Source organism: Anopheles stephensi, chromosome 3 (genome assembly GCF_013141755.1).
Source record: "Anopheles stephensi strain Indian chromosome 3, UCI_ANSTEP_V1.0, whole genome shotgun sequence".
Classification (NCBI taxonomy): Eukaryota; Metazoa; Arthropoda; class Insecta; order Diptera; family Culicidae; genus Anopheles; species Anopheles stephensi.
The window spans coordinates 84550308-84620913 of record NC_050203.1 but is presented as its reverse complement, the minus strand read 5'-3'; the positions used below and the strand labels follow the sequence as shown (position 1 = coordinate 84620913).

At 46.1% G+C, this 70606-nt stretch overlaps 4 protein-coding genes across 21 annotated transcripts in view; all 4 read left to right on the top strand.

Annotated features, from left to right (window-relative positions):
* Positions 1-8697, top strand: part of LOC118513832 — a 64369-nt gene extending 55672 nt beyond the window's left edge. For 13 of the 17 annotated variants that reach the window (XM_036060080.1, XM_036060082.1, XM_036060084.1 and 10 more), the window contains 9 exons: positions 1-1698; positions 1815-1948; positions 2030-2142; positions 3098-3534; positions 3602-3752; positions 3838-4025; positions 4453-5413; positions 5517-5638; positions 5712-8697. The exon at positions 1-1698 is cut by the window's left edge and continues 2956 nt beyond it. In XM_036060080.1, the coding sequence (XP_035915973.1) occupies positions 1-1698; positions 1815-1948; positions 2030-2142; positions 3098-3534; positions 3602-3752; positions 3838-4025; positions 4453-5413; positions 5517-5638; positions 5712-5871 (3964 nt within the window). In that variant the 3' untranslated portion in view covers positions 5872-8697. Of the gene's footprint in view, positions 1699-1814; positions 1949-2029; positions 2143-3097; positions 3535-3601; positions 3753-3837; positions 4026-4452; positions 5414-5516; positions 5639-5711 lie in introns of those variants that run through there. The other 4 variants (XM_036060091.1, XM_036060086.1, XM_036060090.1 and 1 more) reach the window with 4 other exon arrangements.
* A 46377-nt stretch (positions 8698-55074) lies between these two features.
* LOC118513814 (cytochrome P450 CYP12A2-like) lies at positions 55075-57251 on the top strand. The gene is made up of 8 exons (XM_036060044.1): positions 55075-55369; positions 55424-55670; positions 55738-55854; positions 55917-56073; positions 56141-56256; positions 56333-56489; positions 56546-56794; positions 56854-57251. Exons 1-8 carry the CDS (start codon positions 55132-55134, stop codon positions 57187-57189), a joined length of 1617 nt encoding a protein of 538 aa, XP_035915937.1. The 5' UTR covers positions 55075-55131; the 3' UTR covers positions 57190-57251.
* Positions 57252-57730: 479 nt separating this feature from the next.
* On the top strand, positions 57731-60306 carry LOC118513815 (cytochrome P450 CYP12A2-like). 2 transcript variants are annotated; one of them, XM_036060045.1, is made up of 8 exons: positions 57731-57952; positions 58344-58590; positions 58659-58775; positions 58842-58998; positions 59062-59177; positions 59239-59392; positions 59465-59713; positions 59787-60306. In XM_036060045.1, exons 1-8 carry the CDS (start codon positions 57748-57750, stop codon positions 60117-60119), a joined length of 1578 nt encoding a protein of 525 aa, XP_035915938.1. In that variant the 5' UTR covers positions 57731-57747; the 3' UTR covers positions 60120-60306. The 2 variants fall into 2 exon arrangements, with proteins under 2 accessions (XP_035915938.1, XP_035915939.1); XM_036060046.1 differs by lacking the exon at positions 57731-57952 and adding an exon at positions 58266-58281 and having other exon boundaries at positions 59787-60255.
* A 168-nt stretch (positions 60307-60474) lies between these two features.
* LOC118510058 lies at positions 60475-65085 on the top strand. The gene is made up of 16 exons (XM_036051447.1): positions 60475-60800; positions 60864-61110; positions 61194-61310; positions 61378-61534; positions 61604-61719; positions 61792-61945; positions 62010-62258; positions 62324-62654; positions 62972-63232; positions 63309-63555; positions 63611-63727; positions 63804-63960; positions 64030-64145; positions 64213-64366; positions 64440-64688; positions 64750-65085. The coding sequence occupies exons 1-16, from the start codon at positions 60605-60607 to the stop codon at positions 65083-65085; spliced, it is 3204 nt and encodes a 1067-aa protein (XP_035907340.1). The 5' UTR covers positions 60475-60604.
* The last annotated feature ends 5521 nt before the right edge of the window (positions 65086-70606 follow it).

The window sequence follows — 70606 nt, the reverse complement described above, 5'->3', positions numbered from 1 at the left end:
GCCTCCATCGGCCACTGCTGCTGCAACTGCAACAGCTACGGGACCACCGGCGCCGGTCACCCATGAGGATGACGACGATTTGACGATGGTGGTGCAGGATGAACCTCCGACAATTACAATCCCCGACGACGACACGGAGAGTGGCGATCGGATGACGGGCGCGGATCGACCGGAGGGTGGTGACGGTGTGGAGCAGGATGCCGGTGGCAACCGAGCCGAGCACGAACAAGCATCGACGGTGGGCGAGGGTAGCATGAACTGTGATATGAAGCCAAAACTGATGGAGAACGGTGTGGAGCTGCGGGATCCGTGCGAGATGGTCGAGTGCCAGCTGCAGGAGATGGACGACGACGAGGAGATAGTGACCGGAGCACGGGCGAACAATGGCCGCAGCAGCAGTGGTGGTGGCGACTGCAAGCCGACGATTGCCGCGGGCGATAATGGGGGCGTGGCTGAGCGTAAGCCGCGTACAACGACCACCACCTCGGTGATCTCGTACGGCAGCGATGTGGAGATGATTGAGGTTAAGGAGGAGGAGCCAAGTTGTGTTGGGCGCGCTCCAATCACACCGGGCAGCTATCTGTATCTGCGCAACACGGACACGAAGCAGGAGAAGGAGTTTAGCGATCAGCTGCTCAACCGTTGGTTCTCGATCGTCGACAAGGAGCTGCCGCTCTCGAGCACGGAGTGTTCGCTGCCGACAATCAACGGCAACACGCCCGCCTCGTTGGCGCGTCAAATCTTCACCAACATTACGTGCCGGGAGATTTGCCAGATCCAGGGCAACCGGTGGGACATCGGCAACAACATCCAGTTCTTCAGCGTTCCGCTGGAGAAGGGCGTCGAGATCCACTTCCCCAACGAATCGATCCTGTCGATGTCCGGTTTGGACGACGACGAGATTAACGAGGTGATTGCGAAGAAGAGCCGCCCGGAACCGTTGCAGCTGTCCGACATGAAGCCGGCGTTCAAGCGGGAAACCATCGAGTACTCGTACAGCCACCACCATCCGAACCAGATCCGGCTACGGGCGGAAATGCTCGCCGAGGAGACGGCAGATCCGGAGGAGTACGGCAACTTTTCGCTACCGGCGTACATGACGCTCACACTCTCGAATCTGACCGCGTACGTGCAGTGCGATCAGTTTCAACCGCTGCAGATGACACCCGAGGAGGAGAAGCAGCTGGAGGACGTGAAGCGGCACGGTGCACCGCAAAAAACCGAACCGCAGGTGGTGCCTCGCGAGTTCCGCTACGGCTGGTGGAAGATTAACGACATCGAGGAGCTGAACGAGCTGATCAAGGCGCTGAATCCGCGCGGCGTGCGGGAACGCTTGCTGCGGCAGAGCCTGCTCGAATCGCTGGCCGAAAGCGTGAATCTCACGACGCCGCACCATGTGTCGCATCCGCGCGCGGCCCCCCCACCGAACGGGTACATCGAGCCGGAAGCATGGAACGCGTGGAACCCGTCCATCGCACGGCGTGTCGAGGTGGCGCTGCTCGATCAGATCGAAGCGATGGAGGACAAGGTGGCGAGCGCGTCGATGCAGGTGAAGGGCTGGCAGATGCCGCAGCGCGACGGCGACAGCGAGAACGGTGGTGCGGTGGAGGACGTCACGATCGAGATGCTGCGCGAGCGGATCCTGGGCCTGGAGGCGGCCATCGAGCGCCGGTACCTCAAGCCACCGCTGGGAATCAAGTGAGTATGATCTGAAGAGCGACAGGGGGGGAGGGGTGGGGGAGTCGGAAAGAGCGGGTTGCTTGCTGCGCCCACGTGTCGGTCGATTGTAATACCTCGTGAATTTGTTCCTGTGGGTCTCCCATCCACAGCACCACCGAGGCGCAAATGGCGGTCATCGCGCAGCAAGAGTCGCACCAGAACAACTCGAACGTGTCGAACCTTTCCAACTGCTCGAACAGCTCCGCCGAGGATGAGAATCTCCCGAAAGGTAAGTGGCTGTGAAGATGGCAGGATCAGGAAGCTGTGTGCTGTGACTAATATATTTCGTATTGTCCCTATCCCTCGGCAGGTCTGCTGTCATGGCGCGACGCAGTAGAACGATCCGTCACTACCGCACAACTCTCGATGGCACTGTACGTGCTGGAATCGTGCGTCGCCTGGGACAAGAGCATCATGAAAGCGGTATGTTGAATCCCAATCCCATATCCCGCCGGCCCCATACAGGATTCGGTATTTCCGTGTGTGTGTGTGTTTGTGTGTTTAATGTTGACCAATCCATCCCAAAGTACACGGGTTCGTTGTGTGTGTGTTTTGTATTTGTTTAGTAAGATTCACGCACAACCGGATCAACGACCCCGCAACTCATTCGGGTATTGGAGTATTGGGTTTTAATAGCATTTTACCACCACTACTACCACTACTACTACTACTACTAGCAGTATATAGAGTCCTCTAGGGCCGATCATCATCGTCCTCGTTGCCGTCGTCATCGTCGTCGTCTTCGTTGTCTTCGTTGTCATCGACGTTTCTCCCCGAACAGAGAAACCTTCTAACTTCTGCTTCCGCTTAACCATTTGTTAGCGTCCCACGGGTTTTGCATGACATATTAGCCTGTTGCTAGTGCGCTGTGTAATATTTGCTTCCTGTATAGCTTTAAGCACTTGGTTCTAGCTCACTCACAGCATGATTAAACGAGACGAAATCTAGCTTCGTTTGTGTTGAACCAGAATCGGTTTTAGTCGTGTTCGTTTTGTTTGTTCCTTGTACACTTGTGTTTGCGTTTTGTTGTGCCGTTGTTTTATTAATGTCTCCTTGCACCTTCGGTTTGCCTTTTTCTTCCGTTTTGGATACTGATTGCTGTTTTTCTTTCTTTATCATTTTCTTCCTTATTATCTCCTGTCGGTGTTGTTGCATACCTCTCTCTTTCTCTCTCACTTTCCGCGTATTCGGCGGCTGTATACGCATTTGATGTTGTGAATATGAATGTTTTTCCCCGTTTTTTTTTTGCTACCTAACTTGCAATGGATTTTTTTGTCCGTGTTGGGGAATGTGGCATTCTCTGACGGTGGGGTGGGGGGTTTTTACTCCAAAAATGGATGGGTTGGGTTGGAAAACTGTGTCAACTGCTCGCGTTTAGCAATGTGCGAAGGGGGGCAAGAATGGAAACAAGAAAGCAGGCAACAAGACGAGCAAAAAGAAGAATGGTGGTGGTGCAGTCGCAAATCAGCACGATTCGCCAGCAAGCAAGAAGGGCACTGCTTCTAATAACAATACTACTACCACTACCACTACTAACCTCTCGGGATCCACCTGCGAATCCGCAACGATGGCGGCGGCGGCGGCAACGGGGACAGCGACGATGAACAGCACCGGCAACAACGGCACGGCCAACGGCAAAGCGAAGAAGAAACCACCACTCTCGAAATCCAAACTGTCTTCCCTTCTATTGCAGAATTGTCAGTTCTGTCAATCGGGAGAGTCCGAGGATAAGCTGCTGCTGTGCGACGGTTGCGACCGTGGCTACCACACCTACTGCTTCAAGCCGCGCATGGACAAAATTCCCGACGGTGATTGGTGAGTATTCGCTTGGCGACCGAAGTCGAGTTTCCTTCCTTTAATCCCGCACTTCCTCCTCCTTCAGGTACTGTTTCGAGTGTAAAAACAAAGCTACCGGTGATAGGAAGTGTATCGTTTGCGGAGGTCTGCGGCCACCACCGCTCGGCAAAATGGTTTACTGTGAGCTGTGCCCACGGGCCTACCATCAGGACTGTTACATCCCGCCAATGCTGAAGGTACGTCTTGCTCACGCTTGTCACAGAGGAAGGATGTTGGGTCGAGCTAAAATCCCGGTCCCTCCTTTTTTTTTACTCCTTTCAGTATCCGCGTGGTAAGTGGTACTGCCAGAACTGTGTCGCAAAGGCGCCGCCAAAGAAGAAACCGCAGCGCAAACCGAAGGAGCGCACCACCAACAACAGCTCGCAGTCGCTGCTGAACAGCTCGCTCAACAGCTCCCAGAACCAGTCGTTGAATTCGTCCCACGAGGATATCGCGACGACCCCGTTAAGGTAGCTACACGTTCGATGTTTCGTTGTACCGTACCGCCTCTAACACCTTGCGCATAACTCTTGCATTACTACACTTACGCCTTGTTTCGCGCTAATCATCATTTCATCTTTCAATTAACAAAACAGTTAGTGCAAGGCTTCTCGCTTTCACTCTCTGTCATTCGCTCTCTCGCTTTATGATTTGCTCATCCTGTGTACTTGTGTTGTGTGTCGTGTCTTCTTCTACACGCTACAACAGATCGAATGTACGATCTCTCCCTGGCTAACCACAAACGCTTTCGCTTCCGTGCGGCTGGTGCGGCCCATCCCCCGGGCCTACACCGGCGGCCCTAACATACACAAACATGCACACATATGCACACATGTGATCGTTGTCGTAAAGATGAGAACAATTTAGAAGATATTAAAGAGAACCCAATTAATACAGTCCAGCACATTCAATAGCGTCCACGAGTCATGAAGAGTCGTCGGCGCCGCCGCCACAACCACAGCTACCACAGCCACCGCATAGCAGTACGATCGTTGGCCATATGCCGGGAGGAGTACCGGCTACCACCACACCATCCACGTCCGGCTATCATCATCAACTTCAGCAGCAGCAGCAGCAGCAACAGCAACAGCAACACCCGTTGCCAATAGGCAGTGTCCCGGCGGTCGATGAGAACAGTTACGCCATGTGTCATCCGCCCGTGCCCAATGACGGCTCCTCAATGCAACAGCAATACTATCAGCAGTTTTATCAGCAGCAGCAGCAGACACCGTCCCAATTGCCACCAGCAACACCATCACAGCAGCCGTACTATCCCGTGCCGACCGAAAGCAATCCTTCGATGGAGGAAGACCAGTCCAACTATGCGGCGACATCTGCGGCGAGTGAATCCGAAAGCTATTCCAATGCACAGACCGAGGACGAGTTGCCGGCCGAAACGAGCGCCCCATCTTCGCCACCAGCACCACCGAAACAGCTGGAAGCCGCCGGCTCACCTGCGCCAGCCGCCTGTAGCAGCAGCAGCAGCGTCAGCGAGTTTTACTCACCCCCAAGCAACGCGATGAATGCATCCTCGTCGGTCAGCTATCTGGAGTGTGGCGGTGGCGGTGGTGGTGGTGGTGCCGTGCTGGCGAACGATGGTGAGGGAAGCTGTGGTGGTGGTGACTCATCGGAGGAGTATCAACCGCACCCGTCTCCGGTGAAGGAAGCGTTAAGTATGGCCAGCAGCAGCAGCAGCAGCAGCAGCAGCAGCAACAGCAGCACTCCAAGCGATCACCAGCGCAAGGAGCGATCGAAGGAGCGCGATGAGGCGAAGGAACGGGCCAAGCAGGAGAAGAAGGCGACGAAGCGATTGCTGAAAGAGTTGGCCGTTTGCAAAACGATCCTGGAGGAAATGGAGGTAAGCAGCAGGGGAGCAGGAGAATCAGTTAAATCAGCTTTTCTCTAACCACGGAACACTAACTTTGGGACACTTTTCTGCTTCCATTAATGTCGCTGCCCAGCTGCACGAAGATTCGTGGCCCTTCTTGCTGCCGGTAAACACGAAACAGTTTCCGACGTACCGCAAGGTCATCAAAAGTCCGATGGATCTTTCGACGATTAAGAAACGCCTCCAGGAATTGGTGTAAGTGTGACAAACAAATGACCTTTTTTTTGTGTGTGTGTGTGTGTTGGATGCTCATTGCTGTCTATTGTAGGTATAAATCACGCGAGGACTTTATCGCGGACGTGCGCCAAATATTCGACAACTGTGAAGTCTTCAACGAGGATGACTCACCCGTCGGCATTGCCGGGCACGGTATGCGCAAGTTCTTCGAGCAGCGGTGGGCCGACCTGACGGAAAAGCACACCTCCTGATATCATCAGCCGAAGGAAGAAGTGGTCGCCGTTGCTGGTGCTGCGAATCCGCTGGAAGCTGCAGGGACGTTTCTAACGCCTGCTCTTCCACCACCGCCATCAGCTTCACCTCCACCGGGCTCTCCTCCGCCACCTGCACCATCAGCACAGTATTGGATGGAACCAGGTGATAGCAGTGGCGAGGATCAATCGTCAGACAGCAGGCTGCACGCCGATGACTTGGACGCTGCGGCTAGTGCACGAGACTGTAACGAAGCTGCCCACGATCAGCTGTAAGCCCTCGAGCGAATCAGTGAGAGAGAGAGAACCAGAGAGAAAAGACTGTGTCCGCCGCAGCGGTTTTGTTTTGGGTGGGTATGCTGGCACACGGGCATGAGGTGGGCCAGAATTGGGGAGGAAAACAAACACTCACACTGTGTGATTTTGGAACACATCGAACAACGCTTTCTGAACTCGCCGATAGAAAGATGGATTCCTCTTCTACATCACAGCAAAAAAAGAAAAAGCAAAACACATCGATAAGGCCATCTCTCGTATTAATGATTTGTTTTTTTAAATAGTTTTCCGTTCCGTTTTTCTCGATGTGAATCCGTAAGATATATACTAGACGAGGTTTTTCTTTCGCTCACCTTCTTTGTGGTAATGTGAAGCAACGTATTTTTAGTTAGATTTGCGTTCAGCAGAAAGTATGCCGCCCATCTTACATCTCTTACACACATGTACATAGGTAGAATCAATACGAGCACGTACGATCGTTAGATATTATTTTCCTGCCACTATCCGTTGCTTTTCCTAGTTGCTTTTATGGAAAACGACGACGTGACGTGACGGGGGAAAAAGGGAGGAGAGAAAACTCAAGCTAAGGATTTATGTTACGTTTAAGGCAAAAAAGGAAAGATTTCTCTTTTTTTTACTACACACACATACACGCCGAAAAGATGTATTTAAAAAGAATCAATTAAGAGTACTGTAGGATGGCAATCGAGTGCGCGGGAATCGTGTGTATTGTATTATTAATCTAAATCCATTACAAACAAAAAAAAAGGACAAGCGAAAGCAAAAATCCGCCATCGTTATAGAGCGAGCGAGAGAAAGGTCACCATGAGATGAGAGGAGCTCACTGGACACGGAATTTTCCCTTCTTTTTCCCTCGCTCAATCGAAGGAAGGAAGAAAATCGAGAACGAGACGATAGAGAAGTATTAATTTTTATTTAAGTTTTAGCATCGAAAATAGCGGATGACCGACCGACCGACCGAATGTGGGGTCGGGAAAGATCTGGTGACGTGTTTGCACGTCTACACCCTTAGCCCGGCGGACCGCGGATCGTTGATCGGATGATATATTTATTAAACCTGCCCCGGGAGCTGTGTAAGTGTGCTTGTGGAAATAGACTGAAGGTGTAAAGGGACTAATAAGCGAGCGACGAAACGAACAAGCGATACAGAGATTGTGCCCTGGTCGGGACAGCAGCAGCAGCAGCAGCAGCAGGAACAGAATGCAAATAGTATTTTTTACCAACAACTTGCACACAAACACAGGACTATAATTTCGCAACGATTGGGACGCAGGTTAACAGAACGGCTCGTCAAAGTTTTAATTCTGTCTTTGCTGTACGGCAAAATAGATATATTTTTATGTTTAACACAACAGAGAGTTCCTCAGGACAGTGACCGAACAATGCCAGATCGATAGGGTAAACGATGTGCGCGAGGGATTGTGGAAAGCAGATAGATAGGTGAAGAGGAACCAGTATTTCTTTAAACGTACTCCGTTGCGTTTGATGTCATCGGAGGGGGGCGGCGGCGTAGGGAATCTCCCCTGGAAAGAAATGACACGGAACGGAAGCATTTAAGCAGCAAAGTAGGGCAAAAGATGGTAGATTGAAGGGGAAACACTTTAGAATGCCATCCTTTTCCGCTGGCAAAGCGGAAACAAATAAACAAAAGAACAATACTGACGTTGCGTGTTTCTTCTGTAGAAAGAAACGCAACAATACAATTTTGGAAATGGCGAAGAGATAAGAGATAAGGACACGGAGAGAGAGACGTTAGGTGTGTAACGTTCTTGTAACGCGCGCCCAACACCTATTAGCAGCACTACTCCTCGATGTACTGATAGTAGAAGTTGTAGTAGTAGTAGTGGGTTATGATATTGCTGCTGCTGCTGCTGTTTGATGACGAAGACGAGGTTGGTGATGATGATCGTGTAGGATTTTCTCCTTTTTGTAGAAAAAGTGTGTGCTGCTTGTATTGTACTATATAGAGGGAGGGAAGCAGAGCGGGAGACGAATTGTATAAATGAGAAGAGGAAGTAACTACACAAACCACACCGATAGTTTTTGGGGTCGTTTGAATGTAATGAACTGCTTTTAATTGTCTCCCCTTCCGTTGTGCTGTTTACACTTCTCATCGAAAGATTTGATTAAAACATTAAGCTCTTGTTCTTTTACCCATTGCCGATCACAATTGCAGGGAACATATTTTCTTTCACTTAGTTGTATGAACTGCAGAGAAAATAAAACAATCTGCATTCGCGTTGCGTTTTGCCCTCCCAGATGTGTTATAGTGATTGTAAATAGGAAACACAAAAACTGACTAAGTATTAACCAAGGAGGATGAGGAAGGGACACATTACTGTGCGCGTTAAAAAGAAAAACGTAAAGGAAAGGAACAACAGAAGAGCAGACAGCAGCAGAAAACGAAACAAAACATAACACAACTTTCGACTCCGAAAACACGATAAGCAAGCACTTATATATACAGTTAAGGTATATTGATATTGAAGAATAAATGATAAATTAGTGAAAAAACTGATGAAAACTTAACCGAGATGAGGTATGCTTTTGTGGAAAGAATATTTTCACTATTTTGAAGCAATATTTCTTGTTAAATATTTGTTTTACCAGAAAACGAATGAAAAACCAATAACGTTCAGGAAGGAGCGTACGTTGTTGTGAAACGTTGCGTTGAAATATTTCATTTGAAAGTATTCGCTTTTGAAAAAGCGTTACAAAGCGTTATATTAGATTTTAGCCTACGGTGGAAAGTTTTCACTGCAACCGTTCAAGCAAGCTAACGGTGTCTAACGCTTAACGCTTGCTAACGTGTGCTAACGTGTAGTAATGGGTGTTATATGATGTTACATGCTCTTTAGGGTGGGTTTTTTCTCACCCCTAAAGCCACATACAAGTTTTTCTTGTTCGTAGGCTCGTTTTTTATATTTTGGTAAATAATTCAAGCTTATTTCTTGATTAATTTTAGTCAGTATGAGTAATAACGTACCGCTCTATAAGTCCAACAAATATGTCTTCTTTCTCTTGCTTTTAATGTTTACGTACAGTTAATAATAATCATTACCGAACGGAATTACCATATCTTTTTTCAAGTACGAACGTGAGAGCAACGTGCATCCCCGTCATCGATATGACTTCCTCATCTGCCATATGGCTGGCGAAAGGCGCAAGCATGAGGTTAAGCATCGAACCATAATGGAAGGAGCGCTTCATCTCATCTTTTGATCGTGTGCGACACTGCACAAAACCACAATTGGATGTCCCAAGGAACAAATAAGGGGCGAAATTACCTAGCGAAGGGTTAATAATGAGCCTCGAAACATTACAATTATCGTCGTCGATCGGCAGCAAATTAAAGACAAAAAACGTTTGCCCCCCCGGGGCTTAAAAAAACATTTAACCACAAAACCACTCTTCATGTCTCTTTCTTTTGTTCTAATCAGAAAACACCGAGCAAAAAAGGCTGAGGTGAAATTTAAAACAAATAATTCGTTTTTTTCCTCTCTATTCCTCTGTTAGCTATAACTTTCATCTGAAGCTGCCTTCACATGCTTTGACCATGCGTCGACGCCTGTGCCCGGCCGTCAAGTCCAATTAGTGGAGCTGATGTTAAAACGCGCCACACGAGCACGATAACGACGGATGGATCGTTTCAGCAGGTGGGCTACCGTAGCTGAATCTTAAATTGACCAGTCGTTGGGGTTAGAGGGATTTTTTGAGAGAAAATTCCCCTTCCCTCCCATTAATTGGTTACCAAGCAATGGCGTACGAAATCCGCGTGCCATGGGGCCATTCATTAGAAGCCAAGGAGAAGCATCGAAAAATAGTTTACGATGTAGCAAAGAAAAGCCTGTTAAATTTGATACTTAAAAAAGGGGAAACGGTACAAAACTTAATGATGCCAATCGAAAGGAATCATCTAGCCGTGAAATATGAAAACATACTTCCATTTTTAACTCCTCGTCCTGGGCGCAAAAGCTAATTGGACAGATCGGGTCGCGAGCATGGCGCGGCATTTTCTCCTGCGGGAGACTCTGGAAGAAAACAAAAATGAAGCAGCAGAAGATCAGCCCGGTGAAACGGATCAATAAATATGACCCGCGAACAGCGATAATGACATCCGATCGGTTGGTGTTCGATTGGTTCGACTGGATGGGACGACGCACTGGGTCTATTTTTCCCTGCAGAGGAAACAAAGCAAAATAGATGGAAAAGAAAATGGAGAAACACACTCTCCAAATTCCCGAACCGCCCTTTTCCGTCCCGGGAGGGGTTTTCGTGCGCTCAGATTGTCTTCTAATCAGGGCCGAATCGTCGTAATGAACATCTAACGATCGCGCAAGGGTTACCTCCGAGGGTCGGAAGGAGGGGGGGAGCCCGACAGAGAAGAGCTTGAGGGTTTTAATAGATCTTCCCACAAAGAATGGCCCTTTTTCTTCTCTCCCAAACGGGTCGGATAACAATCACCTTTCCCCGAAAAATCGGGGCGCGATTGGACGACATTTCCTGTCCGCGGGTGATTGGATTGGGAAACTGAAAAAGGGCCCCGTTTGGGAGGCCCTTTTTTCCCAGGGTATGATTGCTAGACCCTGCGCATGGCGGTCTGTTTGGACTTTTAATGTCCGGTGGGTAATGATTACGTTTTTTTTTGTTTCGGAGGTTGGTGAACTGGCTGGAGGATAGAAAGTCGCTATTGCAATCGCGAGCGATGGGAATTAATCTGCGTTGGGTCATGTTGAAACGTAACATAAAGCTGCTGGGTTGTGTTACCGACAATGGCCCGGGATAAGGCGAAATCCAAGGAGGAAATGGCTTGAGATCGTTGTATATAGTCAAAACAACAAGTGCTCTCAGGATGGACAGAATTAGGTGAAAATATAGTTTAAATAAGAAACGCTATAATGAGGCCTACGGCTATGCCAATCAGAACTGTTCAGAAGAGATGTCCCTTGATCCTTTAATACTTTTATAATAGCTGACTTTTTAGACTGTGTTTTCAAGAAGCTTTGGGCTTCTGGGCCATTGAAGATGCTTGAAATAAGCTTCTCCAAATAAGAGGGAATAAGGAACCTTCATAGAGACACGAGATCATGGAAGACGATGGACTTAAATACGAATAAGAGAACTTTGCAAGCATATTATAGCCTTTAAATGAACACCAATCAATTCAATCTTCAAAAGCTACGATCGTTCGCGTAACGACCGACCGAGTCTCAGTCTAAAGTGATTGCTCACTAGAATGAAGCATTCTCCCCTAATAACCCATTTGCTTGTAAAACAACATAGATACATTTTAACGTTCGATTGAGCACAGTTTTGTTGCTGGTGAAAAAACCCCAACCCACACTCGGCTAAAGAAGAGCTTGACTGACACACCAGAGCACCAGCTTGACTGACAGAAGTCGAAGATGTCAGAATGGATGTTTCCTGCGCATTCCGGGCGTCCAGTCCTCCAGTGCTGACAATCAGAACCCGTTCCGAGCTTTCACAATTCCAAGGTTTTTTTTCCATCCATCGGCTCGAGTCTAGCACACGGTCCACATCTAGTTTCCACCCCCCCCCTCGGAGCATCGGTGATTGAGTTTTCGGATCGGAGCGTGCGATAAACGCACCCATTTGACAGGAATCTGCCATATTTTCCCTTCCACGACACGACCACCGCGAGCGAAAAACGCACCAGAAAAAGGGGTGCCTGATGTCTTGGGTGTGTGTGTGCCCAGTTTTTTGCTGCATCGCTACCGATGCGTCGAAGAACGCGAACAGCATAGCGCAGAGCAAGTGAAAACGAAAGACATCATCGATTGACGGACAAGCGACGAACCCCTCGACCGGTCGATCGCTAATTTTTGCCCTATCTGCTCCTTTTTGAATATATGGTGCACTGCTTCTGCTTCTGGCGAAAAGTGACAAAAAAGGGAAACGGGGTAGATCCAATTGTCCATTCCACGCCCTTCCCTTCCCCGGGCAGAGGCACTCCCACCCCCCGACTAGTCACAATTTTCCATACACGTGGCGCAGATCCGTGGCGCGACCGAGGAGTCAGTGATTAATTGAGTCTATTACGGTACGCCAGGCCAGTTCGGTTTCGACCGGGGCGAGCGGTTTTGGGCTGAGCAGCCGATAAAAACACCATAACAACCTAATCATACCGTCGTCTTGGTCGTCGTCGTCGTCACAGCAAAACCGGGAAGCGCGTGCCAACCGTTTTGCGCTGCTGCTGCTGCTGCGATCGTGCGGAATCCGATTCGATAAGGCCGGTTGGCATGGATGGAATCGGGCCGAATGCGAGTACCATATTCGGCCCACCGCGTACCTGGCACCTTGTGCCGAGCGTGCACACACACACACACACACTGGCATCGCAATGCGACGCATTTCACTGGGTCGGTCGGAGAGCCGGAGTCATTTGATAATGAGCCACCGCCGATAGCGATCGGGTTTGCACTGCACACCCGACTTTATGGTGTGCTGATGATGATATTTTTAACAAATGATGATGCTGATCGTCGATCGGCAAGGGTGAGAGTGGGATGGGGGAGGGTGGAAAAATGTGAAATTTGTAGCATGATTTCGTATCATTACTTCCACATCGTTTACCGGGCTGCGTTACCATATTGATATATTAATTAGGCTTATTATACTGGCAGTTATTTCTGTGAGGCTGCAAAAGGTGGAATGGAGTTTCCGAAGAGGATCGCCGAGTGGCTGTTCTTCCGATCAGGGGAAGAATGGGGGTCTAGAATCAATTCTGGAGCTATGATAAATAATAAAACCTTGATGATTTTGTAGAAGAAAAGTTAAGGGTATTTTGATTTAAGTTAAGTTTAAGAAGTACTGCAGTTGAAGATTTGAGCTTTATCCCCGAGGAAAAAAGGCGGATGTTAGAGAAGAATATTCGGTACAAGATGGATATTCTAGCCCAGATAACAAGTCCTCGGAAGCTCGTGAAAAAAATCCTTTCGAGGGTAAACGGGTCGTCGATCAAAGAGATCCTGGACCCTTTCAGAGGGCCTCATTTGCTATCAGAAGAACTTCTAACAGAGCTGGGAGACCTGAAAGAACCTGTACTATTAAGACTGGCAAGGCCAAGGCAATTGTCATGGGACTGATCAGCATCAGGATCAATATTTTGGGTAGAGTGCTTCGTAGACGTTAAATTTAATCCACTAAGCTATTGTATGTAATACTTTTAACCCCTCAGGACTTGAAGTGAAGCCTAAGAATTATTTTGGTCCATAGAAGGACATCCTAAATCTGGAGTAAGTATATGATTGCAACCAATATCGTTGACAGCTGTCAAAGCTTATAGTATGTCACATTCGATCGATTGCTTTAATCGACACCTACACACTCTCCCTAGCGACATCTGTTGGGAAACGTTGGAAGCTCAACGATGAAAATAATTCTGTTCTTCACCACCCAAAATTCATTCTTCTACAACAATGTGTAACCGTCCTAAAGGAGTTGCCAGTTACCAAAGGCTTTACCGAAACCCTTACTCCAACTCCCCGGGAACTGGAAATCGCAACAATCCTAAAACGGGACACATGAATAACAAAAGACGGAACAAAACGGTCCCGGGGCCAGCGCTCTCGGGCACCCGTTTGCAAAAAGGTGGCAAGACAACTTGTTAACACGCGCTCTGTGTGTGTGCGCGCGCACTCGGTGACAGGCAAACGAAAGGCGACCCTTTTTCGAAACTGCACCCACTTGGTTTGGGGATGGGCGTGTGGGTTGTGGTGGTGATGATGTTATTTAAATTGATTAAGGGTTGCACCGTGCTTTGGCGAGGCATTCACCGGTTCGCTGGTTTGCCGTCACGCAATCGTTCCACGGTCGCGGAAGAGAAGCATCCTTCCCAGCCTTTGTCAACCAATCAAAGTGCAATTCCGCGAATCGAACGGAACGGTCGATCGAGCGAATCATGGGTCCTGGCGATGTGGAATATTTCATTGGAAGTAGATGAGCGTCTATTAAATAATGAGAGTACTTTATTACATTTAAATAAAATAGACGAATCGGAGGCAAATCGGTCGTTTCTTGGTCGTCCAACGAAGACCAGAGTGTCGTGACAAATGTACACGACATTACGATCCATGCTTTGGATGCAGCCGACCGAGGGCATGTGCATACGTTGCATGGATGATTAACAAATTAAACGACCTGCCGAGCGTGGCTGTGTCCTGCGAGCAGCGCAAAGATGGTAAGTAGAGTAGAGTTGCCCCATGACAGTCCGACAGCTCGAGAAGCTGGCAGATGGACGGGACGGGGAAGCAACAAACCACACCATTTGCATAATGATCTCCTTCTTTGGGGACACATTTTATCTAACCCGTCCCGGTGCGCGGTTGGATGAGTTGAAGGCTGTTTTGCATCGTGTTCCTGCACGCGGATGATGCAACGCGCCAGTGTCCAGTTTAGGCAAACGAGCTAGTTGATCATGTCAGTTATGATGCGTGACAGAAGCACTCGCGGACACTCGGCACACACACACACACATACAGACAATCTGGAGAACTGGTCTGATTTCCATATGAGCGTGTCCTTGTTTGGGTTCGCATTTACCGGTTAATGATGAGACATATGAAGATGGCCATAGGAAAAAAAACAGTGTCGCGACAGTGTTTACCTTGCCCGTACATGCCACTGATGAGGGGTTTTTGTCGTGGCGATTGACCAAACAGATTGGTCGGTTTCACCGGTGAACTATGCTTTTTATGTCCAATTAAAACGCAAACTTGATTTATTGCCGCTACATTGTAGTGAAGGGAATTCTGAAAGAGGAATGTTTCTTGCTGCATGCAGAGTTGCATTATAGTTTAAGACGTATAATTTGAGAATTTTCCCAATAGATGTCGCTAAGGGTTAATCGATCGAAACTGTCATAGTATAAGCGTTGACAGCTGTCAACAATATCGTGAACCGATGACGAATACTACTGGTGGCCGAAATTGTTTCAAATCTTCGCCTAAGGCTAGTTAAAAGTGGACAGACAGGGTGAACATCAATGTAAATCGATCGAAGTAGTCGATCGGTTAGCTTCAAGTCATCGGTCAACAGAACTGCTTCAAAGGCATTTTAGAGTTTCGGAGGATATCAATGTCAGTTTCGAAGTCGAGCTCTTGTTATTTGCGAGAGCCGAGAAACACCTCTGGCGATGCACCAAAGCTTCACTAAGATTTTTGAGAAAGCTTTTTATAGGGTGAGGCCTTACCACATCATCAAACGAAATGAAGCTCAAATAAGGTTGAAATATAGTTTTTGACTGTGTTTTTGCAAGTTTAAAAGTTAAAAAGCTCTTTCTAAGGTACATTGTCCATTGTCCTCCATTGAGCTCCATTGTCAGCAGCTACGATCGCTCCGATCAAATCCGGGAAAATTGCTCTGACTACTAGACGTACATGTTTGTTTTCACTATTTTCCGATAGAGGTCTCTATCGGTCTGATAAAAGTCCATTAGGATAGTCCTCTTTGCACGAAATCATGGATAAAGCCCTGGCAACTTCAACAAATTCAAAAGGATCATCTTCTGGTGGGACTCGCTTGGAGATAATATATTATGAGCTGCTCATAGTCATTCAACCACGATAACGATCAATCCCACACTAGAAAAGTAAGTAATAAAAAACCTCAACAGAAAGACTCAAGTAAAGTGAATAAATAAATGACAATTTTATTTCCTTCAAGACAAGGACAGTGTGGTATTTTAATTATCACAAAAATCGTACCACGCTTCGATGTCGGCTGCATTCCCTCTCTCCCTCTCTCTTTCGGTCCTTTAGCGAACGCAGATTGATTCATTTGATCGCATCATGGGCAAGCTTTGTGTTTAATTACACGGTTCCACACGGTTCCACTGCTCTTCTTGAGCTGTTGTTTGTTGCTGGTGCATCGTGATGTCCGTGTTTGGCACGGTTTTTGGGTTGGCGATTGCGCGCGAGATCGCGAAAACACCCCAAAAAAGGGTCGTCGTCGTCGGGTGCTCATCTAAATTGTTTCCGATGGGACCGTCGACCGAGGATGGCACCTTTATATGGATGGCCCGTCACTGTTGCATCCCAGCATCCGTAGTTGGACAAAAGGCGATAATTGTGATCGTCCGTCCGTCCGACCGTCCGTGCGGTGGGTTTCGGAATGACGATCGCTCATTTTCCAATGTTCCATGCAAACCGGGCCGAAGCGTGCACCACCGTACCACCGTCTAATTAAAATGCAAACCTCGAACGTTGGGCCGGTGTTAGGAAAGCATCTCGACAATCTCTCCGCGAAACCGCAACCTAATGGCAGTGCAGCAGTGCGACGAACCAATTTCGTCCCGTTTTGTGGCCCTGTGGATGGGTCCATCAAATTACGTGATGATATTCGTCTACAAAATGGTCAGTGCCGTTTTAGCTGCACTCGCTGCATAGTTTGACGAGTCCGACGTGGACAGTAATTAAAAGCGACTCAGTCTTCTGGGAGTCGTCGTTAACCTCAACTGGAGCTAATTATTTGTTCTCAACTTTAAATGCTTAAGTGTAAAGTTGCATTCGTGGCAAGGAATAGTTATCAAACTAATAATTCTTATAATAAGTGTGATCAATTCATATGCTGCTTTCTAATCTGTGAAGCCTTCTCCCGCTCGCTCTCTACTTCCATTAATGTAAATTGTTGATGAAGTAATTAGCTTAATGGCCTCCCCGGGCCGGAGCTGCTCGGTAGGCAAATATGGACTCCGCAACAGTATGGAGCCCATCTAGGCAGACCTGCCTTCGTTCGCTTTTCACTTTTCTCGCATTTACCAAGATGGCGACCACTGCCACGGTCGCAAACCACCGAACTCGGCACTCTCATTATCATAATGAGCAGAAGAAAATTGAATAACTCTCCACCGGGGGGACAGACGACAGACCTAGCGAATCGATCGACGACAATTGTTCCTCCGTGTGTGTGTGTGTGTGTGGTATGTGATATGCGCCGATGCACCCCGCTGCGCCTTCCGATTTGTTGATGCATTTTTCATCGCCTACTACGAATGCACAATGCGCGCACCGTCGGCGAAATCTCTATCCACGAACAGAGTTACGGGGGGCAACCTGGGCCCCCATTTTTGGTGTGCGCCCTGTGGGACACGGAGCAGTAGAGAAGAGTTTTGCGCAATTTTCCAATACTCCAATTGTGATTATTCAATTACCGGGAATGGGGGAGGGCGAGATGCAAAAAAAAAAAAGATCTATTTATTTATTGTGCTTCAATTTTGCGGCATAAATTAGCCTTATTTAGTGATGGACCTGTGGGGGGACCATCGTTTTCGCTTCTATCCTGCGCATGTGTTTGTGTGTCAGTTCGGGAACATGAACAAACCCTCGAGCGACGGAAGTACAGCGGTTTGTGCAACGATCTTGTTTTATGAAAATTTCACCATATGCAAAACAATATCATTAGCGAAGGCGGTGGCTAGCCGAGCTGAGAGGGGCTGAAGTCGGTGAAGAAATTGTCATCGAGCATATGTTTATGGTAATCGGTCGATCGGTTCGTTGTCTTGGCGTGGTAGAGCATGTCGGTTGGATGTTTGTAATGCTGCTGCTGCCTACACGCACTCACACGGCACTCGGTGGTGCTTTTCTTCTCATCGCTCGATGATGATTGTCCACATTCGGAGTGGATTGGCAGGGGTTTTTTTCTTCTTCTTTGGAATTGAATATTGTGCGAAAGTTGGGGGAAAGGCATCGTCGTTCATGGTGTTTACGTGAGGAAACAAATTAATGTTGCTGTGGGAGAAAAAAAAACTGACAGCACTGACAGCATGCGAGTAGCTAGTAGTGACAGCTACGACGAGTTTGGAGCACAAGTTGTTGACAGTCAGTGAATGTAAGTTTGTGGGTCCTTAAATTGAGGATTATTGGGGTGGTTCGTCGGTCGAGGCGAGAACGGCACCGGTCTTCTCACGGCAGGACTGGAGTTCAAATCCCATCCAGAGATCGCCTCCTCGTACGCAAGAAGCAGGAGAACAATCAAGCCACTTGAAGCTAGAAAAGGCAGGCCGAGACAACCATAGCTCATGTGTGTAACCTCTTCTAATCCTTTAGGTCATCCCAATAGCAGTAAAAACCCCCTCTGTAATCACAGTGTGTCTTATCCTTATATTTATGCTTCGCTACCAGTCTGGATGGATTTATTTCGCGCGCCATAGTCAACCCGTGGAATCTTATAAATCATTTCAAAAAAATTCTCCCTCCTTCATAATCTAGCCGGGCTGAAGAAAATCTCATCAAACTGGTCAAACAATCCACCACCACCTCCAAAACACCTAATCCGACACCGAAACGTGACCAAAACATCAGCCCTGGCCGGGAAACAACTTCGGCGGGATGACGGATTTCTTCTGCGAGCAGTTGACTTGCCGGGGCAGAGAGAAGATTTACCTTTTCATTTTTTGGGTCTTCGGGAAAACACAGTCCCGATGATGAAGGCACTAGATAACCTTTCCATTTTTCACCTCACCGTGGTAAATGTTAATAATATGGCTGCCACCCCCTTCCCCTGCCCGACTTACCCCACTTCGGTTGCCTGACCCAAGTGAGGCGGTTTTTCTCGTTGTGGAGCGCAAAAAGGTGTAGCCATAAAACGGAGCAAAATAAACACTCCCTGCACCAGCGCGTCGTGTACCGTTTTATTAGCGACTCTGTGAGTGTTTGTGTGTGTGTTTTTCCTTCGTTTGCTGTTGTAGTTGCGGTTCATATTTTTATTTTACCGATACCCGGGTTTTGATTTATCACTCGCGTTGATCAGCAAAGGTTGTGGTTCGGTTTTAACCTTCTCCTGGCACGTTCATCGACAAGCCTCCAGCCCGCCGGTTTGATGAACTTTTCGTGGGTTTCCCTCTCTGTGTGTGAGTGTGTGGGGAGGACAGCAACAAAAAAAAAGGGCACCAAGGATATTAAACGTTCAATAACGATAACGCGCGAGTGATCCCGAAAAAAACGAATTACAGCCGCGAATGCAAAATCACCTCCCCACCAGGATGGCCAAGGTGGAAAAGCGCTGGGCACGGTGTGCCGGTAAATACGGTACGGTACCCGCAGGTTACGACAGAGAAGGTTTGCGCAGAACGCCGGGTGATAGATTTATGAAGCTCGCAGGTGAAATTTATTATAATTACATGTTTACTTTTCACAAGCAGCAGTTCTCAACCGGGCACCGTGGCTGGCAATGCTTCCATGATCCTTTTGGCTCGCAAGGTACATCCAGGTACAGTGAAAAGATTGTGCCTGCTGCACTGTTTGCTCGCCGGTGAAGGAAAAACCGGGGGCAACCAGCTTTTTTTTCCGCGGTACGATCACCGTTTTTGGGAGGGAAGGAGCCGGCCGGAGTTTTGGAATGAGTATTAAAACATAAAATACCGCAAGCTAATGTTAACACAAAACCCCACTTGTTCCAGGGAGGAGGTTGGTGCTGTGTGTGTGTTTTTGAAAGTAAGTAACATTTTCGCTGAAACTGGCTGGAATTAACTTCAATGCAGTGGGTTGAGATTGCTTGGTCGGTGGTGCAGAGGACTCTCCCGAAGGGTTGTGTAGTCAGTGTTATGCTTCTCCTCAAACTGACTTGAGGTTCGAGAAATCAGTAAGTTCATATTTGAAGGCAAAATCAGCTCCCTCTTGACTTAACGCGAGGTTTTGCCAGTCTAAGACTTATTCATATTTGGTAGATGGATAGTCAGTTTTAGCTTAGGGACAACGGTTCAGTCCAGGAGTTATATAGCAAGCCCAGCCTAGCGTGAGACTGATCTACTATTACCTCTGGGACCTAGTGGCACCAGCTTCAGAACTCTGCTCCACGAAAGCGAATTCTTATTAGTCCTATGCCCGTTCACTTTGGTATAACCCCCGAGATCTTCACGATCTATTCCTTCACTAGAATAATTGGTTGATTCAATTTAATTTAGATTAGCTTCCAGATAAGTAGGTGATACAACTGCTGGTCTAATATCATGAGGCCTAACAAGACTCAAGAAATGATACTAATTTACAAGACAAAACTGTGCCTTGGACGTTGACGCTCACGAGTCGCAATAAGAAAAAAAATTAAATCAAGAGCTGCAGTCACTATACCTCGTCAGCAGCGATGTTTAATATCCAACAACCCGATGGCAGAGAATTTGTATACTTTACCCAGACTTCCATTACCAAAAATTCTTCCTGAGCTCCTACCAGATGTTACGGACTTTAGAAGGTCCAGGAAAAACATGTCCATACTCAGAAAATGAAACCTAAGCCCTGCACAATTGGTTCAAGAGGCCTTACGCGAAGCTCATCCTTGTAGTGAAATAATATTGTATTCGTTTTATAGACTAAAAGGAGCCAACATTTTATTTACGGAACATGCTCAGATCATTCAGATAAAACATTAAAAAGGCAGGAAAAGCCTGAACTGACTATGACTATGTTATAGATTCGTGCTGGAGGGGTTATTGGAGGCGTAGAATATACTCCAATAGCAATAGTGCGTGATTTTTCTTAAAATCCAGGAGATGATTGTCCTCGACTAGAGCTACTCTTGCCACTGACATTTTTTGCCGCCAATATCAAGACCAATTGCCAAGAAATCCCTGTCTAAACATTACAAATATTGCAACCGAGAGCGCTCCAACAAAACGTTGCGTGAGTGCCCGATACTATCTGGCACGATCTCTTGTACTTTGATTTCCAATTTAAATACCTTTTTGCAGACTTTTCTGTAGTCAAACTTTTAATCCAGATCAAATAAAACCATTCAAACACGCCATAAATCGATCAAGAAGATCCATACTCAGATATGAATTTGCCTTTTAGTTCTTCCAAAATCAAACACATCAACATTTCCTGTCTTGCCTCGCTTATTATGCTATCAACATCTCATCTTGCCTGCTTAATATCCCGTAGGAGTGAAGTCATACGCCCAACCAAAGTACTTCCGGAGCTCGCAAAACCCCTATCTCGACGTCCGGATCCGGATATGAACCTTTTTTCGTTCGCCTTCTTCTTGAAGAAAGACGAACGAAAAATCCTACCGAAAGATCAAAAGCCATTCACCGAGCGACCAATGATGGTCCACCACAGTTCTATGTCATCCCGAGGCGAGCTGCCATCGACCATCAAGCTGCCTGCCGACCGTGAATGGCTTCTCGCACTACTCCGCTACTCCCATGGGTATAATCATTATCTATTTGCTTTTCGTAATTAATTTTCATTGGTCATGCTACCGATACACCGATTCCAGGGAGCACAATACAAAGCGAGCTTCCTTCCCTTTGGCACTCCCTTCATCCCAAGCCACACCACCGTAACGGAGCAGTGAGAAAATGGAGGAATTTCAATTCATCAAATCAAAAAAATGGGTGAAACTGAGCTTGGGCCAAAAAGTTTGAAGGTAGCACAGCGAAAGAATAGAATTGTCTTATCGGGCCGTTGCGATCCATCGCGATTGAAACGCTCACCATCCGATTCCGATACGCTGAAAAGCTGAAACCGCGTGAAGGTGATTTGTCTGCCGAGGGTCTGTGTGTGTGTGTGTCCGGGAAAATTGTGTATGGTAATTTGGTTGCCTCGGCAGAAAAGACGGAAGGGCGGGCAGGTGTCGGAAGGGGGCCCCCGAAAAATGCGCGTAAAATAATTTGTTTTCCTGCTACTCTTCGGGAAGGGGTTTTTCACGGACACTAGACGGCATAATTTCGAACGCTAATGATCGATCTTGGTGGGTTCGGTCGTCGCCGAGTCGGTCGGTCATCAGCGAGGTGGATATCCGTGACCAAGTGTATGTGTGTGGATCCGTAACCCCGGGAACCAACGTTGCGTGAACGATCCATGACGACATGCGCGCCATTCCAGCCAACTTGGAGCTGGGCGGGTGCGTCCCCATCTTCATCATCATCATTTTTGTTGGTTAATTTCCAAGATCTGGACAGCGAATTGTGCGCGCTAGAGTTGATTGTTACCCGCATGGTGGGAAGGAAAAAAGGGAGGAAAATACGAGAAGCTTAGTCTAGTAATACATAGCAGCACAAGACAGTTTATGGGAGACAAAGAAGAGTTACTACAAGCCATATCCAAGAGACCAGTTTGTAGGTCCTCTTCAAAAGGGTTTCTGAAGGTTTTTACTATTTATTCTAAACACATTGTAAATTCTCGAAGTATGAAAAAATAGTATTAGCTCCAACTCAGAATGAAGAACTTAAAAAAGTTTCAGCCTCTTGGGCAAAAAATTGAGATCCTAGGTCCACAACAATCGTTGATGAAGTTCCTCGATATCTTGAATATTACGATCATGATTTCTCAACCGGGGACCTCCAGGTCTTGGCAGTAGAAAATCACTGACTAGCTGATGTCTGGACGCTTAAACTTCCTGAAGAAAGATAGCAACTATCTCGTATTGTCCTTGAAGAAATATATTATTCGTATGAACAGATCCTTTTTCCGTCAAAAAGTCCTGTGATCTAAGATTTAATCGTCAAAAAGTCCTGAGACCTAAGAGAGGTCGTTAGGCCAAGGAAAGAGAGAATATTGCTCGAGTAATGTCCTAGATGACTTTTTTTGTTCCATATACTCGCATAATCAGAATTCGATGCCTGTCCCATCGCATGAAAGATTGGAATCGCCACTACAAGATCACTTAATCGACGTATTTCTATATCGAAACAAGTCTCATACTAAGTCAACACTGTCAAGGAATCGATTTAGTGACATCATGTCACTTGTTATCTGTCAGGGTTTTTTTTTTTAATTTGAATCTTACTTAGGTTTGTTATTCTGCACTTTATAGCTGATTACTCTGAACCCACAAGCCTTCTTGGCTGCTCAACTTTTCTTTTTTAATACCGCTCCACCTGAGGTAAGAGATTGTTCATATTTCATTTATCGCAATTGCTCATAATTAATGACCCCGATCGCGATCGTCACTGATCGCATCAAATTTTCTTCGACCACTTTGCGCAATACGCTGGCAGGGCTCTTGACAAATATTTCTTGCTTAATTTACACGACCCCAAACAGCAAAACCAGCTACCGCTAATAATTACGAGCTGTCGGGTGTCAAGCAGCCAAGTGAACGAGAGGCGGCAAAAAAAAAGGTCTGGTGTTCGAGTCATGCCAGTTCGGGATCCTTTCACTTCACGGGGCTATTTTAAGCCTTCGCTTTTTTTTTCCGACAAGCGAGAACTATCTCAACTACCTACGGTTCGGTCTCGGGCAGGTGTAATCTACCGAATCGGATTCATAATTCCCGCTGCCCACTGTGTTCGAGACACATCGATCAAAACACACCCTAATTTCGCCCAGTTTTCTCACCGGAATTGCCCACCGTAACGATCGTGCGGAGGACGCCAGGATTGGATCTTACAACCACCAAACGGCGGTCCAACAACATTATCAACAATTATCAGCACTTTCCGTCCCTGTCGCGTCTCAAGATCGCAATCGGGCTCGGTCTCAATTTTCACGTAGGAACGATCCGGACACCACGGCTACGGCTGGTAATAAGGTCGTTATTTTGACACTTTTCCATTACGCAGCAGCATTCCCAGCAGTCGCCCCAAAATGAGACGATCGATTGTCTTCCGTTTCTGTTTTTTTTATTCGCGCAGACGAAGAAAAGAAAAAAACGATGTCAACGCACCCGCCAGTTCGGAAGACGACGACGTTTCTTGGCGGGAGGTAATTTAATGTTTCGAAAATGAGAAAATTGCAATCGCGAACCTTTCAGGCGTCCAAAAATCTGGATTCGAGGCTGTCGTCTTTTTTTTCCCCGAGGGTCGTCTACTGACCGCTCCCACTCTTGCCTGCTGACCGACCGATGAGGGGTGATCGTTTTACTTCTGGTTTTTGGTGGACAGCCGGTGAAAAGTAAATTGTTTCCAATCGGCTGCACTTTCTTTTGCGATCGTACTGCATTTCCTTTACTGTAAGCCGCAGCATCATTATCACCGCATCAGTCGTCGTCGTCGTTCGGGTCCAAAATGAAGGATCGCGGTAGTAGTCTCCTTCCTGTTTTTGCTGTTCGTTGCGCTTGGACAAGGGCCACGATTATATCGTCAGGGCTCGGTCGCGAACAATATTCCGTTTTTCCGTCCCGAAAATAAGTGGTTATCGATCGGATGGATCGCGTACCCGTTCGATGGGTTGGAGTGCGTATCTCCGAGCTCTGAAGGCGACTAATGGAATCAACAGAAGTCCGTGGCTACTGCTGGTCCTACAGCCCGTGTTTCTCGTGCACGATTCGGTCCCCTTAATGATGAAATTCCTAACACACACACACCGAAAGAGTTGTCTCCTGCCTGTCCCGAATATCTCTATACCAGGCTGTCTCTTGACCGCAAAATTACACCCCACACCGGCAACTCCGCACGCCAAACGTGAGCAAACGTAAATTGCGGGGTCCTTAAATTGACACGATTGTCTTGCTGCTGCTGCTGCTGTTGTCGGCTCGGGTTTTGCTGTCCACCGAGGATCTTCTCGAAACGGTTTAATTCACTGCCGAAAACAACGTCGGCAATGGGCACAGAAAAAGCAGCAACGCCTTTGTTTCAGCGGATAGCGGTTCGGGAGCTGGGACGACATGTTTTTGGCCGAGTCTCACAATGCTGATATAGCAATTTAATTTCCTTTATTCGGCAATCGTTACGGAGGGTTTTTTTGCGTGTGGATGTGTGACACGCATGGTAACAGTGGCCCAAGAGATAATGGAAGTCCTTTCATTTCTTCTTCTTTGGTCGGGAAGTATTTGGTCTACGTGAGCGTAATTTCAAGCCGGTTGAAGTGAACGAAGCTACGCCATCAGTCTCATCCTCAAGTCTAGCAGTAATAGATCAGATAAGCAAATAACTCTAGTAGTTATCCTTTCCCTTGGTACATTCTTTCCCATAAGCGTTTCTCACCTCCTTTTCCCATGCTCAACAACACGACAACATCACAGTTGACCTTCGTGCTCCTTTTAACTAGACCGCCGCCGACCGTCTCAACGTTGGTGGTCTAGCCAGCATCCAATAAAATACATAACCTGAGACACTTTCGGAAGTCCAAGCAGCGTCCAAAGCGCCTGTAAAACCCCCTGTAAAGGAGCAACCGGCCGCCGATCGATCGGACTTCGATAGCGACACGGCAAACCATCTCCGACAACAGGACAAATCGATCCGATTTGTTTGTAAGGACCTTCGGACATTCGCCCTTTTCAAAATGGCTTCCAGCATAATGGTGACCCGCTGCGATACGTAGCTGCGAGGTTTCCCCTTGGGAAAAATGAAATTAGGAGGCCAGTGACGGCATTCCAATGTGCAGCAGGCACGGTCAAGGTCTTTCTGAAGGGGACGCGCAACTTTTGTGATGTGATAATATACAACTCTCACAGGCTGTCTAACAACACTGTGCGCCTGCTTTGGCGGGCTCCTAGACAGAAGAGGGGGAATGAAATAAAGATCCTCTTCATCATAGTCACACACACACAGAGCCAGGCATTACCGAAATAAACCAGTCGACCATTCATCGACCTCTCGGGCAGAGTTCCTGTCGAGCCGGTTCGGAACGTTAGACAGGATAATAACAGGAGTCGTCCTCTGGCAGCGGGACGATGGTACGATTGCCTAGGCCGAAAATTAAGTTTCTATGATAAATGATTGGCTGTCTGGCAGGTTTTCTGCCTATTTACGATCGCATTCGGGGCTGTTGATGGCTCGATATCCTGCACTCGCTCGCTTGTCCTGCAATGGCGGACATTTTCTTCGGTGTAGCTCGCCGTGTTTGTTGCTTTGCTGCTGGTGGTGAAATTAAATTATAGCTCCTAATAGACATTGTTTCCCCAACAGGCAGACAGTCGAGCACATTTTCCAAAACACCTATTGGTGCCTCACTTTGCAGGCGGCGAGTGGTGAGGACTTCGGTTTTTAAAACCCTATTCCCCTGCACAACGCAAGCTGGCAGGTATCAGCAATTTTGAAGGGTTTTGTTGAAGTATAATTACGTTTCTGCTGCGTTGAAATCCCGTTTTTGAGGTCCCGTTCTGACTTCGGAAGGCACGTTGAAGGGCACGTTTGTTGGCTTCATTTCCAAAAGCCGTCCCGGCTCGCACACACAGACACACTGAAGAGTGGATAGTGGATAACTACTATATTACCCGGTCTGATGGTTCGATTCAATGCTCTGGTTGGATCCGAATCGGGAGGAGAGGTTTCGGTCGTGTGGGTCTTAAGTGGGAAATTGCAGATAATGAACCGATTTGCATTTTTGCGTCCGAGGCGCACTTCGGATGGGTTAGAATGGGGCCGTCGTTACTAAACAAACAATGTAGTCAAATGACGGGGTTGGGTAAGGAACAGTGTAAGGAAATCGCTCGTATGTAGGTTGGTAAATAGCAGCTAGGATTGTAATTTTATACTAGAGCTAGGACGAGATGGGGGCGGTCCGGTGGCCGAGGCGACAGCGGCGCCGGTCTTCACACGGCAGGGCCGGGGTTCAAATCCCATCCAGACCGCCTCCCCGTACGAAAGGCTGACTACTTTTCTACGGGTAAAATTAAGTCACAGAAAGCCAGAAATGGCAGGCCGAGACCTCTCGAGGTTGTAGTGCCACAGAAGAAGAAGAAGGACGAGAAGACAATTTTGAAGCAATTATATTTAATTTACAATATTATAGGAAGAAGTATTTAAAGAGGTTCTCCTTTAATCCTCCTTTTGGGTTGTTGTTTCCAGTATTCCACGTCAGCTTTAAAGACCTGAGAATATAAACCCCCATCAGAATTCTCCATCGTTAGACCAGTCTGACTCAATTGCTAGAAACATTGAAGGATCGTCTAGGACCTTGGAGAAGTCCCAGCCAAGTAAGTAGACTGTTTCAAAACATTCAAACATTCACAAACAACTCAATACAAGAGGCTAAAAGCGATGTTTCTTCTCATCTTCATTTTTAGAGCTTTAGGGAGTTGGTCCTGTTCCTGATATCTGATATCCGCAGTGGCGGATTAACCTAGGAGTGGAAGGAGTGGCCGCTCGGGGCATCGTCAGTCAGGCTTCATCGGTGAGGGAAATCCTATTGTTTCCCTCTAATATCACAATTACACGGGCCTCAACCGCCATTCCGCTCGGGGCATCCAAATATCTTGACCCACCACTGGATATCCGATGATGTCCATGTGGTGCCGTCGGAAGATAGAACAATGTGACCTACATCTGGAACACTCTCCTGTCGCTAAGACAGAATCGCAATCCAGAAGACCAGGATACCTCTTCCATCCGGAAGTCCATCAGGAAGTCAGGGGTTCCTAGCCAGATCCACTTATTAGAACTAAGAAAAGCTCGAGTTGCACAAGCCTGAATCGTAGGTTTAAATTGAGCACAACTCCAAACGGAAATCAAAACAAAACAATTCCCCTATCTCTATCGGAATCACACCCATAGTCATTGTTTACATTGTCGTAGATCAAATGATCAATCTCTACTTCAATTTACCCGTTGTCGTTGTTGCTGTTGAATGAGAGTAAATGTCATGCTCCAATCCTACTAGAACCACGTCTCCTATCAAGCATGAATATCTACAACCACTCAACAGAAAAAAGAGAGCCCCTAGAACTAGACTTAATAACCTTCCAAGGTTGTCTAAAATGGCAGCTAATCAGCCCAAAAAAGTACAAACACACAACAGCTCACAAAAAACCCCACTGAACAACTGTTTCCGATTCGTGATCTGTGCTACAGTTTTGTGTTGATTAATTTAGCTGTCAATCTGGTGCTTTTAAAATCGAGTTGCTGCTCGATTCACTGAGCCGGTTGTCTTAGCGCTACCGTGGCGCATCATGATTACCGTCGGGCGGTTTGTCGCTGTTGCTGAGGCTGCTGATTTGATTGCTTTTAATACCATAATCATAGCTTTCCGCACACATTCACACTGCCATTTCAACTGCTGGTGGACGGTGTCACGGCTGATGGCCCGATGATTTGCATGTCCATGTCGGGTTTTTTTTAAGTGAATACGATCTTGAATAATATAATACCATCAATTTCCTTATTAAAAACAAGCTAAATGTAGTTGAATACTTTTAAAAGTTTCACAACATAAATTAGCAGATATTGCTACCTGTGATTGTTGTGGAAGAGTTGGGACAGCCAGAAACGCCATTCAGGCCAACATAATTAATGGCCAAAACCGATGCATGCAACCATAATTTACTTGCCATCAAGCACAGGACACGCATAGTGCACTGGCACGTTTGATTACATTGTACGAGTGAGGTGGCCTCGAACTACGGACCCGAGCTCCGTCGAGTGATAAAATACAGTAATTTACCAACGAGCGCGAGTACAAACACAAAAACGGATTCCAGTACGCACGCGGATACGTACGGCAGGGGAATTACAATGACCGATAATTATCGCCTCCTAATCGAGCTTGAGAGCTGCAGAGCGTTGTAGCGAGTAGAGTACGTCCAGCTCCAATCCACCCCGAGATCATTGAATAATTGACAGGCTCTGGTGTGCGAGACCGTTTCGAAACTCATTAGCTTAGATTTATCTCCTGCTTTGACCCGGAAAACAAAAATCGGAACGCTTTCCATTTCGATTGGGAGCCGATCGATCGTGAAACCTCGATGTAGGTGCCCAGACAGGCGACCCCATTAGCGGACCCACACCGACGTTGACGCGTTTGTCAGTCATAAATCATAAAGCCAACGCGCGTATATGCCGGAAGCAGTCTCGTGGTGTTACTGTTACCAGGAGCACTGCTGCTTTACACCGTTTCAATTATGTTGCCTGCCTAGCTCGATCAACAATCATCGAAAATTCAGATGACAAATGGAGGTCGCGACAAGTAATAATGATGTACTGCGAAGCGGGAGTAGCGACTCGAAATGTGTCCCCGCGAGTGGGCGAAACGTCACGAAATTGACGACGGCGTAGTCGATTGTTAATTGATTGTGACACGATACGTTCGCGGGGGGAAGCTGAGATTGGACACGGTTGATAAATTTGTTCACATTAGGGCGAACATGCATTTTTAATATGGCCACTTATTAATATGGGGAATATTAGGTTATGGTTCACCTTGGTGATTTTAATTCAACTTGGAGGCCTGATTAACGTTACTGCTTGATCCTCGATCTCGAACAACCCGTTTGTGACAGCTGCCTCTCGTGTTGCTTACACGTCAATCGAAATTATCCACGATCGTGTGTTCCCGATCGCGGCTTAATATCTCACCCTTATGATTAATCGATCACGTCCGTGTGTCGACGATTTGTCAGCCGCCATCCAGTTCGAATCAATCTCCCGCTCCGATCCGACAGTCTTCAGACCACCCAAGAGGCCTGTGCCCCGTTGCAGCTCTCGTGGAAAGCATTGTTGGTCCCCTACTTTGGCTGCCTAAATATTTTGAAACTGTTGTGACAATTATATTATTACCCTTGAGGCAAGAGACCCACAGAGGTTAAACCTTTCCATTCTCTCCGTGACAGGAGAAACATCAAAGCACCCGCTGACGGTCCTCGTCTCCTAGCCGACGGTCGGGTATTGTCTACTGTCAAAATATTGGTTACCAAGGTGATCACGCAAAAGGGAACACAACCTGTGCGCCGACCTGGTGCTAGGTACCTGCTCCCGGCTCGTCCGATCATTTCGAATTGACCGATATTAATTTATGTTCTGCCACGAAGACCACACAAACAAACGTCACACAGCACACACACAGCTCCAGATCAAACGCTTCTTCCGATCGGGTCAAGCCGTGTTTGGCACCGCAGGATGGAACCGCTCGGGTAATGCTCCGGATACTAGCGCCCCAGGACGTCCCAGGACGACGTGGCCAGGCTCAGACATCCTACGGCTGTTTGTGACTGTGCGTCCCTCCGAACTCTCGAACGACTTTGTTGTTATCGAATTTTGCGGCATTTGTCACAATCCACAAAAAGGGGGCAATGGGTGAGAGTTTTCGAAAAGGAACACCTTCAGAATCTAGCAGGATCGAAGTGTATTTATCGCTCGATGCTTTATCACGCATCCAGGCATACAGGACACTTTCTCGAGGCTAGGCAGAGAGGCTTTTGAAGATGATTGTTCGATGCCGCAAAGGAGTTGAAGGGATGTTTTTTTATACGGCATCATGCTGTGTGCGTGTTAGAGAGGCTAGAGCTCGGAGTCAAGAGATCTGTGACAACGACACCGGTGGGACGTGCGAATCGTGGGAAAAGTTAGTTCCCGGTATTCGTGCTTGCATTTTGCTATAATAATATCAATGGCGCTTTTGTTCTCCTTGGACAAAGACTTAAATTGCTAGGGCATGTCTTGAATATCCTCAACATATCTATTGAGGTTATATTCCAGAAAACCTCAATATTTAATATTCAACCGTTTTGTGGTATCTGATAATTTTGAGAACCAATGAATTTGAAATGTTTCACTTAAAGCTAAAAATCAATATCCTTAGAGCTGTTTTATAACGAGCAGGGAATAAATGATTCCTACATTGCTTGAAACCGGCTTGAAAATTGTCCGAAACAGCACACACTTGCACTCCCATGACAATGATAGGCCGTTATGCGTTGTGCCAACTTATTTACAGCTTCGTTAGGTGAAATTAATTCCCACCCGGCTGACATGCAACCCATCGGAGTGGAGTACAACAACGGCCAAAGGGGGTGCGTAAATAAAGAGCCAACGCTACAGTACACAGTCAGGCTCGATCCAATCAAAATTCCATCGCTTACCGATTTTTGCAGCCCAAGTTGCAAGGTGTTTGCCGTGTCGCGCAAAAAAAAACTTCCACCAGGGTTTTCACTCCCCGTTTTTGATAAGCGCAAGCGAGGTGTGATTTGGGTGGCGAAAACTCGGCAGTGCGAGATGGCGTTGAAATGTGCGTTGATTGTATCGTGACGTGTGTGTGCGACGTCACCGGCCCTCGTCCCACCAGCTCCACGTCGATCCGTTTGAAGACCGTGCCGTTATTAAAACGTACGTAGTAACGACTTCAATAAATTTATGACTTTATGCAACTACTCGTTTCTCGGTTCGTTTATTTCTTCGTTAGAGGTACCAACCGGTGGGAGTTGCGAAGTTCTTTGGGAGCAGTCGGGAGCATGGGGTTCATGCTCAGCATAATTTCAGCTTTTGAAGCGGACCACGCCAATGCTCGGAACACGGGTTTTGTGCTAAATAAATCATCTACCCTTCTCTCGCGCCTGCAGTGCACCACCTCCTGAAGTCCTGAGCTTGAGCGAGCCAGAGATCTTGTTGGTGGGTCCTTAGCGTTGTGGAGATCTTCAAAAAAAAAGCAGGACGCTGCATCAGGAGACTCCTCCTTTGTCGAACTTTATATAGTAATCATGTTGGTTGATTGGTAATTTTTACTCGCAGACATTTTGCCCGTCAAACCACCTTCTCCTTGGTGAGTTTGTACTCCCCAATACCAGGCGGCGATCGGTGCGCCTTCGGTTCGGCCACAGTTATTATTCTCTACCTACCATCCTCTCAGCCTCCAGCTTGCTTCGGGTTGAGTTTGATGATGGGAACCTCGAGAGCTCCGATCGTTTGGTTGGATGGACGTGTGCAATCGGACACATTCGTATGCGCGAAATTTAACGAGATTGGCGTCAAGTGGGGCCGAAACCCTGGACCTCTCCAGAGAACCGCAAAAACCGGGCGTCTCGTAGGGGCTTCGTAGGGATGATAAATTGCCTACGATCGATTGTGGCGAGCCTGCCCTGGTGTTGTTGATGCCGGTGTTGATGGGTTGGTCAGCACTGGTCTGGGAAAGTTTCACCTCCATAAGTCCGCTCCAGCCACAACGACGATGATGATGATGATGACGCTTGGCGATCCTGTTGGAAGCCATTCGCGAATGATCAGTTTTCATTTTGCTGGATGTGTACCGCTTCGGGGGCTCCAGTTTTTCCCTTCTCGTGTTCTCTTTTCGCTTGCTGTTTTGTAGCGTTGCCTAAAGGAAGCTGCTGTTATGTGTGGCCGGCTGCGTTATGATTGATGTCCGGCTGGCCGAACACGGACGCTTCGACGCCCTCCGCGCTACGATCGCGTCAATAATTGGTTAACTTCGCGTTTGCATAAACATTTGTTATTTGAGTAGGTGAAAAGAGAGAGAGAGAGAGAGAGATGATTGCTGGATCAGGTGAGAGGTGGTTGTTAATTGAACGGATTGATCGATGGTGCACCGGGCAAACAGGGCCCGGACGAACGCCCGCTAGGTGGACCTGTCAATCTGTCAGCTGCAATTTATTGAGCTATCGATAGGGTTACGATGTCCGAGATGATTGTTTTCCCGACCGACCGATTGCTACATAGTAACAGGTATTGTGTACCAACTTCCTTTCAGGCTTTTTTGCAGCTGATAACGAAGCGTTTGAGTGATCAGCTTTTGTCGATCCGTTGGCTGCCGTCGTTTGGAAAATCGCCAAAAGGAGGGGCGGGAGGAATTTATTTACCGACCGAATTATGCATGCTTGACCGAAACCGATTCGAATTGATTGGTTCGTATGTTGGAGGGAAGTACTTGTGGAATGCAATTGAAGCGATGGGTATTCATTTAAAAAACATTAAAACTAACCACTTTCTTGCTTCCGAGTGGTCGATGAATGGAAATTGGAAAATGAGGTTTTGATCCACAAGGCCCTCCCTTTGGCTTGGCGGGTAACCCAACCAGAACTGATTGTGTGGTGAAAATGTGATTGCGATCGATTGCATTCCGGTGTGTTTAGGGGGCAAAACGAGGAAATTGATGAACTTGCTCGATCGATCGACCGGTCGGGTGTGTAACCACATCCTTGTGAGAAGAGGAATTTAATTCAAATGGAATTTATTTCAACCTGGCCGGGTGGGCATGGGCAAAACGGGGTATCGAGAGCAGCCATCTGTAAAAGCAATAAAATGGTGAATAGTTATGGTAAGGTATGTGTATGAATTTAAATAAAGTTAAGGGTATGATTGATCTTGATGACAAATGAACAGAAAAATGTGGTGGAGTTGAACGAGATGGGAAATGAACACTTGAATGAACTGCTACAGTAAGTGAATGTGTGTATTATGAAATATGGACTTGCTTTAACTCAATTTAATTTAGGAATTGACCACGTTTGCCCTTAAAATAAAAAAATTCCACTTCTTAGCTTTTGCTGAACCTTATTTCGTAGAATGATAGGATGAGGCTCTTCGATAGAGGTTTGTCCAAATACGCCAATTGTTCATCGCAAAGGCGCGTACTCAGGCTTTAAATGACAGCTCTAGCACTCTTTCGACGGATGATTTGACTCTGGGATCCAAGATTTACAACGATGAAACCACCAGATAATAAACCATTGCATTTCTCCTGAAATGTGTATTTCATTTCATGGGTCCCTACCACACTTTTGGGAGATCATAATCTGTTATTATATTGTCTCGCCTACCTCTAGAGCTGAGAAGATATTGTGAAACTCTACGCAAGAAGAGCTTCAATGATTATAACTTTTAAGGGTTAAAGCATATAGTACAGATAATTCTTCAAATTATTAAGAGACGGTTGAGAACCCAGAGACCCAAAGCCTCTATGAATAAGCGTTAAATTTTACTTCAAATAACAGTGCTTCAACTCAAAAACCCGATTACTGCTCCAGTGCAAATGAACTTATTTATTTATTTTTAATTATGACGGCTTGGAACCGTATTGTCGAACGACTGAAGACATGGTGCACCAAATATTGGTCGATATCCGATCGAGCAACACCTAAGGCACACCTGTCAATCGCTACGGACGATACTGGATCGATCGGATAAAATTTGTTGGTTCATTCGAGTGTTTATGTCTTATCAATGTCAATTTCAGTTAGAGATGAACTTCATTTGTCATCGATCGATTGAGGGAAAACCGCACTTAAATGTTATCGATTTTATATATTTCTTTTAAAAACATTTTGAAGTTCCTGTAAGTTCCTTTTCAAACGGCAAAATCTAATCAAAACAGTCCACATGTCAAACCGTGACCTAATGCAGCAAATGAAGACAGTTCATTTCTGTTTGTTTACTTTAATTGCAAATTCCCTCTCTCTCAAGTCGCCCCATTTGATACACGAATCTGGTAACGAATCAATTTGTCTTTGGTTGTTAATTGCAAATCTGAAAAAAGACAGCAAAAACCGATTCCAAGCTTCGCGATTCTTGCTATCGTGACTAAATGATTTTATCCAATTTCTTCGTTCACTGGGCTTTTTGTGAATTGGAACGGTTTGCGGGCAATATTTCTGTAGAAATAAAACGATCAAAGGACTTATCGAAGGGTGGGATTTCGATTCGCGTAGGGAGTGATCGCTTATAGCTCTATAAAATTAATTAAGCGCTGTACCAGCTGGCTCTGTGAGCAGCAGCAGAATAAGAGCAGAATTGATTTTAGTCGATCTCAAAAAACCTGAAACCTTATGCCCCTTTTTCGCTTGCAGGTATTGAGTGTGGTTATCATAAAAAAGGCTTCAAAAGTTCTACATCTTCGGGGGGCCATTTTAAAGAAACCAGCGTTTTCAATCAGACCGTGCTCAAGATGCGGCGGTTCTCGGCCGGCTCATCGTTCCTCCCACAGGACGCTGGGAGCCCCATTTTTCATCTTTACCCGGGGCTGTTCTTGTAGCGGCTCGTAGCTTCTCGCCGTTCTTGGTTTCTAATTTACTTTTTATGATTCAGCTTAAAATTCTACGGTTCTACGGATCGGGTCCGTTTTGTTTTGAGTGAGCGTTCGCGCCGTTGTTTCGCTGTTGCCTGTCGTTACGTCGTCCATCGGCCAGGTTTAGGAACATGTTTTCCGCCCCGCGTTTCCCTCAACCGGTCCCTCTCTTTTCTCTTCCCCTTAAAAAAAGGAAAAAGAAGGAAAACATGATCATTACTTCGAGCGAACGGAGCAAATGAAAACGAAAAACAAAACAAAAACAAGCCGTGGATAAGAAACGGCAAAGAACCCCAGCAAAAACACGGCCCCGGCCGTGGCTATTAGTTAAGTTATACAAACGTTCGGCAATATGGCTGACACCGTGTATAATTATTAGATTGAAATATTACAAATCGCCCGAGGGGTTTGCTGGGCTGGGCGAAAAAGGCCGGAGCCGTTCTCCCGAAGCCCTCGGTGTAACAGGGACTGGCTGAAGGTTCCAGCCCCACGTTGCGGGACCGGCGGGATTCATGTCCCCGCGCGCCCTTTTGGGTCCTTGGTCGAAAAAGCTGGCAACGAAAACCGGGCCGAAAGAAGATGGGCGTTAATCGAGCCCACTGCGACCGTTCTGTGTGGTGTGGCATTCGCCATCGTCATCGGACGCTGTGCCTTTTCTTCGTCTCTTGTTTCGCGTCGTTCGATCGCAATCCGCGCGTTCATCCACGATCTCGCGGCCGGTGTTGGTGCGGCCCGGTTGCCTGCCCTATGTTTTCATCGTCTTCATTTTGCGCCGGAAGGCTCGAGCTTTTTCGAACATTCGACACAGACCTTCCTTCGCCATTGCTATTCGCCTGCGGTCCGGGTTCCCTTTTGGGATCGATTTTCGTTTCGTTTTTTGTTGTGTTGTGGAATTTAAGCGTTTTTCCATTTGTTTCAAATTTCGAACCAGCCCGCATCGTGTGTTTCGGTTTCGGTTGGTTGGTTTCGCTGTGATCTCCGCTTTCGGGCATCATCATATTCTGATGGACGGAACCATTCCAGCCAGCGATCGTTCCTTGTACATGTGCCAAGAACTTTTAACAGAGCTCAGGGATTCAGCAGCTTCTTGCAGCGTGCAGATCGCTCGGTACGGGAATTGTTGGCTCGCTGGCAACATCATAATAAATGATCGTGGTGAGGGGAGACGGGATGGGAATCACGAAGATCACCGTGTGTTTCGCATTCGGGAATCTGTACTAAGACCTTTGCCCAAGCGTCCCCGGGAGGAGCGGGGGTTTCGGTTTAATAAGTTTATCTTCGTTTAATATCTATCAATATCGCGTTTATGCGCTACGATCGTGTGCTCTGAGCTATTCGTGTTCGTCGAAAGCATGATTTGTGAATGTGTGTATTGGTGCGCGTTTAGGGGTTAACTGCAGATGGCACAAAACGTTTTTCTTGTTTTTAGTTGTGGATCAATTTTATACTGGAGAAAGAAACAACAACAAACAGCAACGGAAAATAATCCACCAGATGGTTCGATTTAATCGTTGCACTTTTAACATGATTTAATCGGCAGTTGTTTCCGCAGTTGGATTAACATCATCGTCCAAGTGGGGAACATGCACGCAGTGTTTTTCCGAGTTTTTTTTTTATTTAGGAAATGTTTATAAGCCTTATTTCTTTGTGAAAACTAATATATCGGCCTTTTCTGACCGAAATGCCGTCGGTGAAATGAATTAAGTTCGTTTTAGTAACATCAAAATTTCACTGCAAATATAAATTATAGCTGTTATAGTAAATACTATGCTACTTATGGCAAGCTATATCATATATTAGCCTTTTATATCCTCCATAACATTGTATTTTGTGTTTAATTAAATTATTCTTATTTTTCAGCACATATGATTTTTTCCGTATTAAAATAAATGTAAAACATAAAAGCTTAAAAATATGAAAAATTGTTTTATAAAATAAAAATTTTAAAAATATAAAGCAATTGTTATTCCATTTTAAGAAAATGTGTTGATCTCTTATTAAGTTTTAATACTTTTTATTGTATAATAAAGGTATTCTTATTTTACAGCACATATAAGTTTTAAAAATTGAACTAAAAGTAAAATGAAAATATCAAACTAATATTTAAAGCATTAATATTAAAGTAATTTATAGCATTTATAGGAACTACTATTCTAATTTGTAGAGTGCAATAAAATAGTAGTCGTTTGGATTGTTCAAAAGAATTAAATGAAATGTTTTAATTTTATTAACCTTTTTGAATTTCAATCAACAAGCCCCAACTAAAGCAAGAAAATGTTAAAATAAACATTTAAGCAAAAATCATAATTACATTTATTATAGCAACTACTATTCCATTTGTAATAAGTGTCGTCAAATTGTAATCATTTAATTTAATTTTTAATGTTTCCAAACCATCGTGAATTGTACTTATATTTGTAATTTAGCTTTAAGCAATACGGCCAGGCCGTTCTTTATGAATAAAAAAAAAATAATTTTTAATTGATTATTATTTATTTAATTGATTTTATTTTTTTTTTACGAATTTATGTTCTAAAAAGCAAAATGTTAGAACTTTAATCAAAAGTGTTGAAACTTTAATCAAAAGTGTGCTCTTGTCTTTATAGCAATACTGGTTAAAGCAACTGCAATAATATATATGTTATTTGGACTGTCGATTTGGATTGTGTAATGTGTTGGATAAAATTATTCTTATTACCTAGTATATTCAATCTTCACTGCTTCAGGCAATAAACCAAAATGGTAAACAACATTCTTGCCAATATAGGGAAAATGCTTCGTTGCTCACCATCCCCTTTAGAAAAGGGAAGAAAAATAATAAAAAAGGCATTCATAAAGATGTTAATTTGCTGTTCATTTGCACACTCACACAGCTGGCTCCAGGGATCGAAGATCGACTCCCAGCGAACAGAAGATGGCATTAACCGGAATTGATTTTACCCTCCTGGCGTAAGGGTTTGTTTGTCACAACCGTTGGCGAAGAATTGCGATGTTCTACAACACCGGATTCGTCACAGTTGTCTCTCGGAACGGCAATAGATTTCCCCCTGCCTTTCGCATCTCCACCGAGTGCTACAATTGATGCAGCATGGAAGCGCTGTTCATGTGATCATTTCATTTATCACCCAGCCACAAACAAAGCAGCAGATTTCCTTGTTGTCTTTTCCTTCCTGCTAGGGTTCGGTGACAAAAAAAAAAAAAAACCCCGGACAGGAAAATGTTGTCATGTTTGATTATAACTTCCATTAAGGGAACGAGAAAAACGCGCGTAACGAAGATGATCATTCACTGTGGTTTTGTTGCTCGGCTGCTCCGGTCCGATTAGGATGGTAAGCGCAAAATGCGTTACAGCGTAATAACACGTAAATAACACGAACCGCTCGCTGAGTTAGCTACTCGCAGGGAGCGACGGCGAACGAACGATCCTGAAAATTGCGTAATAATGAACACGTATTCAATTTGTGCGAAGAGGCAGCAAATTCACTTAGAGCTGCTTGGGCTGAATCATGGTAGCAAGTAAGCGAACCCCCCCTCGGAATGGAACTGGCAGGACACACCCAGTCCGGAGGGAAATTCAACGTTTGGTTCGTTGGGTTTGCATCTCTTTCCTACTTGCGAGAAAGGGCGAAGAGAGGGAAAGAAACTTCATGGCTATCGATTTCAGCCGGGAAGGTTTTTCCACACACACACACACTCTGCAAGCCCAAGGGGTGAAAATTCAATCAGCAGAACCAGGACGACGACGACGCTGACGATGGCAATGTGGGCAACAAATTCGTGCAAATGGCGCACCCTTCGGCGAATGCTTCTACTTGTCGCTTCTTCTATTAGCTCCGTTCTGTGCGTGTGGTCATTTGGTCGGTGTGTGTGTGTGTGTTTATGTTGGAGGGTTGGTTTTTCCGGCACGAAAAAGGGGGCCGCGCAAAGCGAATGATGGCCGCGCGCGCGCTCGCTTTTGCAGGTAATAATGATGGCGTGTTGGTGAAAATGAGTTGCAAATTTGTTTGTTCAAGGCGCCGGTGCTTTAATGTGTGAACAAAGGTGCGTGGAAAACGGTGCAGAAGAACTTTTCTTCCACCGCCAAGAGAGGTATACATTGAAACAGAGATTTACAGGATTTTTCATAGGGAAGTTAGTTTATAGTCTATACTACTTAAAAATAGAATTTTTCTGTTCTTAAAATAGCTCTTTTTCCATCTGCGAGCATAAAAACGAAGCTCAAAGAAACTAAACGGTGACAAGTATTCAATCGATTGCTTTAAACTCTACTAGGCTGTTGATTATAGCGAATTATAGCATAATAAAGCAACAGATAAGGGTGATTTTATACCATCGGGAAATATGCTTTTTTTTAAGGACGGGCTACCCGTATTGCTCATTTTTGTTAGAAGCTAGAAAGGCTTGATAAATATAAAACAGTCATTTTATAGCAATACGTTTCAGCTTTAAAGACTTATAACATCGAAGAACAAATTTCGCCGCCCAGAATACTGGACTGCCCCTAATCCAAATCAAGTCCACCGGCCAAGATGATTAACCACATCGTTTGTCCTGCCCACGCTCGCTGTACGCGTCGAAAATCGATCCTTTTTATCAAAAGCTCGAACCTGTCACCGGGACCCACCGTTGGACATTTATTTCATCCCGCATCGGGCCTTTTTCACCTTTATCAGCGCGATAGCGTTGATGGTACGGTCGGTACGGCAGCAAAAAAGTAGCATTCGAACGGCTCAAATGCAGCTTCCTCGTGCGTGAGCCGATGCTGCTGCTGCTGCGTGTAAGTGCACCGGGTTCGACCTTCCTCATATGCATCGTCCACCCATCGTCCCCAGTGTGCATTATGGGTTCCGAGGATGTGCGCCCGGCCGAACCGCGTCTCATACGGTCGCAGGATTTATCTCTCCGGTGGCTCAAATTAATGATCATAGCCGGTAAAATAATCTCTTTCGAATACAAACATGCACACGGTGCGACGAACGGTGCAGAAGAAGAGGCAAACAACGCCACGCATCGCGAGAAAGGAACGGTTTCGAAACGCGCCGGGAATGTGTCACATCATTTATTCTATCTGAAACGCGTTGACGCATACGGGGCTTCCTCGGGATGCATCGCGCGCCGGTCGTTTAGATCGGTGTTGTATGCACACCGGCGCGTACCCTTGGATGCACGCTGCAGCCGCTCGCTTATCTGGACAGCTGTCCAGCCGCGCTCGGTACGGCCATTTATTTCCCCGCTTTTAATGGAACCGGGAGTTCGTCCACACACACACACACACACGAACTCCTGTGTGCCCTTCGCCACGTCGATCCTTCCCTAGTTCGAGGTGGCTTCAATTGCGTCGCCTTCGATGTTTGATGATCGTTTAACCTTTTGGGGTTTTGTCGATCGCCGTTGACCGTGGTTTCGGAGTTTGGTGACAAAGCTGGAGGTGTTAAATGACCCTTTCGGGATCGTCATTAGGTAGTGGTACAATGTTGCTATTAGGCATGATTAGGTTTGATCGATGTCGGTTCTCGGATCGAGGGACGCCGTGGTTCGGTTCGGCATTGGAAGATGAGTCGATGTGATTGTCCTGATAAGAGTCACGGAATACGTATTCCGATGTATTGTGAGAAAAGAAAGAAATGTTTAATTTAATTCAATTTAAAGTCCAAGACTAACATGATTTTATTCTGAAGAAAAAGTTAAATTAAATAAATTATAAATATCTTAATGTTCAGGATATTTTAGTCTTCAACACATATCAAGGACTCTGCCAAAAAAACCTTTTTTTTCGCTTTTGGGACAACCCTGGGATCATCTCCTCCAGAGATCTCTCATAATCAATAAGTCCCAGCTAATGGGAAGCATATAAAGAACTATCTTAAAAGGGACTTTAAGTGATTGTCAATAGCAACTTCAACTATTTCTTCTGAGACATGGGATATTACTAGGAGATTGACAGCTTCAACTAGGACTATTGAATTCAATGTCCAGGGTTTTGTAGTAATTTCCTCACCATTCGAGAGATTCCTCCTCCTGGACTGGGCGAAATATTGTCATTTTTCATTCTTGTGCAGCTGGGTTCTTCCTGGACAATTACGAAGTTCCTCAAGATGGCTAAATGCTTGGTCAGCACTTTAGGACCAAATGCTGCTTCGAATCAACTTATATAGCAGTCATAGCAACAGTAGACAATCAACAGGGATGATACGAGAGCCGACCACCAGACGGCAGCATCATCGCACGAGAAATCGTCGAATGAGCTCTCCTCAACACGCTCGATGCCTCCATGTTCAAATAATTGTTTTAATTTGTTACGCATCCTACACATCCACACCAAGTCCAGTCACGTGTCGGGTGTAAACACTTCAATTCACCCTTATTACGTGCTGCAGCCGACAGATATGAAACCCATGCCCAATCCGTGTGTCCTATCCAATTGAAAATCCCTTCCTTTACTGCAGCTAATCACACCAACATCATCCAATCGCAAACCGAGCGTGATTTTGAATTAAATATTTAACACCCTCTTGGGCATCGTGTATCAGGGAAATCGTTGGCACAAAGATCTTCCACAAGTCTGACAGTGGGAACAATCTTCCTTCCCCCCCACCCCCCTTTTAAGGACTTAGTTCCTTAGTGTATTCTGGAGTGGATTAACAGATTGCCTCGAAGCGTTGAGTGTGGCACTGGTCGAGTGATAGATTGAAATTTATGGCCGACTTCATTTGGGTGATTGTTTTAACAAACCATCACTTCCCACACGCACACACACACACACTCTGTGACACTGTCTGTGTTTGAGAGGGAAAAAGCGTGTCGAAAATGAAAACCCACACGCGGCGTTTTCTCGGGGATGCAACACAACCGGGCGAGCCAATCTTTCCCGCACGGGCAGCCGTTCATAATTTTAATGGGTTTTTCATGAGAGTTTCGCTGTTTTCGGGATTTTCTCGTCCGGGTTGGTTGGGTGGGTGTGTCACGGCCCGGTGTCTGTTTGTCTTTTCCTTCACACACACACACAAAGGATAGGTCCCGTTCCTTTTCGAGACAACCGCGAACCGAATAATGGCGGTCGTAAAACGTTGTGTTACTAATTTCGGTGTCGAGTGGGAACTTGGAAGGGCAATAAAGTAAGGGTTGAAGCGAGCCGAGAACAATCTTCAGGCGGGTGGGTTAATTAAATCAAAAGAACCCTCGGACGAATGGTAACGCTGGTAATGTACAATTTTCTGGGTAATGTTTGATGCATCAGCATTGTAAGGGGGTGCTGGAGTTTCGGAAAGTAAATGGAGATGATTATGTGGATTATGTCTTATCGGGCTGGGAACACACGGCTTTTGTCCTTTGCTTTGAAACAGTTAGGAGGGAACACCGCCAGAGATGTGCCTAGCTCTAACCTCAATGCAAAGTATGGTAATTTCACCGGATGTTTCATGAGCGAAAGATATGAAGAAATTATAGTGCACTGAGACAATGACTTTTTATTACTCGATTCCGTGGGTTTCATTTTTGTTCCAAAAAACCCGCCAACAAACTCCAATTTATCATATTTTATTGGGTGAAGCTTTCAACCTATAACCGTAAACAGAACCTCCCGGTGTCAGAGCAAGTCGCAGCTAATGTGATGTATAATTTTTATCCCATTTTAGATCATTGTTGGACCACGTGAGGAAGGTTCGGATACAAAGCTCACAGCTCTAGTCACGATCAGCCCCGGATCGCCGGAGCCTCGTGTGTGGTCCGAACGTCCAAGCCCTATTAAAATCGTGGCGGCATCCGTGGTACCATTACCAAGGTCCAAGGACGATTCAAGCGCACCCCGGGGAAGATGTTTTTGAGCTCGGATAAACACCTTTCGGAGGCACACGCGCATCGTTTGATGTGCGGTTTCGTTGTTCCTTACCCCAGCCCAATGCATTGACATTCGATGTCCCAGGTTCGGTTTCGGTGGACCTCTATTCCCTCGTTTTCTATCCCTTTTCCTTATTTTGTGGATAATTTTTCACCTTATCGAAAGACTAATTGTCCCTCGCGCTGTAACTTCGGGTCTGCCGGCTCAGTCGGGGGTGCGGTGCTCCTTTCGGAACGCGCTCATTCTTTCATGAAGGCGTCGTTTGTTCGAATGTCATTTTATTATGGTGTCGATGTTTTGGGTTCGGTGTTTTTTTTTTGTTGGTGAGCAATAGACACCGCAGTCATATCGGTGCATTGTTATCCGGGGCTTCTTCGGTGGGACGGAAGGACCCACACACATGTCACAACATTAAGATTTATGCAGTTCGGGTCGGAGCAGAAGAAACACCGACGCACACGGGGTTCACTTTTAATAGTTCGGGACCTGACCTGCGTCAGGTTGCGAGGTCGTGTATCGTGTGTACCTGAACAGCGCTCGATACCACTTTTTGATTTGATTAATGAACGTGTGATGAGACGTACGTTATCGTTGGGAATCTTGAATGAAGTCTGGGTGTCGTCATTGCGTTGGACTAAACAAACAGACCACAGATGACATGAGTGGTGGTTAAACACGCAGCTTTTCCTTGTCTTAATGATGGTCAGAATATTTCGCGATATTTATATCCTCTAAGTATCTTGTTAAACTATGCGATGAATGGTAAATTCTGAAAATTTTTACCAAACCAATACGAAATTTTTAGAAGAAGCCTGATTTAAGACACGCTGGTACAGTATTCTCAACTTCATAACATCCCTAGCAGAGTCTATAAAAGCCGAAACAGAAACAACAGACATCAATATCATGTAATAATTCTATTTAATGTCAGCCCTTGCATCACGTCCTAAGCTCTATTCGAATCCAGGCATTATGCTGTAAACGTTGGACGCCAAACCGGAGGGCTGAGTCCTCTTCTTCTCCGTTCGCCCAACTCTCTATAGCAATAAATTGGCAAAAAGGCAGAAGGCAAACCACACAATAGAAAGGACGCTACAAAATACAGCATCCCAGTTGATCCGTTCGGGATCATTTCCCGTGTGGCATCGGTGCAAGGCGGATCGATCTCTGTCCCGGAGGCTGGGCTGCAGTTTGTTTGATCTTTTGTGCGGTGGAAAAACGATTAGCCTCAACTTACAAGCATCCTATCCTACGGGAGTTCTATCTCGACTCGAACTTCGATATTGGTCGAGGAAGAAGACCAGGAAGCGATAGGAAAAGGTCCTAAATGATCGCCGAACCGAACGGTCAATAAACATAACAACAAAACACCCTCTTTGGTCTCTTTGGTCTTTGGGCCATCCCTTCGACCGGTGTGCGTGTTTGTGTGCGATGGTGCAGAAAAGTCACAATATTATGTCCCTGTTGTCCTTGCCATTTGGGACGGAACATCGGACCGGCCAACACCGCAGGGGATACGGTCCGGTGAGGCGGTCTGATTGGTCTGGAAATCGATTTTTCAACCCCGAACCATGCTTCGGGATACTCGACAATGGCGAAGTAAATGAAAATGGTGAAAATGGAAGGCAAGCTGTACGGTAAGCTTTTGTGGCAAGGAACTGACACAATGACACAGCAAACAGAGCGCGACTGGGAACATAAATTATGCTTCCGTGAAAGGTGGCGGTGCTTGCGAGTATGATGGGTTTTTTTGTGGAGAGAAATATAGTTTTGGAAGGTAAAACGTTGTTTCTACAAATTAAATATTATGTAAAATTGTTTAACACCGAAATTGTTCATATTGGCTAGAGAAAAGTGTATTTTTATACGACAAATAGCATCATTGTCAGCCAAGCAGTTTCATAGACTAGAGGATTGACTATCGATCTAATACGCCGAAGGTTTTGTGTATCGAATCTCACCGCTCTGGAATCTTTTCTTAAGGATTTCAGGGGGTTGCTGCTACGCTTTATGATTAAAAATCCAACGTGTTATGAATAACAAAGGAATTTAATATCTTTTTGAGCTGCACTAACAGTAATTATTTTTTTTAGAAAAATTAACTTCAAGAGCCATCCACTTACCCACGCTCTTGTGTCACATGTGGCAGCTCAGCATATTCTGCAAAGCAAGACCGACCACCATAGTTGCCCTAGCCCTCTGAAAAGCCTAAACATAATTTTCCCGTCGGTAGAAATAAATGCACTTCTTGTAGGAACTCTTCGTTATTGGAAGAGAAGCGCATCCGGCGCAAAATAGATTGCAACAGTTTGACTTCTTCAGCTCAACCTGGATCATCACCGGCTGCCGTTGTCAACTGTTGGTATGCGCTTCTCGGTGTCTTTTTGACATTTAATTAGTTTGCTTTCCTTTCATTTTAAGTGAAGCCCGGCTCACCTGAAAGCTGCACATCCTTCAGATTAGCAGAAGCCAGTGCAAAACAAAAAGGAATGAAAAAGCTTTCAAAAATAAAAAACGGGACCAACCGTCGGCACAAGGATGCAGCGTTGAGGCTGATCTCGAGCCAGAAACCTATTAAACTCTTTTATGCATGTCGTCGGGTGAAAAAAAGGAAACCTTCCGAAACGGTGTTACGTGTTGGGAAAGGCAGCTGGCGGGTTTTCCGTCCTTTGGAAGATTTTTATGGACAATTGTTGTGGATGATCCCAGGCGCTTGACGGGTACTCGGGGACGGCCTGCAGAAAGGTATGTCTCGGCTGTGCGTGCCTGTCCGTGAAGGCTTGTGATGAGGATGAGGATGTTGCTGGTGTTTGGTAAAATATCACCGCTTTTTTTGCTTCCTTTTTCCTGGGTCGGCGCACGTACTTAGGTTCAAACCCATCGGGCAATATGCATTCAATTAGGATGACTGCGGATTATACAAGGTGGAACTTTGTCACAAGCCGACACACACGGGTCCTGGCCAATATGTTGCCATTCTGTTTATGTAAAAAAGCAACGGATGAAAGCTTCCAGGGATTATATGCATTTGATGTAACAACCTCCTAAAACAGTTCTGGCAGAGAGGTCGTGAAAAGACCTCAGCTGGAGGATTAGTTCTACGCTTGTAATAAATTAAATTACATTTTCTTTATCACCCTAAAGAAGCCGTTCCGACATGTCGAGTTTCTTTATTTGCTATAATTATTTTATAGCAAAAAACCTCCAAACTTGTCTCCGGAACATTCACTTTTGCACACACACACAATTTGATACATTTTACTGTAGCACGATCGATCGATTGTGACCGGCTTGCGAAACAAGCGTTGCCTCAGACAGACTTCCTGAAGTTTGCCTGCCGCTGCAACCGGGCGGAAAAATTAACAATCATTGAGACGTTTAAAATAATAACCCCTAGCGCTCACCGGGCACACCGGGACGAATGGGTCAATTCGTCGTTACCGGTGCGAGTGCAAGGGATTGGCCGATTGCGGAAATTCACTGCCGAGTGTTCCTTTTCCGCCGAGACTTCATAATGATATGATCGCTCACGTTTTCGCTTTATTTCTGCTTAATAATACAATATAGAAGCTGCCGAGCTGCGGCCAGCTGAGGAGGCCATGTTTATTCATTCCGCGTGCATGCAAGTCCTCGTGCAAGCGGTCCTGGGACTAGGATCGTACAGAAAAGCCGGAGGAAAAAAAAAGGAATAACAATAGCGCAACACGATCATGGGCAAAGTCCTTCAAAAGCTGAAGGTGAAGGAAGTGTTGCCAATGCAGCCGAATCTCGGGATCTCGGCCTTTATTATGTTATTATTGTATCGCGAGTAGACGCGAGATTGATGCCTCAGCTCGGTCGGATCGCAGCCATCGCTGTCAGGAGTTAAAGCAAGAAGAGCAACAACAGCAAAAAACCAGGGGCGAGAATACGCAAGCGAGCAGTAAAGTGATGATCGAAGACGATCCTGCTGGTTGAAGGAAGGAAAGCATGGAGAAAAGAGGGCCTAACCCCCTAACGAAAGAAAGAAGCAACAGAAAACACAATGGCTGTGTTGAAATTGCACGTTGCATGTTTTCGTGCCGGCCAGGATCATGGGCTCGCTTGCCACCGAAAACCGGCGAACCTGGCGAGAGTGTCTGGTTGAAGATGGTGAAGATGAAGAAACAATTCCACTGAAAAGCATATCATGCTTTACAATTGTGAAACATAAATTCGAACAAATAAATGTCGAATGTCTGCCCGTGTTGCACACACACGCACACTCACACAGGCGGTCGATCGAGCGACGTGTTTTTGTTTTTCACCAACCTCACCGGAGCTCAATCGCTCTGTTTGTTTTCTGTTGCTGTGCCTGGTTGAATGTTTACTCTCGCTCACCACACGTTGGCGTTGATCTGTCTGGCGAATTCTTTGGACAATGATGATGGCGATGCTGCTGCAGTTGCTGCTGCTGCTGCTGCTGCTGTTGTTGATGATGGCAGGACTCGGGTGTAGATTCGAAGGGGGGGAAGCAAAGGGCTCACTCAGGAGAGGTTTTCTCGACTTTAATTCTTCTCCGGTCGCTTTCCGGCAATCGTTCGCGCGAGGTTCGTTAGTTTTCGATTTTGTGTGTGTGTGTTTTTTTTTGGTTTGGGGTCGCTGATTTTGATTGTTTTCCTTTGCGCATTGATTTTTATTTACGATCGTCGCGGATTGCTTGATTCAACAGATTTTCGTGGTTCACGATATCGAGGATCGTTTGGAGATGTCTTTTTTTATGTTCGTGTGTAATAGTGCGATTTTGTTATGATTTTTAGAATATTTTTCTGCTTGTTTTAATACAAATTTTTATTCTTTTATTGAGTTTAAACTTATTTTTAACATATTTCTCCTTTTGCCATGAGTTAAATTGAATTTTTATACTTTATTTTAAATGTAATGACTTAATTTATTTAATCTATTTTCTTCTCTTTTTTATCGCTCTTGCGTTTTACTAGGTATAATAAAACTTCTTATTTTTCTGTTTATTGTGATGTTAAAATAGTTTACGATTTTTTCTTTTGTTTCTTGTTTGCAAATTCATGTGTTGTTGAACTGCTTCTTTATCTCTTTTTTTCCTTGTTTTACTAGACTTCTTATTATTATTTCAGTTAATATAAACCGTCAATATGTGACACTTATAATATTAACAAATCTTTTCTCATTCACTATGAGTTTTGAATTTTTTTATCTTTATTTGGATCAGAGTTGTTCTCTCTTTACTTAAATTTTGTATATTCACAGTATATTTTAGAAGCTTCTACCACTCTATTCGCGATGCTTCTTCAATCCCACCAAGGAAGCAAAGCGCAAAAGAGCGAAACACCATCCCGTGTAAGGGTGAGAATCAAACCATTACCGCAGTGATAGCGGTGAACGAATAGAATAAAACTCCCCGAAAACCAAACACAAAAAAAAGAACATCCCCTAATGCTTAAGCAAAAGTACTTTACAACATCTGCCGCTGTCTCACACACGGATTTTCTAATAATGTAATAATGTTATTGGATTAAATTGAATTATGGCACAGACACGGATACACACAGCGAACACCCCATGAGAGCACAAACGAACGGAACAACGGTTTTCCACGAAAACGATTGAGCTCGTAGAATGGATGGATGTAACGCCGAGGACAGCGTTTTCCCGAGAGCCATTTTGCCATTCCGCCATTGCTCTGACGTGCCGAAGAGGGTTGTCCGGGGAAAAGCGTTATGTAAACAGTTCCAAGGGATGGACAAAAAAAACACGGCCAACTTCGGGGTTGAACTCAACCGCAGATTATGCTTTTATGTTCACACCATTTTTCCGGCACCGGATGTGTGTAAGGAAAAGCCCGGGATTTTCATCTGTGTGTAGGTTTGGTTTTTGTTCCTTCTTTTCGTAACCGCAGCAGCTCGGCAGGAAAATCCACGCGGCACACATCCCGCCCTTAATGGCCAATGATTGATCAATGTTTGATCTGTAATTGATTGGTGTTGGGAGTCTTTTTGGTGGACCGCCATTTGTCTTGTTTAATATTGAAGTTTTTGGAAGTTTTGTTCTACTGCACCACCCAAACACAAAACGGAAAAAACGGCGCAACGATCCCCACACGACCATAACGAACAACTGTGCATAAGAGCCGCTGTTCGGTCGAATGTTGGAAACATAATCAACGGACACGAAGCGCACGCGGGACGCGTTAGTGATTATGAAACATAAATCTTATCATTTGTGCCATTGCTATCATGTCCAATAAACGCTTGTGGCTTGTCTTTTTTTTTGTTTGGGCACAACCGTTACCACAGAACTGGGAATTGATTTATGGCCGGGCTGCAATGGGTGTCTTAGGAGTGGAAGCAGCCATCATGCACCAACGAGTGTGTTGGTTAGCGATCTAGTTTTGATTGCTTTTATTCAGAGCAACAGCAAAAGGGTCAATTATTATGTTTTTTAAGTCTCCCTCTAAGCAGAAAAGAAGCGCTCTAATGAAGTTAACGTGTTTAAGAGTAGGGATGGCCGTTAATTGAACGCATGAAGGATACTTGAGCTTGTTTACACGAGGGAATCAAAGAGTTAAGAGTAGAGACGGGGCACATGATAGGGGTGTTTAATTAGAGAATGTAAGAGATCTAAACCAGCAAGTACTTGGGTAAATATTAGTTTAGATATTTATTGTGTGTTGCTATTGTATCCTCCTTTAATGTAATTTTTAAAGCCCTCATTTCAACTTCACTGTAGATTAAAATGAATTCTTAAGCTCACTGGTTTGCTCTCATCAATAATCTCCAAGAATTATGATCAATACGTCAACAAGTAGGAAGAACTTCTACTTCTTATTGGTCTGCTCAGGGCTCAGGGTTGTTAGACATGGCCAGGTTGAAAATTCTTCTCAAGGAATCTCGGTTCAGGGCAGGATTCCTTCAATCAAGCTTATCCAACCAACAAGCTCACTCTGCGCTTTTAAGTCTATTGGGGAATCCTTCCTGCTTTGGAAGGATATTATCACCGCCTAACAGCTCAGCTAGCTCATAGTCTATTCTCCTTCTACACCGATTCAAAGATAATCCTTAGGACCCGCCACTCGAAAATGGCGAATGCATGTGCGGCCTCTGTCTGCGACGTTCAGGTCAGAATATCGGTCTTATCAGTGTGAGATATTTATTACATTTTGTGTCTTGTTGAAGTATTATTGATCGACGGAGCTTGTGGAGCCCATTAGACGAAGGACTCAGGATTGAAGTGTTTAAAGAACGGCCATTAGAGGAGTACAGAATTGTTCTAAGCATTTAGAATATCACGGGTATGTGATGTATTAATATTCAAGTCTTTCATGGCATCAGTGAGAAAATTCAAGTTTTTATCTAGAATCTGTCAAATATTCGAACAATCGGCAAGCAGTGACAGAACCTTCTACCTACATAATTTTCATGTAATTTTAATTGCTCAGGAAACAAGAACTGTCCTAGTGAATCTACCAACATTGTTGTAGAATCTGTGGTAAAAGCGTTCTGTCGAGAAATTATACGAAATGGAATCAATGTTTGAGATTTCTACAAGAAAAATGTTCAAATAGGAGGTTAGCTTGGCTTGCCGACTTGTATGAAACGATCCAGACTAAAAGAAAATTGAAAAATTGCTCATAGACCCTTTTGTTGGGGTCTTTGAGCTACTATGACGCTATTATGTACTTCAATTTTATACCATACCTCTACAAGGAAATAATTCATCTCACTTTATTATTTCACCGTACCCATCTCACCCCGTCGAAAAGTGTCAGCTCATCCCGATGAAATGGGCCACCACTCATCCCACTCCGAATCTTTTCTTTTATTCATGACCCTTCACTTTTACTCCCTTACCATTGTGTCCGGCGAGATTTCCTTCGGGAAAATTACATCCAACGTGCCACGCGTATTATGTGCGGGTGCGAAAAACATCTTTACCCCCGGCACAGTTTTTTTTTTTGGGGGATCCATTGCTGGGGCTTTAATTTATTCCTCTCCCCCGATTGGTGCTACAGTGCTTATGAATACAATAGGCGAGCAAAGACAAGAGGCTCACGAGAGGATTCGCCTTAATTTGCTGAATATTTCAGTTCGCCTGTTCGGGGTTTGTTTCCTTCGGGAGTCCATTTGTAAGTCGGAATGTGGATGGGATTCCACTCACCCACCATTTTGCATCGATGCTGCGTGAGAATAAGCAAAACAAAACAAAAAAATCCACAGCACAGTGGTGTGTAAATGGGGTGATATTTATGTTGTACTTATCACGTGACCCATTGGAAAAGCGTGACAGGCAGGAAGAGGGAATTTATCTTCCGTTCGGTGGTAGGTCCGCCAGCCAGTTTTATGGTGAATAGATGCGGCATAAATTGTGTGCATTGTTTTCGCCAGCCCGCGCCACCACCGGTTGGGGAGCTGAGCTTCGTTGTGGCCGGGGTTTGCATGTGCATGTCGGTTATCTTTTTAATTCCCTCTTTACGATCACCGAGCCCGGAAAAGGGTCGAGTGGCTCGGTCGGTGGATCCTGGTGAAAGGGGGTTTCCCCGTGCTGGAGGTGTTCGTTATCGAAACGGTCGACGATTAGTTCCGCTACTGTGATTGCGTTAATTAAAGGAGCATCCATGTGTTTGATTAAGCTTAAGCATCACTTTGCACCCTTCGGGCGGCCCTTTCCGTTCCGAGGCCGAGGATTTGTTGCGCTCGGTTCGTAGCTGTACGGTTGTTTGCGAAAATAATGAATTGATGAAAGGTTTTGTAGTTCACACCTCGAAGCGCAGTGCACTGAAGCGAGCGGTAGGGAAGGAATTCGCCACCGCAGCTGAAGAAGCAATGGAAAACCCAGCGAAGGGTGTCCTCGTTGATTGGGGCAATTAGCTCGATGGCGCTTACCCGACAGGCAGCCACAGCCAACCAACGGGGAAGCATTGTTTCACTCTACGTAGCTTGCAGTTTTTGCGTATGTAGGTGCAATGTTTGTTTGTTTGTTTGTTTGCTTGGCTGTGGGCAGTCGGAATCCACAATCACCCACTGAAAATGGAATGTGGATGTGAGAAAAGCGGGCCGGGTTGATTGGTCGATAAAATAAAACTGTGAAACGGCACGGTAGTTGCACTCGGTGGGTTGGAGTAAATGGAGCGTGTAAGTGTTTCGGGCAATATCATGGTCTTTGCCTCACATTAAGCTAAGTAAATGTAATTGATTCTTTTAGAATGAGAGAGCTCCCGTACTAGGAGGTTTGAAAAGTGTATCTGTTGCATGATCCGGATCGGAGTGTTTTATTGGTTCTACTGTCCTATTACGATGGATCGTCTAAACAGAAGAGTGCATAACGCATGACTTAAAATGTGTAAACCGTACACGTCTGTGACGTCTGTTGACGCCTGGGTTCAAATCCCAATTTGGCTAAAATATTCCCTAGATAGTAATAGTAGCTTTTGGACAAGTCTTGGAAGTTGGATGATCTTGTCCAACAATTTGCTGTCAAGGAGAAATATTGATTTGACTGACTATTGTTACAGCCTAGCGTAATTTGAGTCCTTCCTGGCTGTAGAATTTTAGCCAAATTATATCTATACACTTATCTGTAGTAGTGTTTCCTTCATTGATTTCCACATTTAATTAATTTCGTCTTTACCAGTGCGACAGATTTTTCTTGCTTCAAGAAATTGTCCATTTGCTCTACCGTCGTGCAGAGTGGGCTGCTAAGTCGCGTGACTGTTCCTTCCTGGTATTGCTACCGATTGCTGCAGAGGAAGAGGTTTGATTTTTAATCCCCTAGAAACAAGATTGTGGTTTGTTTCTTTTACCTCAGAACATCACTGTCAGCAGCTCAGTACCAGGAACTAGCCAGGAGCATGAGTGTCGGTAAAAGAAGAATAAAGGAGACCATTAGAAACCACCAGCACGGGACACATGGGCTTGCTTTTCGGGTTTTGCGCCCTGGTTGGATAGGTGGTCTATGGAAACAACAAATTGTTGTACGATGTTTGCCCAGCAGTGGCTTCCAAAGGATCCTTTTCCTCTGCAGAAGTCAACTTTGCATTGTTGTTGATATGCTTTCGAGCTCATCCTGGTGATTGGACAATCTATTCAGAGGTGCACCATGGAGCGAAGCGGTCTGTAGCAGCTGGTACGGGACAGACAAGAAGTCACCTTTGGGCCGGTAATGAATCGTTTAAGAAGACAAGATGGTTATGTTCCTACTCTAAGGTAGGAAGGAGTGTTGTTGTTAGAAGATCATAATAAGCAGATGTTTCTTTGGTGGAAAGTAGACAAGTCTAAGCTGTGGGCAGAAGATTTATAAGGGGGCAGAGTTTAATAGGTGTTCTAAACGATCTTCAAGAAATTCAGTAAGACAAGCCAAATCAGAATCATCAAACAGAGCCACCGACTAGGATTCCTTGCAGCTTACAACATATCTCTCACGCTCTCTTTTCTCTTGCCCTTGAACGCCATTGGATAGGCTATTTTGTTAAATTTAATTAAATAAATTTGTTCCTGGCTGTGTTTGCAGCGTGTTCACAGCGGCGCACAGCAACAGCGGTAGCAGATCGCTCACGCCTGATAACAACACTCATGCGTTGTCAGCTAGTTGTCGCGCTGCTTTACCGATCCCAAAGCTGCTGTACGAAGCACAGGGCTGAAACCTATCATCACCACCTCTGCGTACCTCCGTTCGCCTGGAATTGAAGGTCAAGCTGCGCGTCGCCAGTACCCTTCGGCGCACTTTCTTTTCGCACCGTGGTAACGCGAACCGACGGCGACAACCTGCACACGTACTTGCCAATTACCACCATTATGTACCGTGAGGTACAGGACACCGGTTGGTAATTAAATAATTACCGGGCTTAAGCTGCTGCTCATTACTAAGTTGACTTGTTTTATAACATTATCTTACCCGTCCCGTGGAGTGGGCAGTTGGAGGGCTTGTGTTGAGGAGTTGGGAATTGCAACACTTTGATGTTGGATTTGAAGCAGACATAATATGTTTGTTTTCACAAGAAGGCAGCAATTATCCTCCAATATCTATTACAAATAAATGATTAATTATTCATTACACTATGAGAAGCGTTGGTCGAACAGGTTAACAGCACTAACGCTCCTTATTGGACAATGGGGCATTCTGTACCGTGAGCAACAGCAAAAATGGCTGACACATCATAAATGAGCTTCCCGAAATACCCAAACCGGGGGTCCGATCCATGACCGGTACAGGAACTTCCTTATCCAACAATTCGTTTACAGTGGTAGTACGATCGCTACACGTCACGATCCACACTTTCTTGATGAATCATACCGTTAATTGGTTTAATTTTCCTTTCCAACATCCTACAGAGAGCTTTACGCCCGAAACTCGAAACGAACCTCAACCGCCCGATCGGTTGAGGACTCTCTCGCTCACTCTCACTCTCTCTCTCGCTCTGGCACGAGAAGCGGTTTTAATTGGAAACTTTCCCGCACATCGCACACATTTCCATCCATGCGAACGGTCGGCCAATAAATAAAGAGGGAAAAAGGGCATTATGAGGAACATCCCCTCCAGGGAGGTAAAGAAGGTAATTGAAAAATCAATCAAAATGGCACCGCCGTCGGTGCGGGGCGACCGCGCGTAAAGTGTTGATGACCGTGCGCTCTCTTTGCATTCGGTACGATCGCTTTTGAAGTAGCCAGGATTCGGTTCGACCGAAGGACCGCCAACCTCGCCTGGACACAACTTCCAATTACCGAACTTTTCTATTGCACCGTTTTCCCTCAAGGCATCGCCGATGCTGGGGTGTGAGTATGTTGTCAGTGGCCGGTTGGAGAAGTTGTTGCGCGGTACTGGTATAAAGGCAATAACATTATTGACTTCAATTATGGCAAAAGGTTCGCGGTACTTGGGACGTGGAGGACCGGGCGAAGGTGATAATTTATACATTCCGAACGCTTTTTGCTGTTGACTCTAGTTTGAAGTTTATTGCAAAATCGCGTGTTGCTGGTGGTGACTACCAATTTGGACGCTTACGCGAGCTGAGATTATTAAAAACGGCGGCCACCAATTGTTAAGTTATTTTCCAGCAGGTCATGAAATCATGATGTAGTTGTTAAGAGGAAAAACGGGCAGCACTGTGGTTACTTTCATTAGCTTGGGAGTATTGCTTTCGGCGATTTTATTTTAAAATTAAAAATATTCGATATTCCACTGTAAAGTTGAGCTAAAACGATCCTTCCCATCTAAGGGTTAATGCTAGTAGGCAGTGGCGCATATTTCGGCAATATTTCTCAAACACATCGACGCTACCGCCACACACGCTAATTGAACCATCAACGGAAACATTCATACACCGCGCGAGTGACCTCGCGATTAGACATAAACATACGCACGCCAGCAAGATAAATGCTACCGCAGACGACCACGAACAAAACGCGCCGCAACGTTCACAACCACGTGCGCAGAGAGATATGAATTTGACATCATCCGCATCACAAACACTCGCATGCGAATTTTCGATCCGACTGGGGTTTGCCCCAGTCGATGCGATCCCAGCTCAGTGTCTGTCCGTTCGCGGTAAACACATGTACGATGCTAAAACTAACCGTCAATTTGCTACGCTTCCGGCCGTGTGGAGTGCGGTGGCGTAGTACCGCTGCGCAACCAGCTGCTACTTCGAGCGTCAATACTGCTGTGGATTTGGAGTGGGAAAATGCCCAGCCGTTCGATAAGATTCCAGCCCCATCATTGCTCGGGTTCCTGAAAGAGTTTGGACCGTTCGGTAAGCTGAAGGTGGCAGAGTGACATCAAGTCGATCTGACCTCTTTCTCCGCAGGTAAATACAAAGATGGGACGCTATACGACATCAACAAGCGAATGCGTGAGCTGTATGGTCCGATCATCCGGATGAATGGATCGTTTGGACGAGAAGACATCGTGATGACGTTCGTGCCGGAAGACTTTGAAAAGGTGTTGAGATCGGAGGGTCAATGGCCGAGACGCACCGGGATGGATTCGTTCGTTTACTACCGCAAACAGCATCGACCCGAGTACTTCCAGGGTTATGGAGGACTTTTAGCTGAGTAGGTTCACGCGGACCGTAGATCGAGCCTCGGGAGAACTCTCCAATAAGTACCCCATCCATTTCAGACAAGGTGAAGACTGGCACAAGATGCGAACGATCGTCAATCCGATCATGATGCAGCCCAAGATCATCAAGCTGTACGTGAGCAAGGTGGATGCGGTTGCTCAGGAGTTTATGGATATGTAAGGCATTCAAACTTCCCGAGAGAATCTCCTAATAAGACTTTCCCCTCGTTTACGAACAGTGTCAGTGGTCTGCGGGATGAAAAGCATGAGCTTCCGGCGGACTTTAACGAATGGTTGAATCGCTGGGCCCTGGAGACAATGGGAGTTCTGGTGTTGGACACTAGGCTGGGCGTTTTGAACAGGGAACAGAGTCCCGAAGTCAGCAAGTTAATCAATGTAAGTTCTCTTCACCCTAAGACCTTTTTATAGAGCTAATAGGAAATTCTGGTTGGAAATTCCACAGCTGACCAAGGACGCAGTCGAGCTGTTCTACAAGCTAGACATACTGCCCTCAATCTGGAGGAAGCTCAAGACTCCCGGCTTCTACCGGCTGATGCGTACACTGGACGAACTTTATCAGTAAGTGTTCCTCGTGCACCTATACAAATACCTACAACAATCACTTTTTACAAAACGAAAACAAATCTCATGATAGTACAATTGCGTCGAAAGTTGACGAAGCGGTGATAAGGATGGAAAAGAACCCGAGTGCCGATGCGGACAACCTGAGCATTTTGGAGAAGCTGTTGAAGGTGGACCGTAAAGCGGCCTTCACGATGTCCATGGATAGCTTGTTTGCGGGTGTCGATACGGTAGGTGGAAGCGTCGATCACCATCCTGATCCTCAATAATACGATCTTTTGCACAGACATCATCAGGTTCGACGGGAGTTCTTTACTGCTTGGCTCAGAATCCCGAAAAACAGGAGAAACTACGAGCGGAACTGCGTCAGATTATGCCAGAGAAAAACACACCGCTGACGCCTGACCGTATGAAAAACATGCCGTACCTGAGGGCCTGCATTAAGGAGGGTCTGCGAATGTATCCACCGACCTCCGGAAATGGACGCTGTGCTGGGAAGAACCTCGTCCTGCAAGGATACCAGATCCCGAAAGGAGTAAGCTGAGTAGAAGACCTAATTTCTGAGCTTCTAATATCTGAGATGTTCCACTGCAGGTTCTTGTTGGGATGGGACAGCTAGTATTGCAGCGCGAAGAAGGTTACTTCACACGCCCCACCGAGTTTATTCCGGAACGCTGGCTCAGCGGAGAAGCTGCGGCCGGATGTCCAAGTGCAAAGGAGGTACATCCGTTCATATACATGCCGTTCGGGTTTGGAGCGCGTTCCTGCATCGGACGACGGCTCGCAATGCTGGAGATGGAGATTCTGATCTCCCGAATGGTGCGACAGTACGATATCCGGTGGAACTACGGCGAGCTAAAGTACAGAGCGACGTTGGTCAACATACCGTCCAACGACTTGATGTTCCAACTGAAAGATGTGGACGATTGAGCAATTGCTCCCAGGTTTGTATATTTATTGGAAATAAAGGGAACTAAACAATTTGTTACGAATGCGTGTACAATTAACCACATTCGATCGTAGCGAACACGAACCACACACACTCTCAAGGTCAAAGCAGTTTGGGGTTTCGTGGAGATTGAAGTCAATTTTCTATCCACATTTCAGTTTGAAGAATTGTGCAGAAGATGGTAAGATAGCAAAAATCTTGCACACATACACATCGTAAAGGGATGATTGTGTTTTTTCACCCCCCTCTGAAGCACAGCTCCAAAGTCACGGCCGAACGGCCTATCGCACACACGCACACACAGACGCGTGGGGCCGCTTAGCTCACCCAAACAAATCGCGTTTCGCGTCGGCATCGCCACAAGGTCACGCAGCGGCGCGTTGGACGCGGTGCGGATCGTAAACATTAGTGATGCTACCCTCACAACCCGGCCCCAATACGTCGCGGTACTTCGCGACGCCGATAAGCCGGTAGGCTGGTCAAACCCCCCTTGGAGCATGGAGGAATGTTTCCGTTAGTTTAAGGTTTGCGTCCCAAGAATGCTGATGATGCGTCGTAGTTTTATTAATTTAGCTAGCCATAGCTCTGTTCGGTGGCGATCGACTGATCAAGCTCGAGTAACGCATCCGAGTAGCAGTTTCGGTGCGGAGGGTTTGATCGATCCAGAGTGGGCCACCGCCAAGCCGTACAAATGTATCCCAGGCCCTACTGTGTGGCAGCTGGTGACCGGTTTTATGAAGGGTGGTAAGTGCTGCTGATGACGAGTGACGCGCCGTTGGGACGCAACAGAGACAGGTGGAGGTGATCATTTGTGTCGCTTCGAAGAGTTGGCGTGGTACGCATACACGTGAAAGCGATCCGTCAAAATCGCGCTTACTAGCACAGACGATGCTCAGCTTTTGTTTTGATTGAGCGCGTAACCGTAGCATGCTGTGAGTTGAGATGGTAACTGTGTCAGCTGTGCTCGCTTGGATTGATGTGTGTTGGTAAACGATGAATGAAATAGTAACGCGGCGCGGAATGACCCTGAACCTCGCGTTTGTTTACATGCGATCGTGGATGGGAAGATCAGTGTTAGACAAGCATTTTAGGAAAAGTCGTGTAAGTTTTAAAAATGTTTCAACAATTCCTCCAGGACGTTATGCCGAGCTTAATCTGGTCGAGTTGCATTACCGTTTGCGGGAAGAGTATGGCGACCTTTACCGTATACCTGGCTGGATGGGACGGCCCGACATCTTGATGAGCTTCTCGCCGGAAGCCTTTGAAAAGGTTTTCCGTACCGAGGGTCAGTGGCCTGTACGGCGCAGCTTCGACTGTATGGGGTACTACCGGCAGAAGGTTCGTCCGGAAATATTCAGCGAAACAAGTGGACTCGTAACTTCGTAAGACTTTGTCGGGAGTACTTAGTATGAATTTTCTTCTAAAGTACAGCATCACTTGAACTTTGCAGCCAGGGTGCGTCGTGGCAGAAGATGCGAACCATTACGAACCCCGTGTTGATGCAGCCAAAGACGGTGAATGTGTATGTGGAGCAGGTGGATGAGGTGTGCCGTGAGTTTATGACGATGTAAGAAAGGGAGCGTTTGAGTTTGGAAATGGATTGGTGTAGTAGCATGTTGTAATCGTTTTCCAGCATTGCTAAGCTGCGTGACGATAAGCAGGAGCTGCCGGAGGACTTTAACGAATGGATCAACCGATGGGCGCTAGAAACGACCGGTGTGCTGGCAATGGACACCAGGCTCGGGGTGATGCGTGCGAAAGATTCCGGAGAAGGACACAGGCTAGTAGATGTGAGTAAGTCATGCCTTTTTTTTTAGTTGAGATCGATCTAATATGCCTTTACCTTGGTACAGCTTGTGGATGAAATCTTAGAGCTGAGCTACCAACTGGACGTTCTGCCATCCATGTGGAGATACTACAAAACTCCACGCTTTAACAAATTAATGAGACTGTTTGATGAAATGACTGAGTGAGTACAGGACCTTCATGAGCTCCCCGGGCTTTTGTTACTTGATTCTCGATCTCTTCAGTATAACAATGGAAAAAATCGATGAAGCTATAGCGCGGGTTGAGAAAAATCCTACCTCGGAGGACAATCAGAGCGTCCTGAAGAAATTGTTGAAGATCAACAAACACGTTGCGGTGATCACGGCTCTCGATATGATATTCGCCGGCATTGACACGGTACTTCCTTTGACACAAATGTATACGAAGAAGCTAGAGGGTTAACCCTTATCCTCCATTCACCATTTCTAGACATCGTCAGGTGCCGCTGCCATCTTGTACTGCCTTGCTAAACATTCCGAAAAGCAGGCAAGACTACGCGAAGAGCTTCGAACGATAATGCCCTCCAAAGATATGCCACTGTCGGCGAACATGATGAGCAATTTACCGTATCTGCGGGCCTGCATTAAGGAGGGCATGCGAATGTATCCACCGACAGCAGGGAACATTCGTGCCACCGGACGTGACTTGGTGCTGCAAGGCTATCAGGTTCCAAGGGATGTAAGTAAACTTTGAGGAAGCGATGCATTCATAACGAAAAGATCGCTGATCACTTGCTATCACTCCATCTCAGACGGACATTGCCATGGGTACGCTGGTGCTGATGAGCGATGAAAAGTACTATCCTCGTGCGAAAGAATTTCTTCCCGAACGTTGGCTGGCGGAGCGTGATTCCGATATCCCGAACGCCAAGAACGTGAATCCATTCATTTTCCTCCCGTTTGGGTTTGGTTCGCGCAGCTGCATCGGCAAACGCTTGGCGATGATGGAGATGGAGGTGATACTGGCACGGTTGATAAGACAATTCGATTTTCGCTGGAATTATGGAGATTACAAAATTCGGACGACGGTCATAAACGTTCCGGGATGTCCGCTACGCTTTGAGGTAAGAGATGTAGATCACTGATGAATCGCTGAGTAGTTGTGAGGCGAGTTTTGTTCGACTTGTTGGAATGAAATCTAAAACATAAATAAATAATCCAAGACGAGGAGAAAAAAAAACACAAACAAAGAATTTGCAACGCACACCCTCCTTGCGAAACGGTCGCGTCCGTCGCTTGTCTTATCAACACCGATACCGAACAAAACCGAACCACTGGCCTGAGGGGGTGATTGTTTGCCAGAAGGGTGAGTAATAATCAGCGAGTGAGTTTGCTATTTTTGGCCCCAACGGTGGTGTGTATGTGCGTCACATCAGTTGTGTAAGGTGTGATGCTTCTATTCTGCATGAGTGTGCGTATGCGCTAACAAAATCATTTCGCACTCAGATTAGATAGATCATTGTGGTGCGGAACAGTCGTTTGCGAAGCAGTCTCGTAGCTCCGTGTGCGAATCGAGAGAGTCGAGTGTTGCTTACGTCCGCTAGTGTGTTTTGTGAGCGTTAAATACAGAATGATCGTCCTAAGAACTCCTCTGTGGAACCATTGGCTAAGGGCTAGCGTAGTTCCGGGTACGTCCGCATCGGCCCGACTGCTCAGTGCTCAGGCAGCTGTTGATCCCGTCGATCCGGAATGGGCGAACGCGAAACCGTACAAGGAGATACCCTCTCCAAGTATTATGCAGTTTATGAAAGGGTTCGGCAAGAATGGTAACTATCCGTCTCCGGTGTGATTTGTTTACTTCAATTACTCCCCGACGTATACTTCCGTAGGCCGTTACGCTAATGTCGATCTGGTGGAGATGCATTCACGCATGTGGGAAGATTTTGGCGATATTGTGAGGTTTCGCGGTATGTTCGGCAAGAACGATATCATCATGACGTACAGTCCGCCCGACATTGAGAAGGTGTTCCGCAACGAGGGACAGTGGCCGATACGCCGTGGGTTCGATAGCTTCGCTTACTACCGACAGCATATACGACCGGACGTATTCAGCGAGACGGGTGGCCTGGTCACTGAGTGAGTAGAGTCTTATCAACAACTGGAAGCTGAGGCGCGAGTTAAAGGCAGTATTCCATGCATCATTCTCTTAACGCTTTTAGACACGGTGAGAAATGGCAAAAAGTGCGCACGATCGTCAACCCGGTAATGATGCAACCGAAAATTATTAAGCTATACATCGATCAGGTGGATGAAATTGCACGAGAGTTTATGACACTGTAAGCTTATCTGGGTTAGTTAGACTCGTGGAGGAAAGCTTCTTTGACGATCGCTTTTCCGTTTTAGTGTGGCTGAGATGAGAGATTCGAAAAATGAGCTCCCGAAAGATTTCGACCAGTGGCTCAACCGGTGGGCACTCGAAACGATGGGTGTGCTTGCACTGGACACGAGATTTGGAGTGCTGAAATCGGACCAGTCGCAGGAAGCGCGGCAGATCATTGGAGTATGATGGTTTAGTGCGATCCTGAAGGACACTGATCCCTCAATAAGCAATCTAAATTGATCGTTTTAGTTGGTGAGAGACATCTTCGAGCTAACGTTCCATCTGGATGTGGAAATGTCGGTGTGGAAGTACTTCAGCACGCCCTCCTACAGGAAGCTGATGCGTGTGTTCGATGATCTGACCAAGTAGGAACACCGAGTGAGACGACACTGATAGAAGATCTCAATTTAAGCTATCTCTTCTTACACCTCATGTAGCGTGATCATGGCAAAGATCGACGAGGCAAAGGAGCGACTTGAAAAGCAACCCTCAAACTCGGCCAATCAAAGTGTGCTGGAGAAGCTTCTGAAGATCAACAAGCACGTCGCAGCGATTATGTCTCTGGACATGCTTATGGCAGGAATTGATACGGTACGCTCAGTAGCAAATTTGCGGCTTCAATGAATGTTCTAAAGCGATCAACCTTTTTCTGTAGACTTCTTCCGGATCGATAGGAATACTGTACTGCTTGGCGAAGAACCCGGAGAAGCAGGCAAAGCTGCGTGATGAGCTCCGTACCATCTTGCCCAACAAGGACTCACCACTGACCGCTGAGAACATGCACAATCTGCCGTACCTGAGGGCCTGCATCAAGGAAGGACTTCGACTGTATCAACCGGTTGCAGGGAATATGCGTGCTGCTGGTCGAGACATAGTACTGCAAGGCTATCGCATACCGAAGGGAGTAAGTGTTTGATGTCTAGTCGCCAATCAACGTGGAATATTTAAAAACCTTACTCCCATTTCCAGACGGATATCGCCATGGGCACGGCAGTACTGCAGCGCAGCGAGAAGTACTTCCGCCGAGCTGCAGAATATCTGCCCGAACGTTGGCTCTCGGAACGTCCGGCCGATGTGCCAAGTGCAAAGGACTCGAACCCGTTCATCTTTCTTCCGTTTGGGTTCGGAGCGCGTAGCTGCATCGGACGGAGGCTCGCTATGATGGAGATGGAAATCATAACTGCCCGTCTGGTGCGACAGTTTGACATCCGCTGGAACTATGACAACTTGCGGTTTAAGTCGGCATTGATCAACATTCCCTCGAACCCGTTGCAGTTCGAGATGAAGGAGGTTGATCATTAGGGGGTGATGAAGTGAGTCAATACGCGTCACGATATTAACTTTGGCACGCAAGGGTTCAAAATGAAGCTCCAGTATTCGATCCATTATGTTAACCGTTACAGGGTGACTCAAAATAAATGCCGCAATATACTAAGAATGTTTATGCAAGATTCGTATTGAGTGAAATTGTGTTCTCAGTTCAGAATTCGGGATACTTAATTCACAAATAAGTACTTCATTCAATCAATCATTAATATGCCGAAGAATCACCCTACGTTATCTTCCATGTCACACGCTGACGTTAAGATAATGTTGTTATTGATAAACATTATTGAGCTGTGGCGTTCTGTAGAAGAGGGCGTAAAACCGTTCCAGTTCGACCTGTGTTTGTGAAGTGTGCAAGTGTAGCTATGGCTCTTCGCATCGTGATTCAACGATCTTTCATCCGAAGTCATCTAAATTGTTTGAAAAAGTTTCAAAGTACAGCTGCCAGCGCTACGAAAGACTTTGTCGATCCGGAATGGGAAGCCGCCAAGCCGTACAAAAGCATTCCCAGCCCGAAACTGTTTACATTTGCGAAAGAATTTAGGGAGGGAGGTAATACGACAAGAGAGCATAAGCGGCCGGTCGCTGACGTATGATCGCTGATCGATGTAAACATAATCTTTTCAAGGTCGCTATTATGATCTCACCGGGGCCGAACTGTACGGACGGTGGCGTGATGATTATGGAGAGCTCATACGCATCAATGGGATGTTTGGCCGTCCGGACATTGTGCTGACCTTTCGGCCGGAAGACTTTGAGAAGGTATTCCGGACGGAAGGTGCGTGGCCGATAAGGCGGGCATCGGAAACGCTCAGCTACTATCGGCAGAAGGTGCGTCCGGAAGTGTTTGGTGAGCTGAGTGGCCTCATTACAACGTAAGTATGCCGGTATCAGACTCGAGCAATTGTGTTTTGACCCCCTTTCCCCAAGGCAAGGTGAAGAATGGCAAAGGGTACGTACCATGGTGAATCCGGTGATGATGCAACCGAAAACCGTCCAGCTGTACGTGGATCAGGTTGACGCAATCGCTCGGGAGTTTATGTCAATGTAAGATGAGCGGGTCTAATTAGCTTCTAAAAGGGGACAATGCAAGTAATTTTGTACTCACTTCTATTATGAGCAGTGTGGCCGGTTTGCGTGATGAAAAACGTGAACTACCGGCCGACTTCGATCAGTGGCTTAATCGTTGGGCTCTGGAGACTGTGGGAGTTCTCGCGTTGGACACGAGACTAGGTGTTCTAAGACCGGAGCAATCAACGGAAGCCAAGGCCATCATTGCGGTATGTTTGCGCAAAGAAGAATCAGTAGGTATTCAGGCTCAATGTTTTATTTATGTAAAATAATTCTAGCTGGTGAGGAATATCTTTGACTTGATATACAAACTGGAGTTTGAACCTTCGATTTGGAAGTACTTCAAAACACCCACCTTTAAGCAGCTAATGAAGGACTTTGATAACTTAACCAAGTAGGTCCCTCTTCGGTTTGTTTTGGTAGAATTTTCCTCAAAAATTGTTTGTTTTTGGTTCGAATAGTCTCATAATGACGAAAATCGATGAGGCAGTTCAGAAGTTCGAAAAGAACCCAACGGTCGAGGGTAATCAAAGTGTCCTGGAGAAGCTGCTGAAGGTTAACAAGCAGGTTGGGATGGTGATGGCGTTCGATATGCTGATGGCTGGAATCGATACGGTAAGAGGTTCAGATGGGATCGTTAGTCCTCATTCTGCTACTCATTTCTATCTTCTTTGGACGTATCATCAAGACATCATCAAGCACAATAGGTCTGCTGTACTGTCTCGCGAAGAACCCTGACAAACAGACTCGCCTGCGTGAAGAGCTCAGAGCGATTCTCCCGTCCAAGGATTCCCCTTTGATACCGGACAACATGCGCAATCTACCGTACTTGCGGGCATGCATTAAGGAAGGTCTGAGACTGTATCAACCAACGCCGGCAAACGTACGGAAGGTGGGCCACAATATCGTTCTTCAAGGATATCAAGTACCGAAACATGTAAGAGATTACAACGAAACGCTCGACAACTCGACGTACATTAGGGGTTTACCTTTTGCAGACGGAAGTTGTGATGGCCTCTGCAGCTCTCCAACGTGACGCGGCACACTTCCCGCAACCGGAAGCATTCCTTCCGGAACGATGGCTACAGGACGGATCGGAAGCAGGGACTCCCAATGCAAAGGAGGCACATCCGTTCATCTTTCTGCCGTTCGGGTTCGGAGCTAGAAGCTGCATCGGTAGACGACTCGCGATGCTGGAGATGGAGATCGTTATTGCACGGTTTGTACGAAGCTTTGAGGTTGGATGGAACCATGGAAAGCTGAAAATGAAGATGGGGCTGATCAATACGCCCGCCGTTCCACTACACTTCGAGTTGAAGGATGTCACCGACTAGTGTCAGTGGACGATAATGGTGTTGGAGGCTCCAATGTTTTGAGTACTCCTCTTGGCTTTACTCTAATCATGTAGATGCTCTGGAAACAGACAAGGTCCAGCTCCAGCTAATATTTTTTCTTACTTTGGTTCTTACTGTGTTTGTAAAATATACAAAGTGTCATAAATTTGATAAATAATTTATAACGCCCATGGAAAAATCTAAATTAATTCTACAACAATGTAGCACCGATGAAGCGCTCACCACGTATATGGCACCCGATTCTGTTCACACTAGTCCAAAGGTGTTGTTTATCGACAAGGGAAAAACGAGATTGTGACATTGATAACACAATTTACTACCCTACTTGGACGGCCGCTCGGTTTAGAGCTAATAACTGACCGCCGTTGATAGTGAAGCCGGCCCGGCGAAAGGTGCAGCGTTTATCACAATCTCCAGCTCCCCCTCGTTACAATCGACGTGTACGATGTGTGCTCCAAAGAAAAAAAAAAAAACCGGCCAGGTCTCGCGGTCTCTCGGTCCTTTTGCTCGCTGTCCAAGTTGGTGAATAATTACTGAACAAATTCATTTAAATTGTGCATAATTTCTCAATTATTCAGCACACGACGGTAGCATGGAAATGAGCTTCCGGCTGGGCCAATCAACGGCGAAAACAGCGTAGCGATGCATTTTTGTTGCTCGCCAGAGATAACATTGAATGCAGAAAAACGAAAGGAAAATCGGCGCCTTGCATCGTCGTCAACACATTAGCATGCAAATGAGAATAGGGGGGTGCCGCCCAGAAACGTTTCTGTTGTTTGTTGGTGATTAATTTCGAGGATAACTCAGGCACACAGGGGAAAGGGCCTGTAAGGCGTGTTTTTTTTTTTTTCTTGGGCCTTACCCAACCAGGAGGAAAAACTCTAGCTGTGACTGACTGGCTGCGAAGGTAGTTAAGCTCTCGCTCAAGGATTTGTGGTTAAAAAGCGCCATCAGCTAGTGGAATTGTTTAGCCGCTCTGGTCACGATTAGCGCTTACGATCCTCTTCACCTTTGGGGCCCTGTTACAGCAGACATAGCCGCCGCCTGAAGGGGCAACCCACATCTCACTGTGGCATGATTTTCACAATTTCATTAGCATCGTTAATGAGCCACCAGTCGGCACCGATCGTGCAGTGATGTGCACTAGTTTAGCCGCTAGTTGCACCCAGCTCGTTCGTGCAATGCTTCGACCACCACACATAAATTCTACCTCCACACGAATTATGACCCCTTCTGGCGGATGCGGGCGGGTGGGTGAGTTGAACGTGTGACGCCTAATTGGAGGGCTGCCAAAGCCTCCAAAACCTGCCAGCGCAGGCAGCGGCTTTATCGCTACTCACTTATGCTGCGTTTGTTTGATTGGTGGCTGTTTGCTGGTGCTCATTAACGTCGTTACTGGCTGGATAATGGTGGATTATACACGCGCGAATCGTTTACTCATCTGCAGCGGATCACAAGCGGCATTGTTGTACTGTCGGCTGCAGTGCGCGATGCCGCGAGTGAGCGAGTGAGTGGCTCGTTAAGCAAGGCATCCTTCGGGGCGAATAAATAAATCGTGCGTGAAATATCATGTAAGGATCATTTGCCTGCCCACCCGACCTGTGATGTGTGTTTCGCGTAAGTTTAATTAATAAATTGCCAATTAGGTGGAAAGTACGGTATAGTCTTCTATGATTAGTATTATTATCCTAACGCGAACGCTACAGGATCGTGCGAACGCCATTGAGTTGGAAGCTCGTGTTTTCTGTAGAAATCAATGGTGCAAAGCAATTGCACGTACAGAAGCATGTTATCGGTGAGTTAAACAATGTTCTTATAATTAGATCAGTCAATCTGCTACTTCTTCTTGTGCTGTTTTACTGTTATTGAATGCGTCTGAAAGCTATAGATTTTTTTATAATTTATTATACATTTACCCAGCCCCTTGATAGCCGTTGATGGAATAAGGTTTAAGGTAGACAAGTTTTGATTTCGTTATCAGGTCATTTGGAAGAGTTAGGGCTACTTAGGCTTAAGCATTAGGAGATTGGTGCGTACTCTCGTACATCAGGGCTAGTCATCATAAAGCTCTTCCATTTTCTGCCTCAAAGTCGGGAATGTTTTGGACAAAGACGACAACTTGGGATAGCTACAAGGCGCTCTAAGGGAAATTAGGGACCTATTGGTTTCATCGTATAGCTTTCGAAACACAAAAGTAACCCAAATGGTCGATAAGATCCTGAGCGTTCCTGGACATTGGTTTACAAATAATCCAGAAGAAGTTATCTATCTTGGAATATCAAGAAACGCTAAATGACTGATACGACTGTCAAATAGTAAGCAGGAGATGAAGTGGAAAGTAGCCCTAAAGAGCCAGTTAAGTTGTGGTTCTCAAGGACATGGAGACCAGTTCTGGTTCTAGATATCTCTAGGAGTTCTCTGTTGAGACTCCCAAATCAAGTTCCCGCAGAAAATTCTTTTACTCTGTGTCCTTTGAGAATTGTGATCTATGGAGACGCATGAACTACGCAGAATCTGCCAGAGAATGAAGATACGAAGTATATAGTCTATAAAAAGTGTCTGGACTCTAAATATCAATTCAAAATATCTGTGGAGAAGATGTATTCACCGACGGGTTAGTCGGTAATAAAAGTTAGGGAGTTGTTTGAAATTTTGAATTATTCCCTTTTTTATACTCTACTTTCCCCCCGGCACAAAACAAAAACTTCAATCAAGCCTCTTTCTATAGAGTCCCTCTTTTTGATTGGACATAAGCATCAGCTTGTCTGAGACGAGACTGCCCCCAAACCCCCACAAAGCGATGAATACACAGCCGCCCTACGCTTCAATACATTGTGATCGTGTTATTCTATCTGCGCCCCGGCCTGAAAAACATGTTAAGTGTAACTAACTCATTATGTTCCCGGGGCAATCTTCTTTCCACGGACACCAGAAAATATTGAGCTTCTTCGGTGTGTTGTGTTGTTCCGCGTGCCGTTTTCTCTAAAGTGTCTACCCTTTTTTCGTGTATCGTTCTCCCCCCTGGAGGCTTTTTTTTCTTTCGGCGAGGGAAGGTCCTCCCGATCGTCTAAGTCTGGTGCGGCCTGCTGCTGCTGCTGCTGATGCTAATCAAAAAATGTTCCCTGTTTCCTTCCCTGCTGTGGGGCTGGCCGATCCGGTCGCTCCTCTTCAGGTTGAGGATGGAATAAAAATAAATCTTCAAAATGAAGCGCAACCAAAACCACCTCCGAAAGCGAGCAGCATTCCCGTGGTGCAGCGAACCCGTCCAGCGAATGAAGGGCGCAGCGTGTGGTGTTTTTTTTCTTTCTTACTTTGGGGAGTTAATTTGGAAACTTTAAATTATCTCATTATGGGTGATTTCTGTTTCTTCGAAAAACGAACGCACACACACATACACTCACACGGCAGGAGATTGGAGCGCTGGAATGGGCGGACGTGATGGGTTCCATCGTGAGGCCGCCATTATCATTCAGCTGTCCCTCCATTTTCCTGCATTTCGCTCGGAGCTTTTTTTTGGGGTTGAAAACGATCGAGACGATACTGGGGCTGCACAGACTGCAGGGTCGATTCCGTCCGTGTTTGATTCTGTGGCTGTCCGGCGAATTGCTTAATGGTGTAGTTGATTCGAGATTTGACTAATTTACTTTGGCACGCAGCTTTCCATGCGAGGAAAATTGACACATTACCGTACGGTTTGTGTGCAGCGGCGTATAAGAGTCTTTGAAACGCGGAAGGACTTTGCGATGGGCCCAATCAGCCTAGCAATCTTCAAATTAACAGGCATTATCATACAAATGACTATTGGCTGATGCTGAAAGCTTGCAATGCGTTTGCAATTGAAATTGTTTCTCATTTCGTTTCGGTGAAGCCAAGCCAACTTCGGTAGCTGTTGTGACTCATCGGAAAGCTACGCCCGACGAAACCGGACACCTTTTCCCATGCAAATTGGGCCGTCTATCGGGGAAAAGTTCACCCATAACCGATTGATTTGAGTGCTACGAAATATGAACCTCAATCGACACTCAACCGAGGATTGATGGTGCACGCCACCGAGTCGCCAAGACCTCATTCCCATCGAAGCAACTATTTCGGTAGGAATTTCGTTAGCAGACAATTTCGGAAAGCTCGGTAGCTGTTGTGCGTCTCGTGTTACTCTTCGATTTAAAATTCAGCGGCCCGGTCCAGGATATCCAGGGTCTCGGTCCAGCTTCTGTTTTGAGTGAGCGAATGTCCGTCACGTGAAAGGTGCGCGTTCGAATGCGATGGCCAGGATCACGACCATACCGGCAGCGAATGCAACCTTCTCCAAGCTGATCATCTTCATCACGCCCGTGTCGTGAAAAAAGAAAACAGCAAACGGAGCAAATCAGTGCAGACCGTAGACAGGGGAGAAGGAAGAAGTCGGGTCAGAAAGAAACGCAGGGAAGTCGTGATAAATGATTCGTCTCCGTCGTTTCACCAGCAAAAGGAAGTTTTTTTCTTCTTCTTCTGGTGGCTTGGTTTTGGTGGCCGATTATCAAAAATAACACATTAGTTCCCGTTTTTATTTCAATTTAGCGTGCCCAGCCTCATCATCATCTGTATCAGGTGATCGGGTGCTCAGAAGAGGGGGGGTGAGGTTCGAGGCAGGCCCGTCCCAATGCATGGTTCGTTGGTTGGTGCGTGAAGATATAAATATTTCATGGATTATGGAGATTTAAAACGGTTTCGCGCAAAACGAAACGCAACATGGCCGAGAGCCGCCACTAAACCTCGCGCATAGAGAGGGGAAGTCTCTGGCAGTCCCACCCGAAAGGTGACCCGTCTCAAACATAACCGCAGCGTAAAACAAGAGGAAAAAGGAAGGAGTGAAAACGGCCGAAAAAAAGGGTCCAAAACTCCACCAAAAACTGCCACCGAATTATTGTACTCGAGCTTGCGGATGGCGATCATTCGGTGGTGCAAATTGTTGGATCTCAGGGATTGTCGAGGGAGTGGAGTGGGCTATCCTGTCACGTTTGAAATTGGCGGCCATTTTTACTGCGGGTCTGGGTTCCGGGTTCTCTCCGGTGGTACTGCTGCTGCTGCTGATAGCGAAGGAAAAATGACTTTGATGATTGTTGCGTTGCGCTTTGTTCGCGTTCAGATGTTCTGTCGGATCAGCTTGTTCGGGGGGGAAATGAAGCTAGCCACTTGGGCAACATAATTTTTAATGCCTTTTCCCTCATTTCGTTTTCTTGTTTTTTCAATAAAAAACGCTATTCTTTGTTTTTAAATTATTTCTATCACATCACTTACTTACTTACTTATCAGGTGCTACAACCGCTTTGCGGTCTTGGCCTGCTGCAACAATCCTCGATACCGCTCACGGTTCAGCGCCGTCGTCTGCCAATCCGTTATCCCGGCCGTTCTGGCGGACGCATCAACGCCATCACTCCATCTCAATTTGGGCCTACCACGCCTCCTCTGTCCTTGTGTACGGCCTAAAAGGACTTTACGGGCTGGGTCGTCCGGTGTCATT

Bases quoted from the DNA above. Each gene is read 5' to 3' on its own strand.
- LOC118513815 (XM_036060045.1), top strand. From the start codon at position 57,748: ATGCTGATGATGCGTCGTAGTTTTATTAATTTAGCTAGCCATAGCTCT. The intron at 58,999-59,061 runs GTGAGTAAGTCA...ACCTTGGTACAG, and splicing joins AAGGACACAGGCTAGTAGAT to CTTGTGGATGAAATCTTAGA. The intron at 59,393-59,464 runs GTACTTCCTTTG...CACCATTTCTAG, and splicing joins TATTCGCCGGCATTGACACG to ACATCGTCAGGTGCCGCTGC.
- LOC118513814 (XM_036060044.1), top strand. From the start codon at position 55,132: ATGCGATCCCAGCTCAGTGTCTGTCCGTTCGCGGTAAACACATGTACG. The intron at 55,671-55,737 runs GTAGGTTCACGC...CATCCATTTCAG, and splicing joins TATGGAGGACTTTTAGCTGA to ACAAGGTGAAGACTGGCACA. The intron at 55,855-55,916 runs GTAAGGCATTCA...GTTTACGAACAG, and splicing joins GCTCAGGAGTTTATGGATAT to TGTCAGTGGTCTGCGGGATG.
- LOC118510058 (XM_036051447.1), top strand. From the start codon at position 60,605: ATGATCGTCCTAAGAACTCCTCTGTGGAACCATTGGCTAAGGGCTAGC. The intron at 61,946-62,009 runs GTACGCTCAGTA...CTTTTTCTGTAG, and splicing joins TTATGGCAGGAATTGATACG to ACTTCTTCCGGATCGATAGG. The intron at 64,146-64,212 runs GTAGGTCCCTCT...TGGTTCGAATAG, and splicing joins GACTTTGATAACTTAACCAA to TCTCATAATGACGAAAATCG.